Source organism: Hevea brasiliensis, chromosome 15 (genome assembly GCF_030052815.1).
Source record: "Hevea brasiliensis isolate MT/VB/25A 57/8 chromosome 15, ASM3005281v1, whole genome shotgun sequence".
Taxonomy (NCBI): domain Eukaryota; kingdom Viridiplantae; phylum Streptophyta; class Magnoliopsida; order Malpighiales; family Euphorbiaceae; genus Hevea; species Hevea brasiliensis.
Window position 1 is genome coordinate 61,066,745 of NC_079507.1, and position 72,089 is coordinate 61,138,833.

General features: G+C 34.4%; 3 protein-coding genes across 4 annotated transcripts; 1 reads left to right on the plus strand and 2 right to left on the minus strand.

Annotated features, from left to right (window-relative positions):
• Positions 1-258: 258 nt before the first annotated feature.
• LOC110641493 (subtilisin-like protease SBT5.6) lies at positions 259-6,229 on the minus strand. The gene is made up of 8 exons (XM_021793227.2): positions 6,028-6,229; positions 5,737-5,929; positions 5,454-5,645; positions 5,202-5,313; positions 1,876-2,437; positions 1,706-1,800; positions 1,257-1,614; positions 259-1,177 (listed from the first exon to the last, which is right to left on the minus strand). Exons 1-8 carry the CDS (start codon positions 6,091-6,093, stop codon positions 422-424), a joined length of 2,334 nt encoding a protein of 777 aa, XP_021648919.2. The 5' UTR covers positions 6,094-6,229; the 3' UTR covers positions 259-421.
• Positions 6,230-9,032: 2,803 nt separating this feature from the next.
• Positions 9,033-28,395, minus strand: LOC110644734 (alpha,alpha-trehalose-phosphate synthase [UDP-forming] 1). 2 transcript variants are annotated; one of them, XM_058136858.1, is made up of 18 exons: positions 28,062-28,395; positions 26,368-26,740; positions 26,048-26,145; positions 25,499-25,887; positions 25,103-25,217; positions 24,838-24,939; positions 24,117-24,267; positions 22,706-22,794; positions 21,390-21,438; positions 20,655-20,755; positions 13,209-13,396; positions 12,485-12,602; positions 11,661-11,837; positions 11,467-11,589; positions 11,294-11,381; positions 10,812-10,942; positions 10,613-10,711; positions 9,033-9,935 (listed from the first exon to the last, which is right to left on the minus strand). In XM_058136858.1, exons 2-18 carry the CDS (start codon positions 26,717-26,719, stop codon positions 9,558-9,560), a joined length of 2,748 nt encoding a protein of 915 aa, XP_057992841.1. In that variant the 5' UTR covers positions 26,720-26,740; positions 28,062-28,395; the 3' UTR covers positions 9,033-9,557. The 2 variants fall into 2 exon arrangements, with proteins under 2 accessions (XP_057992841.1, XP_021653345.2); XM_021797653.2 differs by lacking the exon at positions 28,062-28,395 and having other exon boundaries at positions 26,368-26,764.
• Positions 28,396-43,419: 15,024 nt separating this feature from the next.
• Positions 43,420-46,340, plus strand: LOC110644740 (GDSL esterase/lipase At1g29670). The gene is made up of 5 exons (XM_021797661.2): positions 43,420-43,789; positions 44,419-44,543; positions 44,626-44,871; positions 44,954-45,209; positions 45,963-46,340. The coding sequence occupies exons 1-5, from the start codon at positions 43,534-43,536 to the stop codon at positions 46,184-46,186; spliced, it is 1,107 nt and encodes a 368-aa protein (XP_021653353.2). The 5' UTR covers positions 43,420-43,533; the 3' UTR covers positions 46,187-46,340.
• The last annotated feature ends 25,749 nt before the right edge of the window (positions 46,341-72,089 follow it).

Genomic DNA, 72,089 nt, shown 5'->3' on the forward strand with positions numbered 1-72,089 from the left:
AGATTATTTGTAACCAGTTATTTGCATCTCAATAATCCAATAATTTTTAAATTCACACACACACATATATATGTGTGTGTGAAAGTGTAGTTTGGTGGAGCACTTGCAAATATAATTTTTTAAAAAAATTTAGATAAATATTTTTTAAGTTCAAATTGACTTTTTATCTCGGTATAAATTGAAAAAATTAGTCAAAGTAATTAAAGTTAACATAATTAAATAAGATATAATAATAATATAATCATTAATCATTAATCATTAGATAAAATATATATCTTTATTAATCATTTAACATATAATAATAAGACATAATTTTATCAAACACTTAAAAACAATTATAACCAAGTAATAACTGTGTGTATCATATAAACCAAATAGATTAAATCTTGAATGTCTACCTCCTAAAACATAATAAATAAACCTATGAGAAAGACACAGCAACAGGGCTTCTCACAGAATGGTAACCATCAGTCCAAGTATACCAGCCAAAAGCGTAGCTATCCTTGTAATACTTCTTTGCTGTGTGAGCGTCTCTTGCTCTAACTGTTAGAGTGAAGCTTCTCTTCTGCCCAACAAGATTGAAGTACAAAATACTTGGCGAAGCTTTAATGGAAATTCCCATTGGTGGTTTGGCAGTGAAGAAGTAGACACTTTTGCTAGCACCAACATTCGTCACACTTCTTTTAACGATTACAGTGCCATTAAGTTTTGGAACTGCTACAGATGGATAATTCAAATTGTATGTTGGTTCCAACGTTGCTTTTCTGGGACATTTATATTTGCCCACTCGTGGATATCCATAATTGCAAAGGTAGGCAACGTAGTCCTTATAGGATGCATCATATACTAGACCGGGGTCTACTGCCTTGGTCGGTCGGAAGTGACCAGACCCGAATTGGAAAGGATCCGCAATTTTACCTGATTGATCAATTATCGACTGACCCTTGTTGTTTTTCGTCCAGGCTGTGGTCATTATCGCAGATCTTATAGCCGCACTACTCCATTTAGGATGTACGGCTATGAGAAGTGCAGCCACAGCAGAAACATGGGGACAAGCCATAGAAGTTCCTGATTCAATATTATAATCCACGATTCGATGATCACCCCACAATTTTGTAGGGGAAGATGCTCCACTCCACGCTGCTAATATATTTACCCCTGGCGCTGTGATGTCAGGCTACAAGAAAGAAAAAATATTGATAAAATTTCTATTATTTCGCATTAAACAATTGCTTTTTTTTAAAGCAATTCATTACCTTGAGAATATTAAAATCAAGGACGTTTGGACCCCTGCTAGTGAAAGTAGCCATGGATGGTGCTGGTGAATAATGTAACACAGTCTTTGCCTCTCCAATGATGGCCATTGGCTTATCGGTAGACTTGATGTAATTAAGAATCTGCATTGCACCGTCGGCGACCACAGCAGTCGCTGGAAGAACATGAGCATCCACTGTTAAGTCATTGCCATTTTTTGGACCATTTCCTAAGACAAAACCAGCACCACCAGCTCTTTTCACCTCTATGCCTTTTCCAACTCTCATTCCAAGCCCTCTAATGCACAACACTATCTTCCCATTTACCTTCTCAGGAGAAAGGGAATTAGGGAGGCATTGGCTGCAAAGATTCACACGTAAAATCGTTAATCTTATACCTAAAAATCAAGAAATAAATAAATAAATAAATAAGAACAAGGAAAAAAAAATACTCCGATTCATTCTTGGGAACTCCCGGGGCAACAACATCTGCTGCATACACTAATGGATGCATTTTGTCTAGCTTGTATGGAGTAGCAGTTTGTCCCTTAAATCAAAACCATATCAATGGATGAAATGGAATACAACAGAAAACCAAAACATAAAAAAGAAACATTCGTACCATAATTTTCTTGCCATTTCCAAGCACAATAGGTCCCCAAAAAGCACGGTCGACGCTGCTAGCACCGACTGTAATAATCCAAGGAGCAGGATTGGACAAGGTACTCGGAGCAGGACCTGAGTTACCAGCAGAACAAGAAACCACAATGTTGTTTTTAACAGCATGTAAGGCGCCAAAGGCAATTCCATCATTGTCGTAAGTCAATGGCTCAGTGCTGACAATGGAGATGCTTAATACATGGATTCCATCCTTTATGGCGTCGTCTATGGCTGCCATCATATCTTCTTCGAAACATGTGTTGCGTTCTGCTTTTTCTTGATCAGGAATCGCCCAACATGCCTTGTATATGGCTAGATGTGCTAATGGTGCTCCGCCTGAGGCAGTTCCACTGGCGAAACCACCGAAGGCTGCGGCATCATGCACCCGCCTCCCGGCAACCGTGGAGGCCGTGTGAGTTCCGTGGCCGTCCATGTCACGCGGTGATAGGGAGTCCTCGGTGGCATTAAGTTTATTGTAGTATTTCAAGTACCCATTAATATAGTATCTAGCTCCAATAATTTTCCTTCAATAACGTTCATAGTATTAGTATTGAGAAAATTTTGGGTTGGAGTGCAGGCTAGATAAATCAAATTCAACCTTGTCTCATGATAGGAGAAAATAAGTAATTATTGAATAATTATGGAAGTTTCTTCATCAATGAAAGCATAAACTTGTATTTAAATTAAAACAAAAACAAGTGAAATGTTATGAATAAATGATTGTAGATATTCATTTGCATTCTTCAACTCCCAAGCCCCTTCATATATATTTCTTAAGGCAGAATTTCATGAACTCTAATTTCTTATGTCTTGGTTATCTAATTTTCATAATCTCTAAACTGAGTTTCATTTCTTCGTGCATTTTAATTCAATTACTTTTCAGTTATTCTTGCACACCAATTTTCTGTGTCACATTCATTTATTTTACGACAAAGCTTAAATTTTATATTGCTTTAATTCATGTTCTCTCTAATTTTGGAAGCAGCATGGTTTAAATGTTTTTCATGGTTATGTTTCTTTTGGTAAAACATATATATTTCTTTGGAGTGCTATTTTTTTTAAATAAAATTTTATAATTTCCTGATTAATCATTTGAAAATTTTAAATTAAAACTATTTTATCGAATTTGTCAAAACTTAAATATGTTGAACAAGAACTATTTATCATTGATACTATGTTGAAATTCATCTATATGTTATGGGTTTTAGAGATATAATGAAAAAAAGAAAATGAAACATATAATCTACGAAGTTCAAAGCAATGATTTTTCCTTTATCATCATTTTAACTAAGGAGTAAAAGCTAAATATTTAATGGTAAAAGATTCAATAGGGCTTTGTTTATTTTATAAGAAAACAATTTATATATGAAAAATATATTTTTTTAAAAAAATAATTTTTGTGAAAATAATTTTTATTGTTTAGTTGTAATGTTAAATTAATGGTATGTATTTATATCATGCATGTATAAATATTTTCACATTTTAACAAGATCATCAAAGTTTAAAAAATAAAAAATGAAAAATAAAAAAAGGGAGTTATTTTTTTTTTAAAATAATTTATTTTTTTTAATTAGAAAAATATATATTTTTTAATCTATTTTTTTAAATATCTCAAACATATAAAAAAAATATAAAAAGTGTTTTTCATAAAACAATCATAAGCCTTAATACTAAAAGAGTTTACAAGAAAGATTTGATCATTTAAACCAATAATTGCATTAGGATTTTAAAGGTGTTGAGGGGCGCAATGAGGTGGCTCTAGAGTGGAGAGAGCGTTACTTTTGTTATGAAAAGCTTCTTTGTTTCGTTTTTTTAACTAAGGCAGAATTTCGAAGAAAGAAAAAAAAAAAATCACAGGTTGAATGTTTTATAAAATTAATGTAGAATCAGTAGATATTGGGGATTAATATTTGGAGTGAGAACAAATTCTCAAATTGTGGAGAATTAATTCTCGATTTATTTACTCGAATTAATAGTAAATAATCATAATAAAGTCTATAAATGAGTAGAGAAATAAACTAAGCCATATTTATAAAGTTGTTTTTAACCCTAATGTGCATTAGGAACCCTAATTTAATTCTAATAAGAAATTACAAATTAAATAAAATTATTAGATAAAATAAATAATTTTCTATTTTTTTCCTAAAATAAATAATAATATTTCTAAGCTTTCCTATATCAAATCCTATATTCAAATTACTAAGAAATTTTTAGATCATAAGAAATTCCTTTCCAATTATCCCAATTCAATTAATTATTTACGTTTTATTTGCGCATTCTTTCCACATTCTTCCGCAGATTTTGTATACAAAATAAAGCCTATCATTAATCCCACGAATAATAATGAATAATAAAGCTGATGATTCCTAGAAAGAAGCTGATGATTCCTAGAACGAATACCTCCAACACAATCATTTGGTAATTATCCATAGGCTTGTAGTAATATGGAAGGGAAGAATCAATAATTTTATGTAGCCTAACAATAAAAATAAAATTGTGGGGTAATAGAGAGATGAATTCTGATAAGGTCAAAAGCTAAAATGAATAGGGTAATGGAAGGGATAAGGAGAGTTCACATGAAAGCAAAGAGAAGAAGACAAAGGACAAGAAAGACAGGTCATATTTGCTCTCTGTGTTTGATTAAAGCGGACAAAACTGGTATCAACCTTCCAATACAATCGAATTCAGAGAACCATACAATCCAGGAGCAGGGCACTGGCCGATTTGAAACTGTCAATAGAAATCACTTCTTGGATTCTTGGAAAAATCCTAGGCAAATCTGTTCAAGAGCAGTAATCTACGGACAAGTTATCTTTTACTTCTACCCTCTTGGGACATATGAAGGGTATAAATTTAATCCTTTACTACCATGCAACTGAAGAAATTTTACTATAGCTCTACAGATTTTAATTCTTTTTTTTTTCCCCTTTATTTGATGTTGAAAATTCCAAGATTCCATAACTTTGAAAATTAGTTTTGTTTCATTCAAATGATGGATAAGTGAAAGTGAAGGGGAAGATTATAGAATTCTTCTGGCCAAACTTGAAAATGACATCTACTTTAGACTATTGAAACACAAGACCATATATATGGAGATTTTCAATCCAGTAGGGCTCCTAGATATTTGCTTTTCACGAGCCAATCATCATACATTGCTAAAATTTCCATCTCTATCCTTTTTCTTAAAGAAAAAAAAGAAAAGCAATTATTATTAGTGTTAAACAGCCAAAGAGAGTTTCCATAAAAGCATTATTTCAAAGAAAGCATATGAGATAAAGGAGTACTCACTTGTTACAGTGGGATGAGTTAAAAGCAGCCCCACTTTGGCAGATTCCTTTCCATGATTTTGGAATGGGTCCCATACCTTCATCACTGAAACTCTTTGATTCTGGCCACACGCCTGATGATCCAAAAAATTTCACCAACAAGCCCATCACATGCAATTATTTTTCCCTGAACCAGTCCAATTATAATGTGTGTGTATATATATATATATATATATATATACTAGTAAAGAAACAAGAGATTGCATTTTTTTACCGCTATCCAAAACCCCCACAATCACATTTTTGCCAAATCCAGCCTTCGATGGCAATTCTCTTTTCGTGATAGGGTGATGTTTCGAGTAGTGCTCCTCTCCCTCGTCCAAGCCTACAAATTGCCATGACCTTGTAGTCTGCGTTGAGTACTTTCCTGGCTTGGATTCATAAACTGAAACCACTTCTTCCAACTCTGTGGCCAGATTATTTCAGAAGTGCGTACGTGAGATAGAAAGGAGAAAAAGAGAGATTACAAGCAAAACCCATGTAATAATTTTCTGTACCAGACAGTTTGGAGGCTTCCGCAGGGGTTAGCAATGCTGCCAGACCATTGATGCTGTGCTTGTAGCTGTAGATAAGAGAATCTCTAGCTTCTTCCTCAGTTTCTTTCACTGAGTTCAAATATGAGAGATGAATTTCTTCTATTTCAGCATGTGTTTTCTCTCCAGTATGCTCTCCAAAGTACACTATGTAGCTCTGTGATTCAATTTAGAACACAACACTATATATATATGTGAGTGTTTGTGATTAAAACATTCTCAAAAAATAGAAAACAATGCCAAACCAAACCAAACCTTTTTCTCTGCACATGAAGCTAAGAGAGGCAGAAGAAGAAGAAGGAAAGTAAAAAATAACTTCATGGTCCCTGATGGTGATTGCACAAGAGCAATCTTGAAGAGATTTTTGGTTATTTATATGATCTCAGTTTATGGAAATCTTAATAAAATTGAAAAAGCCTCTATCTCCAATTGCATGTGTGGCCCCATTTTTATAGTAAGGAAAATATTATATCTTTGTTGTATTTGGAAAAAAAAAATATCTATTCAAAACTAAAAGGAAAAGTTATACCGATGAACTTTTTAGTGGTCGTGGCTCGTGGGCGAGTCTTTCTTTGCATAATCAAAATCAATTATACCAAAAAAATATAGCGTTAATTATAAAAAAATTTTAAAATTTGATAATTTTTATAATTAAATCCTAAATTTTACATAATTATCAATTAAACTCTATATTTAATTGATTTCTCATACTGTCAAAAAATCAGTAGTATACTTAACGAGATTTTCACGTCTACTGCTATATTATCACTGTAAAAACTACATCAAAAACTCTAAATTAGGGTTAATTACAAAAAAAAAAATTATGAAATTTATCATTTTTACAATTAAAACCTAAAATTTGTATAACTATTAATTAAACCCTCACGTTTGATTGATATCTCAAATTGACCAAGCTGTCAATAAACCGCTAGTATGTGGTGCTTGGGAGATAATTATAATGACTTTTATTTTTACTATTTTAGTTGGGAGTTGCACTTTATAAGTTTATTGATAATCGATATTAATGGACAATTTATTAAGAAAAATTATTGTTCTTTCTTTCAATGGTTTGATCCACCTTATAATGGCTCAGAGAATGAGCTATTGACACATTTATTTCAGCAAAGAAACATTATTAAAGAGAAAGTTACAGAGTTAGAGGAAATTTAAAAAAAAAATCACTGAGAAATGGATATAGCTCAATGAATAATGTAATTAAAATGATACAGTAATTAATAATTTACACAGCAGGGTTGAAATATTGGTAAAGACAAAAAGTATAACAAAATTTGACTTATAATTTCTTATTTGTTGAAATATACTATTGGTCTATTAACAATTGGATTGATTTGAGACATTGATCAAATGTAAGAGTTTAAATAGCAATTATGCAAAGTTTAGGATTTAATTATAAAGATTGACAAATTTCATGGTTTTTTTTTGCAATTAACTCTAATTTAAAATTTCTGATGTGACTTTTACAGTGATGATATGACAGATGATATGAAATTTTTATTATGTATACTAACAACTTTTTAACTGTCCAATTAATTTTAGATATAAATTAAACATAAAAGTTTAATCGGCGATTATGCAAATTTTAAAATTAAATTGTAAAAGTTATTAAATTTTAGAATCTTTTTTAACAATTAATCCATATTTATAATCACTAACTAGTTACTGTAATAAATCTAAGTGTTAACTTATGGCTAAACATCATGAATTTAAATTTTATAGTAAATATGATCACGAGATAATTGCAAGTGAAGAGACAGAATACAATGTTGTATTTCTGATTAAATTATCAAGTGTAATTTTCAGTGAACTAGGTCAGGTTGATGATGGGCAGTATTAAATGAAGGACTACCAAATCCAAATGAGGCTACAATAAATTAATGGTCTAAATTATTTTATTCTAATAATGTTATATTACAGAAAGAATTCGATCAATCTTCCTTCGATTTTTCCAAGGAGAAGAAGGAATTATATTAATGCTGAAATTGCATGAATCATAAGGAACCCAAGTGGTCCCAATTGCCTAAGAGTAAATGTTGACACAGTAAATCTTGTGTGTGTGTTTTCGAAAGGAAAAAAGATAGCCTCTTCAATGCATACATAATATAGAATTACGAGTCAACAATGCTAATGCTGTAGGTTTTATTCTGTGTCTTTCTTGAACGGAATCTTTTAGGTGGCATTCATCCAACAAGAATGATACGACTGACTAATTAACACCCATAAAATTAAAATTTTATTTTATTAACTTGTCATATTAATTATAGATATTGATGGAAATCAAAATTATATATTATGATTATTTATATTTAAAATATTTTACTTAAATATTACTCTGACTTAAGTGTGGATTAATCCCATATGTATAATTAGGCAGAGACATCACATGGTGTAAAAAAAAAAAAAACCATTGTTATTGAGGTTATAATGGAAATTTGGCAGCTTAATTAAGTTTGATTTAGATCTATCATAGTGAGGTTTGGTTTACCTACCATAGCAGTTGACTTCGAAGCTTTAGTTGCCAAAAAATGCCTAACAAAGAACTTAAATTCGTAATTAATGCAAGGCCAAATTTTGAGGTTTTGATAATGATTTGGAATTAAGTGGATCAAAAAAGATGGAATAAAAAATTGCTCTTAAAAGCCTAACAGGCACACCGAATCAGAAAATTGGACCGCTGTGATCATTGGAAAAATTTAACCCTTAAATTCTATTTGGATAGGTGGAAATTGAAATGAAAATTAATTAGATTTGACATTTTATATATTTTTAAATAATTTTTGGTGGATTAACCAAATGGAATAACGGATCCTTAGATAAATTAGTAGATAATTTAACTGTAAGTTGTCCTATACTTGCGTTAATAAAGCTTTTTTTTTTTCTAAATTAAATTATTGTTCGAATTATTTTATTTTTTATTTTGATGGGAAGATCAAGGGAATGAAAATTTGAAATTTTTAACCAGTAGACTAGAAGGTAAGGATAGGATTTGTGCAAGACTACAGCGTCCCGTGAACCTTTGAATACTAACAAAAAGCATTAATTGGAGCTTACCTGGCAATAGGAATGGTCTCTCTATCTCTCTCCCATATGCACAACCAAAATAATGGTAAGTCTCCTGAAAAATCACTATGCATTTCTAAATTCAAAGCAATAATGTCTTATTGGCAATGGCAGCACGTGACACATAAATCCAATATAATTCATATTTTCTGGGTGTTTTTACCCTAGAACTTTGATCACAGTGTCTTAGAACCATCAACTGCTTTTTACTCTTGCTTTCTACACCAACTCAACTATTGCCAAGCACAAGACATGGAATTTCAGGCCAACTGCAAATTTGCAATTGTGACTATGGGAACTATAATCTACAGGCTTCCATTTGCCTGGAAATATATTTGCTACAGACTGCTATTTGGCCTGGATTTCATGATCTCAATCACTGACTGCTTGCATATTGCATTATAATCAGCTTGATGGTTTCTCCAATAGAGATCCATCAAAAGGAAAGGAAGTAATTTCAGTTTTCAAGTATAATCTGAGATTCTTTGCTTCACATGAAGAATGACATATGAGTTCTGCTAATCATGTACTGTTAATCATGTACTTAGTTTTTTGCTGTATCTCTTATCTTTGTCACTTCACTTTACTATTCAAAATTCTTGTCTGCAAATAGAAAGACCAACGTTTAAATTATCCACAATCAACGTTCCTTCTAGTTCCTTTATTTGGACCTCAAACCTCTAAATTCAAGTCATGAGCGATATCATTTAATTTAATGAAGAGGAATCTGCCAGCTGCGTTAAGAGTGCGACAACATCATCTGAAGTTCCGAGGAGATATCGAGCATTTGATTGCTTCCTTGAAACGGCACAAGAAAAGTAGTTCTCCCCCTTGAGATCAAGTACAGAAGAACCCTCATGAGCTGAAATTCTATCGGGAACAATTGGCCGCCAACCAGCACTTCCAAGACTGTTCCCTTCTAAAGTCGACAAGGAACGTTGTTTCTTGTGGTGAGACTTGGAACGGCTTCTGCCACTGGGAATCTTTGGGACAGGTAAACCAACAGGCCCTGGTGGTCTGCATCTTACTGTAGCAAGGGTTTCACTGGGAAGCTCTGGCTCAAAAAATGTATAGATATCTTCATCCTGAAACAATGAATCCAAAAATGAAATGAGTAAGAGTTCACACTTCAATCAAACTGCAGTTTCACTGGAAGTTTCCTTCAAATTAACATACACTTAATCCAGTTAAATTAGACCCAACTAGGGTACCTTTCTTATCTATCCAACTGGATTTGCCAGGTTGAAGGTTGCAGGTATAGCCCAAAGGAATTAACTTCTTTGTGTAGGATTAGTTTACGGGATGGGCTTGGGTCAATTATCTCCCATACATTTCTAGGGCCGAGCAAGCATTTTTAAATGTCAATTAGAGGTACTGATCCAGCCATTCTAAACACCAGAAATTGTTCCAAAGAAATAAAGAATAGGGTGGTTTCCAGATTTCCTTCCTAGGACGTAACTTCAGCATGCCAGGTGCTATCATTCTTACTAATCATTCATTTATATTTCTTTAATTTTGGGTTAGCCAATAAATAAATAATAATCCTTTATTTATTTTATTAGATTCATAACTAACTGTACTGTTCGATGTACAGAAAATATAAAAAATGGTGCTGTTAGGTGCAGCAAGGATAAGAATCCTTTTAATATCAAACGGTACAAATGGAGTTCATTCTACTGTGTGATGCTGATTGCGTAATCAATAACTGCATTGAGCGTGAGAATGAAAGCTGCTTAGAGTTTATGTCAAGAAACAAAAATACCTTTGCCAGAAAGTGACCAACACAGAGGACATAATCTATGGGTGCCTTCATGCCTTGATTATGAACTATTTCTCCTAAAATACGATCTATTGCTGCACCCTGAAATAAATGGAAATATCAAATGAGAAAAACAAGCATGCCATTATTGTCAATTACCCAGCAGGCATGTGGCTCTGATAGCTAACCATGATGCACGTACCTTTGTAACACCAACTGCTCGAACCTCAACAGAGCGGCCACCTTGAACAACATCGACTGCTGCATTTGAAATTGGCCCTGTCCAAAGATGCTGCAACATATCCCTTGCTTGAAGTCTTCCGAACTCAACATCTAAAATTGCCATATTAAAGAAAATAAAATAAAATGTATTACTGAAATAAAAACAAAGGATTGTCATCCTATATATTTGTTGCCAAGTATATTAATGTTTGTATTTGTATATGTGTATATACATATACAAACATTAATTACTTGGCAAAAGATGTACATTAATATACATATATATTTAATTATGCACTGTGTGTGCATAAGTATATGTATGCACGCACAGTGCATCCATTTAAAAGTAAATGTATGTTTTGTGGGATTTTCACCCAACACCTATCCCAATCCCACACCACTTTTACCACTTAAGCGGTTGAGCTAAAAATCATGTGCAAACAAAACATAGATGATAAGTACCTGCATACTTGTAATTCCATAAGAGAGAAGTTTCACGAAGCTCAAAATGAGATCGAGGTGTTCTTTCTGTAAAATACTCGAAAACATGCTGAAATCACAAATAATCATAAGTTTAGGAGGACCTCATATGGAAGAAACAAACTTTTATAGTGAATTAGTGATAACATATAAACCTTTACACTGTCGACCCAATCCATATTGAGATTTTCTGGCATTGTTGTCATCCACTTTCCAGTTGTACGACGTAAGAACATCCCATTTTCAGCGGCCAACCAAATATTGTATTCTCCAAAGTTCTGCATGATAAGTTATTAGTCTGGAAGAAAATGAGCAGGGAAGAGGAGGACAAATGGAGAAAGGAGAGTACTTCATCCAGAATGGTTCTGTCACTTCCACTGAGGACGACAATAGTTGTCTTTTGATCACCACAAAGTTTCTTCAAGGGCTCTTTTAATTCTGGGTGCAATCTAGGTTCCATTTCTCTAATTTGACCACCCCGTCTATCTAAAGTGTCCAACTGTTCCGTTAGAGTTGCATTGAATCCCTGTAACAAGATGCACAATCATGCAGGTGACAATGATTAAAGACAATTATAATATCCACAATAAAAGAATGGATATTAGCCGTGAAAAATTACAGAGAAGTTAAGGTAAAAAGAATATATTAATTAACAAGTGAATTTGAGTGATTTTATCTAGCACTCTGTGCTAATTTAATTAAATAATCCTACAAGTGCAAATGAAAAACTCAATCCATAACATTATCTGCATTACAAAATCCTCATAAACTGAGTAGGACTTTGTTAGAGGAAAAGCGTTGTTTTGCTGAAAAATATTCCAGGCAAGTTACAGCACAATTACTGAAACAAGGCACTGTGGCCACCTCATATCAATCTCCAAATATAAACTTGCCAAAAAGCGGAGTCTTGAATTATCCTTTATAATTTGACATGCAAAAATAAGGAAAGAAGAAGCTTCTTCTACAAATTACTGTAACAGGAATATGTATACATATACAAACAATGATCACTTTGATACAGTTAAAAATAAGTTATTCAACTCAAATACTTTTAACATTAGCTCGAAGGAGAACAAAAGAAAATTGAAGTTCAGAAACTTGAGTCACCAGATCACATAATTAAAGTAGTGGCCAATTCATATTTTTGATGTTTTGAAAGAGAAAAGAGACTACCAGAATAAGCAAACGATTATTAGATTGTGAATATCGTTCAACTGCATCTTTGATGGGAAGCAAGGGCAGAACTTGTCTTGTCCTTAATTGAGCTTGGACAATGGTATCATTGAGTTCACTAGAAAAGGTGAACTTCAGAATTAGAACAAAGAAACCAGATTTTGCAAATGTTATATGCAGAAAACATATATTAATTGAATAAGACAACAAAGAAGCAATTGCAAGGTACAGAAACTAGTTAAACAAAGACCAAATAAACAAGCCTTTACCATGATTAATACTAAGTTATAATAAATAGAAGTCTATTCTTTTCTCATATATAAGAGAAATGTCATTGTGTGATTAATGATTGCTTGTTTGAAGAAAATTCAATTGAAAAACAACTTAAGAATTAAGATATTGAAAACAAAGAATGACATTCACAGTTTCTTATCAAAAGATAAGAAATAGAAAATAGTGGAAAGAAAAGAAAAGGAGAAACTCTATTTTTTGCAGCAGGAAAAGAATTAATTGTGCACTCTGAAGGAAGAGTGTGTTGTTTGTTCAACATTAGGAACGATTTCTGCATATATAAGCCCTAGAGAATGATGCTTAAGCATGGATATGTCAAATGCATGATACAGTCACTGAAGAAGTTTTTCCCTTTTTTCTTTTTATCAGAATCAGAAATTGAGGTTTAAACTCTAGGCAACCAAAAAGGTTAGCAGTGAGATAAAGTGAACACCTCACAAACGTTGCAGCCCACTCTTGTGATGTGTGAGTTGTCACATGCCTGAAGTTATGGTTGTGCCTTTTTTCTCTTTCATCTGCTGACATATTCAAAGCATAACCAATAGAATAAGCAACTTCTGTGATATTCCATGGATTCACCAAGATAGCACCAGCACCAAGAGACTGTGCTGCACCTGCAAACTAGAAATGGAAGAAAAATTTACGTAAGTTTCATAAAATAATTTTGCTTAACCATTTGAGTTTTATTTGAGAGGTTAATTTTTAATTTTAGACTATACTTTATATTTTTAATAACAAATAAATTATACACATATAATTTTTGTTAAGTTTGGTGGGGGCGGCGGCATAGCCCCTCTAGCAACCTTATGCTCTGCCATTGCTGAGACCCAACTCTTAGGTTCAAGTCTGTAATACCCGTCATTGGAGTATGTTGGAATATACTCTTGGGAACAAAATTTTCTCCCGGGACTAGGTAACTAGGATCCTAATTTAACTTATAATAGAGTGAAAGAGTAACTAAAATGCTAACTAAAACATTAAATAAACAACTAAAGTAGAGAAGTCTAAAGTATTCTATGAAAAGGAACCTTCGGCTGCTGAAAAACTTAACTTCAGCTGCAGAACATAGGAAGACAAAATTGTAAAAGAAGAAAGAACCTTGTATTACAACCCATCTTTGGGTGGGCATAGCCCCTCTAGCAACCTTATGCTCCGCCATTGCTGAGACCCAACTGTTAGGTTCAAGTCTGTAATACCCGTCATTGGAGTATGTTGGAATATACTCCTGGGAACAAAATTTTCTCCTGGGACTGGGTAACTAGGATCCTAATTTAACTTATAATAGAGTGAAAGAGTAACTAAAATATTAAATAAACAACTAAAGTAGAGAAGTCTAAAGTATTCTATGAAAAGGAACCTTCGGCAGCTGAAAAACTTAACTTCAGCTGCAGAACATGGGAAGACAAAATTGTAAAAGGAGAGAGAACCTTGTATTACAACCCATCTTTTTTTACACTCTAGAACCTTCCCATTCTGTCTCCTTCCTCTTCCTTTCCTTCTCCCACACCCTCTTTTCTCTTCCTCTCCAAACCTTTGCAAACTAGAGAAACCTAAATACACAATAATCTTAAGAATACTAGAACGAACAAGAAAGAGAAATCTAAAATTTATAGAAAGCCAAAAGGAAACCATAAAAGCATAATAAGTATTTTTTTCTTTTTTTTATGTTCTTTTAAATTGAAATTTGAATAGTTGTATATGTAAGACAGATTATATAAAAATAACGTATAATGCTAAGGTTTGGGTAGATTAACAAATAAAGGTTGATTAAATGATACAATTAATAGAAATGAATAGTATTGACATAGAAACCTAACTGAGTTGCAAAATGGTTGGAAATGATCTCATAAATATGTATTAAAGTGATTGGATAAGGAGAACAAAAGGTAAAGTAAAATGGGTGTTCTTGAATTTACAGGATCTAGGGCTGAAACATCAAACTTTGGTAGCCGAACTATGTAAAAGTTAAGAAACACCATATATGCATCTTCGACTGCCGAAAGCTGTTTGTTTCCCAAAAGTTTAGTATAACCTAGTTATAATGAAACTGTTAATTGAATATACTTTCATATACTCTTGTTTTAGATTGGGAAATAGGGCCCTAAGGTTGGAATAAACGACGGAAACATCTAATTAGAAGTAAAGAGATTACTGTTAAGGTGAGCAGAAATTACAAAATGCTTTCTTAAATGTTGTTTTTATCTCACATGTGTATTCATACAACATTTAACTATTTTGATTAGACATAGTGCATGCAAGATTTGCATATTTAATTATATATAGCATTTAACTCGTGAAGATATTGCATTTTATATAATTGCGTTGTGCTGTTAGTTACGGATGATTCAATGGTTTCCAATGGAAAAGAAAAATGAAAGTAAAGGAAAAAGCATGCATGAAATATGAGCTCACAGGGGTTGCAGCAGGAGAAGCAGAATGGTACATGCCCCCAGGGAGTGTAACAGGCCAATAACACGCCCCTAGTACATGTAGTTTATTGCCTCACAAGCAAGTACTTTTTTTTAGGGGAAATTCCACCTTCCAGCAGTCCTAGTTCAACTTGGACTTCCTTTCAGCGAGAGATAACAGTAATAAATGCTTTAAGGGAGCTTTCCTACTCTATTCAGGTCTTATTAATGTTTTCCTACTTAAACTAGAATTAGTTAACTTCCTATTTTATCTTCATTTTTCTATTGTATGTAGCTTTAGTTTAACTTCCTATTTAGTAGAGTTATTTTCCTATTAGGTTTAGGAGTCTACAAACTCTATAAATACTCCCACAACTATGCATTTCACATTTAGTCTTTCATCAATAAAATTCAAGATTGTTATGGAAAGTCAATTACTATATTATTTATCTGTATATTTTGTATTCCTTTTTAAGATTTCTTCCTAATTAGTAGAACACAATTATAGGAATCAATTGTATATATATACCCATGTACAAATTAATTGAAATTAAGGAGAATCATTTCTTTCTAGATGGTATCAAGGCTCAGGAGAAATTAAGAAGAAACTCACTGTTATCCTAGGTTATCTATCTAAGGTGACTATTTGTTCTCACCACCCAGCTCAGGAGAGACCTTGGCCGCAGACCGGCCGTCCCCTCTGATCCAGTCGCCAGAATCCAAGCGTGTGAGGCTCACGCGCCCAACTCAGGTTCTCTCTGTTTCTTCACTCGCCGGCGCGTGGAAGCGTGTCCGCCTGCCGTTTCGACTCCGATTAGCATAACTGGTGTCGCCTCAAACCCCTCATTCCACCAATGTGTGCTATTGCCTGATCCAGTACACCATTAAAGGTCTTCTGTGGTGTGATAAAACTAATTACATCGAATTAGACGCAATATGGAGAATAACTTGATTATCACACCACAATTTCGCAAGCAGGGAGGTCTTAAAACCTGTCTCATCTAGTAATTGAAGTATCCACATTACCTCACATACTGATTGTGCCATGGCTCTGTATTTCGATTCAACACTAGATAGAGAAACTACACTCTGCTTCTTGCTTCTCCAAGACACCAAATTTCCTCCAACAAAAACGCAATATCCAGTGGTTTACCTCCTGTCAACCTTAGATCCACCCCAGCCGGCATCTGAAAAACATTCAACATTCAAATGCCCATGATCACCATATAACAAACCTCGTCTTGGAGCGCCTTTCAGATAACACAAGATTTGTCCCAAGGCTTCCCAATGAGCAACAGTTGGGGAAGACATAAACTGACTTACCACACTAACGGCATAAGCAATGTCAGGACGAGTGACTGTAAGGTAGTTCAATTTTCCTACCAATCTCCTGTACTCTCTGGATCTTCAAACAACTACTATCCCCTGCTAACAGTTGTAAATTTGGAGTCATGGGGCACTGCCAGGTTTAGCACCTAATTTTTCTGTCTTACTTCTTACTTCTTACTTCTCATAACTTCAATACCCAAGAAATACTTTAACAATCCCAATTCTTTGGTTTGAAACTGGGTTTGGAGGAAGGTTTTAAGAGATGAAATACCTGCAGAGTCACTCCCAGTGATGACAATGTCATCCACATAGACTACTAGGAGAATTAGATCAGCCTCAGATTATCTATAAAATACTGAGTGATCACACTTACTCTTTTGCATACCAAATTCCTGTATTGCTTCACTAAATCTCTCAAACCAAGCCCTAAGACTTTATTTCAAGCCATAAAGAGACTTCCGAAGCCTACAAACTTTACCCAACTTCCCCTGAGCAACAAACCCAGGTGGTTGCTCCATATACACCTCCTCCTAAGATCACCATGAAGGAAAGCATTCTTGATATCCAATTGGTGCAAGGGCCAATTATATATAGCTGCTAAAGAGATAAACAAGAGAACAGAAGTAAATTTAGCTACAGGAGAAAAAGTGTCAGAGTAATTAACTCCATTTGTCTTAGCATATCCTTTTGCCACAAGGCGTGCTTTTAACCTAGCCACAGAACCATCAGAATTTACCTTACTGTAAATACCCATTTGCAATCAATAGCTTTCTTACAAGTGGGCAAAGGCAACAGTTCCCATATACCATTAGCATCTAAAGCCTCCATTTCCTCTTGCATAGCAGCACACCAGCCAGGATGAGACAGTGCCTCACCAACAATATTAGGGATAAAAACAGAGTCTAAAGAAGTAACAAAAAACCGAGAACAAAAAGACAATTGATTATAAGAAACAAAAGAATAGATAGGGTAAGTGCATGAACGCTAACCTTTACGAAGAGTAATGGGTAAGTCTAGCTCAGAATTATGATCAGTATGGGGTACAGGATCTCCCAACGAAGTAGTTGGTGGAGGATCTAAGTCAGGAATCTCTAATCTCCTAGAATAAACATGAACAACGGGAGGTCGAGTAGGTCTGGAGACAGAAGAAACAGGCTGTGGGAGAGGACTAGACATTGGTTGGACAGTATATATTAAGAGATCATCCTCTTCCCCTAACTCTCATACACAAATGATTGAGAAAAGAATGGAGTGGACTCAAAAAATGTGACATCTGCAGAAATAAGATAACGATTAAGAGTATGAGAGAAACAACGGTACCCTTTTTGGAGCCGAGAGTACCCAAGAAAGACATATTTGAGAGACTTCGGATCCAATTTAGTAACCTGTGGACGAATATCACGCACAAAACAGGTACAACAAAAAATACGGGGTTCAACCGGGAACAAAGATTTTGTAGGAAACAAAGCAGTATAAGGAATATTCCCATCAAGGATAGAAGACGGCGTACGATTGATCAAAAAACATGCCGTAGAAACTGCATCCGCCCAAAAGTGTTTAGGAACTTTCATGTGAAAAAGAAGAACACGAGTTACCTTAAGAAGATGCCGATTTTTTCTTTCGGCCACACCATTTTGGGATGGGGTATCAACACAGAAAGATTGATGAAGAATGTCATTTTGTGTCATATAAGACTGAAATTATACTGAAAAATATTCTTTAGCATTGTCACTTCTTAATATGCGCACAGAAATATTAAATTGAGTTTTGATTTTATTACAAAATGCACAAAAGATAGAAAACAACTCAGAACAATTCTTCATTAAATATAACCAGGTAACACAAGAATAATCATCAACAAAAGTAACAAAATAACGAAATCCAGTTTTAGAAGTAACAGAATAAGGACCCCAAATATCAGAATGAACTAACTCAAAGAGGGGATGAAGCCTGTTTATTGACTCTAGACACAGAAGGCAAACAATGATGTTTTACAAACTGACATGACTCACATTCTAGTACTGATAAAGATTGAAACTGAGGACACAGCTTCTTCATGGTAGACAAAGAAGGATAACCCAATCTACAATAAGCTACAAGAGGTGTTAAGGTACTGGAGCAAACAAGCGACCGCGGTACATGATTTTACAGAATGTAGAGACCACCTGACTCAGGTCCTCTACCAATAATCTGCTTCGTCGTAAGATCCTGAAACAAACACTGGTCAGGAAAAAAGGAAACAGAACAATTTAAGGTACGAGCAAGTTTACTAACAGAAAGTAGATTAAAAGAGAATTTTGGTAGATACAAAACAGATGACAAAGAAATTGACGAAGTCGGGTTCACAGTTCCAAAACCCATGACACAAGAAGTAGAACTATAAGCTAAAGTAACAGTAGAGGAAGTGAGATTAGACTGAAAAGCAGATAGAATACTAGAATTACCTATTATGTGATCTGTCGCACCAGAATCAATAACCCATTTGGATGAGTAAGACACAAGGCATGTAGTGGATTTACCTGACTCAGCGATCGCAGTGACAGGGGAATTGGTAGGCTTTAGAGATGCCTGATGAGAAAACTATGTAAAATCCTCTGCAGATACCAAAACAGTTTTCTTAGAGGAAAATACTGTAGAATCCTCTGCTGCCATATTTGCCATCTGTGATTGCTGATTTTTCCTCTGAAGTTGCGGATAATTATATTTTGTATGGCTATTTTGCGGATATTTTTCCTCTACGCCTCCACGAGCTGGCGAGTAAAGAAACGGAGAGAACCTGAGTTGGGCGCGTGAGCCTCACGTGCTTGGATTCCGATGACTGAATCAGAGGGGATGGCTGGTCGGCGGCCAAGGTCTCTCCTGAGCTGGGTGGTGAGAACAAATAGTCACCCTAGATAGATGACCTGCTCTGATACCATGTAAAAAGAGATGACTCTCCTTAATTTCAATTAATCTGTACATGGGTATATATATACAATTGATTTCTATAATTGTGTTCTACTAATTAGGAATAAATCTTAAATAAGAAATCCTAAATAGGAATACAGAATACAGAATATACAAAGAAATAATATAGTGATTGACTTTCCATAACATTCTACAAAGATTTTTACTCTCAACTCTCTCTCACGTATTTGTGAGTGTGTTTTACCTAGCTATGTTGCATCAGTATTATAATAATATGTTTACCTTCCCCATGTAATTCTCTACTCACTTGGCTTTTATATTTATTCTCCTTTTTTGTTTATCCTCTTCAAGGGCATGAGTAAAAGCAGTAGTCAGCAGATTTTGGATAAATATGGTCCAAGGTTTGATGTAGTCAAGTTTGTATATTTTATACTATTTTGTGGAGCTATTCTAAGACATGTACAATTTTAGATATTTTGACACATTGCTTGCTACCATACATTTTGTATAAAAGTATATTAAAATGATTTGTGAATCTTATGAGAAAGTATATAGTTTTAAAGAAACCAATAAAGGCATAAGAGGATAGAAAGACCAATTTACACAAATATCAGCTTTAAAAGAAAGAATATAAATGAATGTGATGAAAAGTCTTGCGGATCCTATGAAATGAGCTCAATGAAAATGAAAGTGAAATTTATTTATAAAGATATACTATCAAAGAGTTAAAGGAAAGGTCAACGTCAGGTTTACTACGAGTTCTGGAGGTCTTATGCCTCCCAATGATCTAAGTGCCAGTAATGGTCCAGATTTGAGTTGTTACAAAGTCCTAGCCAGCCACAACCCAAAATCAAACCATGGCCAACACTACAGGCCATTGACATTCAAGATAAATTAATCCTCTTTGTACATAGTAGCAAATTCATTGGTGCATAGAACCATGAATCCCAGAAATGACACTTCATTCATACCCAAGAATAAAGATTGCAGACTATACCACAAATGAGCAACAAAAAATCTAAGATCATCTAGAAAAAAAAAAAATTCCTCCCTCAGTTAAATTCCTCCAAGACATTGAGCAACTATCAGCAAAGAAAGAGCATAGTAGGTTACCACATAATTCGAGTTTAGCTAGAGGCATTTCTAGATTGATTGTAGTTGCAAGTAGAAAAATCTATGCAAATCCTAGTCCTTTTGCAGTTACAAACTCAAATAAATCAAATAGCTTTAATTACCTCACTTAAGATGAGGACCCCTTTCTTGGAAGCTTGGCAAGCAACAAACTCGTAACTGACAAGATTCATTCCATCCCTTAAAGATGTAACAAGTGCCACATCTGGATTGAAAATTTTCAAAAAAAAAAATTGAACATTCTACAAGCCTCAAAAAATGAGCAAAATTTTATTCATATAGTCAACCACAACTATTTTGACACTAGAATTTAATTAAGTTGAGTTGAATTGAGTATAGATGTACAAGCCTCGTATTGAAATGGCTTCCCATAACCTTACAAATGTAATCATTCAACCCTCCTCTATTGATGGTCTAGTTGAACTAAAATTACAAACACATGCCCACACATGACATTTGGAAAATATTAGTGATAATTTTACAAAACACCAATCAACCTATTTAAAACTTGATTCAGTTGTAGAGGAGAACCACATGTTGCCAACTTCCATGAAATAGAAATTTCAACATTTTACATTGTCTTTCATTTATATCTGCTAGTGACTATTTCACATTGCCCCACTCCAATCCATAGAAAGGAATTTGCAAACAAAGGAATGAAAAGTAACACAAATTTCACACAACAAAAGGTTTTCCATTTTTTTTCCTACAATTTTAGATGTTTAACCATCATGTCTTGGGGAAGGAAAAAAAAGGTATTTTCTTGAGATACCCAAGCCAAACAATTATTCCATAAAAGACAGAATCATAAGGAATTGTGAACTTTAATAAATGAGTACCAGTAACAGCATATAGTGCACATAATGCATGAAAGTCAAGAGATCGATCCTGCAAAGCAAATGCATTAGATGTTTTTACATGATAAGTCAAAAATAAACGGATGAAAAGAAAGAAATATCTTATAAAATATCAAAAGCATAATAATTATTGAGTTATAGTTAAAAAAGCAATGCCAAAATTCTAACTTCGCACAGGTCATGCGCAATTCCAATTTCGGTCCTACAAAATTCCAACTTCAAGTCTCCAATGGATTGTCGTAGCATAGAATAAATCATAACATTTTATCTTGCAGAATGCACATTGCATACAAGGTTTTCAAGTCCGATCGGATCGTTGAATTGGTAAAAGCAGATAGTTAAGAGTGTAAGATTCAACAGAGATCAAACAAGAATTTAACTAATATAAGTATTAAATAAATATTAATTTTATAAAATTAACAATCTCTTAAAAAATGGTAATAGTTTATTATTACAATTAATAATTTGATATATTTTTAATATTATTAAAATAAATCTAGTTAAATTTTAATATGTAAATTTTTCAAAAAAATAATATAAACTTTTAATTGAAATTTTAGATTTTAAATAATAACATTTATAATAAAGAAATACTTAGAATAAAATATATATAATAATGAATTTATTTATAGCAGTGAAAAATAACTTTTGATATATTAAAATTTTATAGTACAATAAATATAGAAAATTTTATATACTTATTGCAATATAAAAGATGATAAAATAAAAAAAAATCAACTTAGTACTAACAAAATAAATTATTAACATTATTTTATGCTCAAGCTACAATTTAGTAGTGGAGAAATCTTTATCTTCCCCGTCATGGGTTTAACACCTAGTGTTGGCAGGTTCAAAATTTTTTTTAATGATAAATCCGTTTCCTCACCAGACCAGTCAATGGTCCAGATTCTGATTAATCCAGTCCAACCGTACAGTCGGATATGATTTTGAAAACTATGGTTACATGTATATATAACTTACTGAAAGCATTATCTCTCTGCTCATAATAAAATTCAAATTTCAATTTAAATAGAGATGAAGGCAATCAAACATCAGCAACTGAATGATCGATCCTATGGTCAACAAGAAAATGTCAATATGCAAGAGGAGATATCAGAAGTTTTTGTTGGACTGTTCAATTCAATATTTGGTTCAAAGTAAAATCTAAGTGTACAATTCTAGTCCTTTTATTGGCAACAGGAAGGCAGTGCAAACTCTTCTATGTAATGGATGAAAGCTCAGGTTCGTTGCATTATAGTTCTAGTGATGAGATTAAAGTTAATAAGATAAAGACAAACCAGATGATGTATTGGAACAGCAGTAAGAGTTCCAAATCTTCCGTTAATGCGTCCAACAATCTCATGAACCTGACTTGTGAGTTTTTGATCTGTATATTAAAAATAATAAGCCAATGGTACAAACTCCTAGTCCAAGATGATATAGGAATTACAAAAAGGAAAAAACTCCCAGTCCTATCTCTTGAACCTGGTTCAGCACAGCAAGTAATTCTAGTCTTAGTAATGAAAGGTCAGAATTTGAAAACAAATGTTGGCCATACAGACAATTCAAATTAAAGACTAGAAAACCAAGGAAAAATGTAGCAGTCACAAGTCACTTACCAGCCATCCAAAACACAATCTCAGCTGCTTGATTTATTTAAAGCATGTAAGTAGCCTAAGACACTATGAAGTGAAGCTAGATTTTGTTTGAAGTTCTTTATTATCCTAAGACTCACTGATCTAGAACTTCTTCAACATCTCACTCATGTTAGGCTCAATTGTTTGCTATAACATGTCTAAAGGTGTTTAAAAGGAAAAATACTTCAAAATTCTTGACCTCTGTTATATATATATATATATATTTCATGTCCAGGCAGGAAACAGCTATATTCATATCCAACATGTTCCGAGTAGCAAATTAGCTGTTTTTGAGTACAAGAACCTGCAATCTTTAGATATCTGTACAGGCAAAGAGTCTTTTAAATTGTATGATACATATTGAAATTGTACTTAAGATGTAATTTACAATCTAAATATTTGTAAAAGAAAAATGTTATTGATCAAATAAGGCTGAGCATCACAATTAGATGGTTTGAACTCAGAAAATCTCATGATTGCAAATGCACAGAAGTCGCAAAAGCAGAATGGTTTAAAGCCTTTTACCCGATAAAAAATTTGAGCACCAAGTTTTGTTTAGAAAAGGAAAATACATAAACTGGAGCATGCTTACTATTATTTCTTAGGTAGTATTATTGAATCAAAGAGCTACATCAATTGGAGAACACAAGTATTGAACAGAGAAGTAGCTAACTCATGCAAAGACTGTAACATGATAAGAAGAATTTTTCTGCCTAAAAATCCATAGCTATGAGAAGGATTTTTCTGCCTGAAAATCCATAGCTAAAACTGAAAATAAATCAAACAAGAAACCCTTTTGTTCCAAAAACAAATGCTCAAGGTCTAGTCTTCTGACAGTAATCAGCGTGCAAAATCTTATATTTCAATCCCAGTTTTATCCCAATTTCTTTCATTTCTAAACTCCCCAAATTCATCTATAACAAACCCCTGTCCTAAATCCCAATTAAAAACTGGCACAAATTGGAGATCTCTAGGGGTCTCCAGTCTCATGCATGCTAACTTATTCATATAGGAGGCATGTTATTCTATGAATTAAAGGAAAAAGTACATCTAGTGGAGAATGTGAGCATACATTCAGGAACATCTGTCCTTGTTGGCACAGCAATTTGCAGCAAAACTACTTTATCACGCCACTCTGGATTTTCCTCAAGGAACTCTTCAAATGCCAAAATCTTTTGGGGAATTCCTTTGATCATATCAAGACGATCAACACCTAACATTACCTGGCCATAGTGGAACAGTAACTACCATTAATCAAAGAGTTTAGGCATTATAGGCAAACCTATATACAGTATGACGAGTTTGTAGGAGTGGACAGGTGATTTTTTTCAACGTAGAGTGGTCAAATAGTAACAAGAATCAACTAAAAGTACAGACATCATGACAACAGAAACCTGTTAGTGATTCAACAGCTATCAATGACTACAAGAAATTCAGCATTATAAACATTAGATGTGATATAATTAAAAGACATGCAATAATATTTTCTCCATGTGAGCATTAAAAATCAAAGCAAGGCTTAATTAAGAAGAATAGAAAAATCAAAGATAGAACTCACAAATCCTAGAAATTTTAGCAAAACTCAAGTCTTAAACTAGTTTACAATCCTATGAAATCAGAGCTGTGTTAAGAAGAATGTAGAAGAAAAAATGAGCTCAAGTAGAAATTAGTTGAAACTAAAACCTAGTCCTTTTCCTTCTAGAGAATATCAACATAACTTTCTAATGCTCATTAGTCAAAATAAAAAAGTACTAACTGAAATGAAAATCTCATATGGAACAAGAGGGCCTAACCTTTCTGCCAGCAAATCTTTCCTTAAGTTCTTTCATGTGATCCTGGACCTGGGGGAGTTCCAGGGCTCTAATGAACCGATCAGAATCTATCCCAATAGGAAACTGTAGTTTCAATCTCCCAAAAACAATAAGTTGGCAACATGAGGAAGAATCAGGGTGTTGAAATGGACTCATATGTAACTCTTAGAAGATCCCACTATTAAATAATAAAGCAACAAGTATGCAGGTGCATAGATATGGAAAGAAAAGTGATCAACAAATATACCGCAGCTACGCGAGTCAGCTTTCCCTGATCCTCTACTCCTTCAGGTGTACCCTCAAGTCCAAGGATACGTCTGCAAGCACTTACAAAATGCCTTGCATAATCGTAAGTGTGAAAACTGGAAGCAAACAATTCAACTGTTAGAAACGAGAGATCTAAAAAAATAACTCCTATATATTGAGGAAGACAAAAATTTTTAGAAAGATCCTCACTAAACCTGACCAAACCATAACACAATTGGAATCATTTGTTCGTTTTTTTTCATGAATTTGAATGATATTCCTTGTGTTGTGGAACAAAATTTGGAGGAATTTTCTTTACATTCAAACATATGAAGCATATGGGCTAAATATTGATGGCATGTAGTTCAAAATCCTAAGCCGTGATATAAGGACTTACCCAACTAAATCAGCAGCAAGAACAGATCTCAACAATTCTGAACGAGAAGGCAGCATTCTATGTATTTCTGAGGAAGGAAAGGGTGTGTGGAGGAACCAACCAACTTTCATGTTACTGTTATATTCTTTCAGAAATTTGGGAAGAAACATTAGGTGGTAATCATGGCACCAAACAACATCTCCCTCCTCATAATGTTTGCTTACAACATTAGCAAACATTTGGTTTGCCTTCTTATATGCATCAAATTGAGACTGAAAACCACGAGTAGTTGCAAGGCGGTCTTCTTGTGGAAGTCCGAGATAATGGAAAGCCGGCCACAGCATGTTGTTACAATAGCCATTATAATATTGATGGACAGTATCCTCATCAAGAAAAACTGGGATGCACCTCTGCAGTCCATAGAGCCAAATTAGGAATAGAGGAACTGTGAACACATATGTCGCGAGGGGAAGGTAGTGGAAATGGAAAACTAGGAGAGAAAGTTATCTATAAGGCAATTCAAGATCATAGATAAATAAGTATTAGGAACTTAAATGAAGACTTTTGAACCTTTTCAGCCAAAGCTATAGTTAATGTTTTTTGTCCAGTTTCATCTGGTACATTTACACCAGCCCAGCCAATCCATCTGGCATCAAACTCCTTCACCCCTTTCAGAAAGTAATAAGGCATCAGGTTCTAATGACTTCAACAATAAAAACTCAAATATATTTTTTAAAAACAAAAAAAGGGGTAAAAATGCATTGTAATCTGCAAGAAAAAATAAACAAAAAAGCATAGTACAGATAAATATACAACTGGATACATTATGAGACACTGTAAAGCAACAGGAGTTGAAAGTTTAGTTAAGAAATAACTTTGATATCACTCACCCAAAAGTGCACTGACTAGGCCCCCAACACTTATCTCAAGTTGCCATGAATCCTCACCCTTCCTAACTGCAGAGACTGGCAACCTGTTGGCAACCACCAACAAACGTTGTTTACGCAGCCGTTCACATCCATCAGTCCCTTTTAACAATATGTTCTCATTAAGTGGACCACAACTTTCTTCTTCATTTAAAACTGAATCATTTGCAAAGAGCTCAGCTTCTTTCAGACCATCACCCAACTCCTCACTTGAATTGAAAATCCTGTTGAATTTCCGAAGCTCTCTATATTGCAGAATCCTTTCCAATCTAGTTTTGGGTGAGACAGGAGTGCGATTATACTTGTTTCCCGGCATATGCTTGTTTTGCAACAAAGCCTGCAATTTGCAAATTGTAGTCATTCCAACACAGTACATTCAATCCCCGACACAGTATGTATTTTACACACAACAATTGATTAGAAAAACAAATATTGACCAAAAAACAATTGTGGTGAAGATACATATACATGGCATTACATTATGCAAAGTGTTGCAAGTCATGACAACAACATGTACATAATCATTGGCAAGTTACCCTTCAACTACAAAAATTTTCATCTAACATAATTGATAATTCAGAAATTAAGAATATCAACAATGTGGACCTCAGTATCTGTCTCTCCTTGTTTTAAAGAGTTAATAAACCCACGCAAAAACATCCTGCTTAGCAATACTCAACCCCTAACCTATATATTATTAAACAAGAAGGAAAACATACAATTATTTAACGATTCAGTGCAGGCATTTTCTAGAGACGAGTAAAAATAATGGGACAAAGTAATTAAAAAAAAGATGAAGAAAGTTATATGGCTGTTAAACAGACACGAGCATTACAGCTCATTAGAGAATTAGAGAATGCAGAAGCAAGAGAACTTCGACCCAAGCTTGAAAATGGATATGAAAATATAGCTCTTATATCTAGATAGCAAATAAATTAAGCAAGAGAGAAAGAGATGAGAGTAAGGTGCATGAAATGGTCCCCTAACCCATATTATTAAACAACACAGGAAGTATGAAATGATTAAATGATTCAATGCGGGCCTTTTGCAGAGATAAGTAAATACTATGGGACAAAGCAATTGAAAAGAGAAAGAAGAAAGATATGTAGCTGTAAAACAGAACACGATCAGCACTGCTCATTGGAAAATAAGAAAATGCAGAGGCAAGAGATCGAAATTCGGCCCAAGCTCGAAAATGGATATGAAATTAAAGCTCTAATACGTAGATAGTAGATAGCATATAATAAGATAATAATAATAATAATAAAAAAAAAGCAATGGTATCATCGAACACCCATCTTCAAATCTCTCAGACACGAACATACCAGAAGAAAATTACGATGGGTTCGTCATGTTCGTAGTCTCTGAGCCAAATGCGAACAAAATTTCTCACCAACAAAAACTAAAAGAACTTATTTATAATGCCATACATTGGAACGAAGCAATATTCAAAACCATCGCAAAAAGCACAAAAACTACTAACTTTTTATTCATAGAAATGGAAACAAAATCAATGAGTGAACGCACACAAACACAATATCCAAAAGCAGATAACAAACAACATCAAAAAACCCCATTTTCATTGAAACAAAACCACTATCCAAAAACACAAAAAGAGAAGAAAAATGAAGAAGAAAACCCCATTTGCGTGTTGTTACCAGAATGTTGAGAAAAATGTAGATCTCCAGAGAAGGTTTAACACTCAAGGAGAAATTGAAGAGAGTGAACAGTCATGTACTTTTGCAGCAGAGGAAGCGAGTAAAAGGGCCACATGGAGATTACAGAGCAAGTTGGCCAAGCGATATTTTAGGGGGGTGCTGAGGCGTGCGAGGGATTACAGAAAAATCTAAATCTACACATGTATATATGGAGGTGATGGTGATTGTAGAGAATATATATATGGATTTATCCAAAAATAAAAAGAAATATGAGAATGGAATTGGACTGAATAAATGAGATTTGGAGGATATTCAAAAAACAGAGAGTATTAGCCATGCACCACACCTGAGAACCCACCAATCTCAAATAACTTGGCTACTTATAGTTGAGTGTGGAATAACATGGCCGACTTTCCTCACTATCAAGAGCACTGACCCCACCATGGAATTTTTTTTTTTTTTTATTGTCTAACCACCATGGAATTTAGAAAATGGAATGACCTTTTAGCTTGATCGTAGTGAGGAAAAATGAAAGGAAAATAGTATAGGAAAAAAGAAGTCAATTCCCTTATTAAGAAAGAAAAAAGAAAAGGAAAATATTAAATGTCCAATTCTCTCATTCCATAACAAGCAAAGAGGAAACTTAAAAAAAAATTGGGAAGATTTATATAGAAAAGACTTTTTGAGTCATTTCATTTCCGCAATAATGAATATTAGTTATTTTTTCTTTTTTTTCTCTGTCATTTTTTTTTTCTTTTAATAGTTATTTTTTAATATAATTTTATTTATTTAATATGAACATAATATTTTTTTTTATAAAAAGGAATATTTCATTAAGAACAATCCAAATATGGTAAGAGATTATTTGGGTGAAAATTTATTATAAAGTGTGAATAGACAAATAATTCAAACTTTGAAGATTAAAAAAATTTTAGTTTTCCTGTGTATAAATTAATTATAGTCATAAATATAGAGAGAGAAAGACAAATTAAATTCTTTTTTTTTGTTGTTTTCCAAAAAAAAAGAAAAAACTGCCACCGCTTCAACGTGCGCAAAAGAAGGGGCATCGAGTCGGAAGAAGCCAATGAATATGGTACGCGTACGAGCGTAACATCTTGCCCTGATATTTTTATTCATATATATGTATAACCGAATGTCAATTTTCATCATCTAAATTGCAATACAATCGACTTCAATAAATTTTAATTTTCATTTAAAATAATTTTTCATAGAAAAATAAATATAAATATTGTAATTGATATTTATTTAAATATTTATAATTTTCATTGATTTAATTTTTTTTTAATGTTTGGTAAAGGATTATTTTAAAAATTATGTAACACCCCTGATTTTTTTATATATTATTATTGGGCTTCGTGTAGGTATCCTCAATTCGCGGAAATTCGACAGTTGTCCGGATCTGTGAATTTTCGCCGCATGCATCAGACCACTGGAAAAGTCTCCGAATTGGATCGAGATTTTGGCTACCCCACCATTGTTAGGCATCCCGAGCACGTCCCCGAAGTCGGAATCGGCAAAGGTAAACCCGAACCTAGTTTTTACGTAATTTTCTAGTGCTTAAATAGGATTAAAAATCCATAAAATATTCGTGGTAGCTTAGAAAATTACGATTCTTTTTGCAATAGCTTAGTAATATTGCTAAGGACCGCGGGGCAAAGTTTTATAATTTTTAGAGCTTGTTTGGGCAGTTTTTGCAAAAATGATCAATAATAAGGACTAAATTGAAATTTTGCGTATTGTGATGGATGATTGATTTGATGGGCCCGGGAGAATGTGTGATATGATTGAACTGTTGATGTATGGATTGTGAGTATAGAAGTGCGTTTTTAGCCCTTTGCAAAGTTGGGTAGGTCCTAGGTATAGGGAGACTCACGGATTTTCTGACGACTTAGGACGTAATTGGTCTTTTTCTTTATTTGTATTGAGTCGATTGTATTAAATAAATGTAATATGATTGTCGTGAGCGATGACCTTCTTCCTCCGCCCACACAAGAATTTGTCGTCAAGTCTGTGAGTAAAATATTAATTTTAATTATAATTTCGATATTATTATATGTTCAGCATGCCCATGCATCACTTATATGCATATATTTATGTAGTTAAACTCTAGGCACTATTTATGTTGCATTCATAACTGTTGATGTACCATGGATGTTGTTGTGGTAATTTGGAGCAGTGTGCGTGCGTTGGCGTGCGTGTGATGTGGTGTGGACTATGGATAGGACGGGTAGTCACGCTTGAGTAATTCGGGACCCGTTCCTCGAGGGGTAGTCACGGCTTGAGTAATTTGTCGACCCTCGATTTGGTTATTAAGTGGAAGTCCGAGCTTGAGTAATTACCGGCACTGTTGGATTTAAGAGAGTCAGATAGGGATCGGCTCCCATATGTTATGATTGATACTACAGGTGTGTGAGTGCTCCAAATTACCTTTTGATGTTATGATGTGAAAATGTTGTGTATGTTGCATTTCACTCTACAAAGTTGCATTAGTTTGAGATAGTTATAGAGATTATAGTTAAGATTGATATTTTACTCTCTGAGTCGAACGCTCACTCCTGTTCAAAAATTTTTACAGGCCACAGGAGGATATTTTATTCTGGGTTAACCTGCTTTTCTACCTCGCAGGTTGTTTATCAATATTGTGTAATTTTAATTACTCCTAGAATTTCCGCATGTGTTAGCAGAATTATTTGAAATTGGTCCGTAATATTATATTCATGTTGGACCGTAAACTTAATATTTTAAGTCTGCTTGATGGATTGGATGAGGAGCCGAGCTCCCATTTATTATTATGTAGATGAGTAAGTGGAGGGTGAGCTGAGCTCCCAAATGGATTGTTTATTGTGTTTACAGGTCGGGTGAGTCGAAAACTCCCCGTTGGAAAGTCCATTTTATGGCCGGACTCTGTCCATTTGTTTTCTTGATATTGGGCCCAAATGGGCCTTAGAGTTGGGTTAATGAATAGTTAAGGCTTACTACGGGTCTCGGGGGCTTTAGGCTGGCCCAGGTCCTAGTGCCGGTCCGGCCCATAGGTTGGGTCGTGACAAATGTGGTATCAGAGCTTAGGCTTCAGATTCATAGGGAAAAATTATCTAAGTGTTGAGAAGAGTCTACTAGGAGTCACATGCGGAGTATAGGATTCTGTTTCGTCTTTTCCTGTAATTCTTTGTTTCTAGATTCTACGTTATACCTCGGAAATATAAGATTACCTCGCTTAGTGTCTTGATTTTCGTGGAGTACACAGAAATGTGAAATAGAGTTAGTAGACATGTGAGATCTATCATGAGGATACGTACTCCAAGAAATGTTATATTTTTGTCAGTATGGGTTTAAATGGTGTGCCTATTTCGTGTAAGACACGAGTACATAAAAGTGAGTCTTAAAAGTACAGTTGCCTAGATAAGGATGAGGATACCACTCGGCAACATCGAGATGACCCAAATGTAATAAGTTTGTGATAATAGAAGATTCATGAGAGATAAGAAATCGTGAGACCTAGTCCACAGACGTATCGTAGTAACTATACAATGTTCTCGATGTCTGCTCTGTAAGCTGCAGATTACAGTACCGGCATGAGATTATTGTGTAGAGCTGCGTGCATCCCCATGGTGCTCCATAATGAGGGTGTTTGAGATGGCTTCGCTTTTGCATAGCTTATGCCGTAACGCAGTTCTCAGATTTGCAGAGGAGTTGGGAACTCTTGGTTAAGAGTCTAGAGTTAGAATATTGAAAGGTTACAGCTTGGGTGATAACTAGAGTCGGTGACTCGATTACCCCAAAGATGAGCTAGAGTTACATCAAGAGTTGCCATCGGACTGAGGTTTGGACTAGATGCAAAGTAAAGGTGACACCTAAATAGTGAGAATACAATACCTTGTGGGTATCAGTATGGAATAAAGTACAACTCTACTACCTAGAGAAGGTCGAAACTATGAATTGATGATTTATAGAGCTATGATATGATAAAAGAGTCATTAACTTGACATGGTTCTGTCAAGGTGGTAGATGTAGTACCTTTGTTGCAGCAAGTTAGGATATAATCCTATCTTTTCAGAATGGATCGAAGGTTATTACTGATAATGATGACTTATGGAATAGTGTCCCAGATGGGACTGTAGAGTGTGGTAGAGAGTAGTTGGCTCGGGTATCCTGGAGAGGATACAAGTTCCATTATAGGAATCATATATAATCAGATCATGATGGATGTAAATCCTTTGAATTGGATGACAGGTTTGTGTGCCCAGAATCTTAAGTTTTGGCTAGTTGAGTAAACATGGAAAATAATAATAATAATAATAATAATAATAATAAAATTACTGCAAAATTAGTTCTCGAGGTAGTAAGGGTATTATGTAAGCTAAAGGATAAGAATAGAGATCATACAATAAAAGTATGACTGTAATTTGCTGAGTTCCTTTCTAATTTCAAATTATTCAAAACAATAGTATAATCTAATTATAATAGTGTTAAGAGTAATAAATTAGCGAAAATAAATCATGAAGGCCAATGGATAAAGAAAGTGCAGAATGAAATTTTGGACTATTGATTTCAGATTCAATTTAATCTAATTGCTATTGGAAGTAATAGCTAGAGTGGTCAAAGGACCAAATCTGAGTAGCAGGACATATGATAACGCGATAGAGACTCGAAAGATATAGTTAGCAAGTAATCGCTATTATGTTAGGAAAAAGAATGGAACCAGAGATAGAATAGTCAAGTTCTATTTTGGGTAAGACAAAGGAAATAAATGAAAGGACAACCTAAAGAGCGCATAATAAAAGGAACAAAGTTAAGATATAGGATAGGCTAAGTGTTATTCTTGGCAAGGAGAATGACAAGGATGGAAAACCCAAAATGGGACCACATTAGTGAGAAAAGTGATGGAGGTATGGAATACAATAATAATGAGTAAATGTTAGAAGGTGTGCGATGGTATTGCGGACTACCTAAATAGGTAGAGAAAGAGAAGTTAGTAAGCAGTAAGTTGAATAAAAGTCAGTCTAAGGGATCAAATAGGTATGATGAGAGGAAAAGAATGATAGATAATGACACATAGGTTTTAGGTTAGACTTTTGAGATAGTGAGAACGTAGTTAGAGGTTCGTTATGAATGTCAGGCAAACATTTTTAGTGTGATCAACAGAATCACTTTGTAGTGAAGCAATAACGATAGGACAATAGTAGGGGTAGAACGAAAAGTGACAAGTCTGGATGGTTATAAATCACTAGAAAGTTTAAGGATCAAATTAATGACCCTAGATAAGGGTGGAATTAGTGTTGGAAGAATTTATTAGTGAGAGAAATCTTTCAGGAATCAACAAAAGTTAAGGGCACAATAAAAACGATGATAGATATGAATCATAGGTCGAGTATAAGTAAAGTTAATAAATTATAAAATATTATGTCAAGAAGGAAAATGGTACGGTAAAGGGTTCATGCAGATGATACCTTATAGGTAGAGCATAATTGTGCTAGGAGATGATGAAATTTGGAGAGAAAGACCAAGAAACTTAGGTGAAACGTTATAATATGACAATCGGGTGTAGTTGAATATAAGAGGATATTTTCTTTCTTTTCAAGTTTAGCTTGTGCTTTTGGTTCTAGAAGGTTATATAAGGAACAGAAACTGAGTCAAGGAGACCTAGTTATTGAGAGTTTGGTAGGCACAAATTCATACATAATTTCCTGATATGAGAATGACAGTAAGTGCATACCTAGTATTAAGTATGAAAGGACGAACAGAGTAATGACAGGAGTCAAAAGGAGTTAGCTACCAAGGCTTGCCACCGTTTTAAACTATGAGCTAGAGGAAGTACTATTTATGGATGAGTTTCAATAGATGAAATTGTTGCTGGTGGATAATTTGAGGTTGAAGTTTAGAAAGCTATATGTAGTATATGTGATTATATTAAGGAGAATGAACACGTGAAGTATCTTGTTTGGAATTAAGGCATGACACATATTTCCTACAAAGTGTTAATTCAGATGGAACTTATAGTTTATGGGGCTCATATTCATCCAGGATAATCAATTTCCTACTAAGGCTGGTAGGGAATGATAATGTTCTGATAGTTAAGTTGGAAAAAAGGAGGTACAAAAAAAAAATTCTCTATGAGTAATTATAAGTGTTACATAAGGTGAAGAATGTGCTGGTAGGAGTAAATCATAGGGTTAGAATTCTCGAAGTAATGAAACTAGTAATCAAGATAAGACTAAGAAATAAAAAGAAAGTTAAAGTTGATGATGAGATAGACATCTTTGAAGGAAAAGGTGTAAGGATGAGATAGGACTAAAATTAAGGAATAAGTACAGCAGGTTGAAAAGATACCAACAATACCAAAAATAGGAAAAGGGAAGTGGATAAGATCCAAAGGACAGGAAGAGAGCTCGATAGAGTCAGTTATAATGATGAGGATAAGGAGTGTCTAACCACTGCCCCTGTGTTAACACTACCTATGAGCGGTGAAGGATACACCGTGTACTGTGACGCCTTCAGAGTTGGCCTAGGGTGTGTTTTGATGCGGAATGGAAAAGTAGTGGCTTATGCTTCAAGGCACCAAGAGGCATGAGCGTAACTATCCCACCCATGATTTGGAAATAGCGGCTGTAGTCTTTGCACTAAAAATCTGGAGACACTACCTGTATGGTGAAGTGTGCGGGATATACACCGACTATAAGAGTTTGAAGTACATCTTCCAACAGAGGGATTTAAACTTGAGACAGAGGAGATTGATGGAGCTTCTGGAAGACTATGATTGCCCCATCCAGTACCACCCTGGGAAGGCCAATGTAGTAGCAGATGCTTTAAGCGTAAAATCTTCCGCGGTTTGGCGCACATTTCAGCAGAGAAGAGACTGTTGATTCAGGAGGTACATGAGTTGATGGATCAAGGTTTAATCCTAGATCTTTCAGATGAGGGGGTATTGTTGGCTCACTTTTCAGTGAGGCTAGACTTGAGGGACAGAGTTAGAGTTTCCCAGCACAGAGACCAACAATTGATGAAGATTATAGAAAGAGTACAGCAAGGTGAAGGTGGTGAGTTCGGATTTGCCAATGATGGCGCCCTAGTGCAAGGTTCTAGGATATGTGTGCCCGATGTGGACAACCTCAGGAATGAAATCATGCGAGAGGCACACTACACACTGTACAGTGTCCACCCAGGTTCCACCAAGATGTACCATGATGTGAAAGATAGCTATTGGTGGAATGGCATGAAGAGAGACATAGCAGACTTTGTGTCCAAGTGCTTGACTTGTCAGAAGGTGAAGTTTGAACACTAGAGACCGTCAGGGAAGTTGCAAGAGCTCCCTATCCCAAAATGGAAGTGGAAAATGATCACTATGGATTTTGTGACTGGGTTGCCTCGTACCACGCGAGGATATGATTCGATATGGGTAATTGTAGACCGCTTGACCAAATCAGCTCACTTCTTACCTGTAAAAACTACATACTCGGGCACAAGATGTCCGCTCTACATTCGAGAAATAGTCGATTGCATGGAGTTCCTTTCATAATATCCGAGAGGGCCCGATTCACTTCTGGTTTTGGAGAAAGTTGCAGGAGGCACTTGGCACACAGTTGAACTTTAGTACGGCTATCCACACTCAGACAGACGCACAGTCCGAAAGGACAATATAAACACTGGAAGACATGCTACGCATGAGGGTTATGGATTTTGGAGGTCAATGGGATGATCACTAGCTTTGGTGGAGTTTGCCTACAACAAGCTTATCACTCCAAAGATAGGAATGGCGCCCTATGAGGCACTATATGGAAGAAAGTGTAGGTCTCCTCTGTGTTGGACAGAAATGGGGGAAGCGAAGGTGCATGGTGTGATCCTAGTGCAGTACACTTCAGAGATAGTTCCTTTAATCGAGGAACGATCAAAACAATTTTCGAGGCGTAAGAGTTATGCAGACCCCAGACGGAGGGATGTGAAGTTTGCAGTGGGCGACTATGTATTCCTGAAGGTTTCTCCAATGAAGGGAGTCATGAGATTTGGAAAGAAGGGCAAGTTGGCACCTCGGTATATTGAACCTTTTGAGGTTACGGATAGAGTTGGAGCAGTTGCCTATCGGTTGGAGCTACCACCCAACCTTTCTCACGTTCATCCCGTGTTTCACATCTCCATGCTCAGGAAATACATTCCAGATCCTTCTCATGTACTACAACTAGATGTAATAGAGCTAAAAGAGAACTTGACATTTGAGGAGCAACCTGTAGCCATAGTGGACTACCAAGTGAGACAGCTAAGATCAAAACAGATCCCTATGGTTAAGGTTTTGTGGAAGAGCCAGTCAGTGGAAGAGTGCACCTGGGAGTCAGAACGGGACATGCATAGCAAGTACCCTTATCTGTTTAATGTGTAATCATATACTTTATTCTGCCTTGTGTAAAATTCGAGGACGAATTTTCTGTAAGGGGGGAAGAATGTAACACCCCTGATTTTTTTATATATTATTATTGGGCTTCGTGTAGGTATCCTCAATTCGCGGAAATTCGACAGTTGTCCGGATCTGTGAATTTCCGGCGCATGCACTACCACCGGAAAAGTCTCCGAATTGGATCGAGATTTTGGCTACCCCACCATTGTTAGGCATCCCGAGCACGTCCCCGAAGTCGGAATCGGCAAAGGTAAACCCGAACCTAGTTTTTACGTAATTTTCTAGTGCTTAAATAGGATTAAAAATCCATAAAATATTCGTGGTAGCTTAGAAAATTACGATTCTTTTTGCAATAGCTTAGTAATATTGCTAAGGACCGCGGGGCAAAGTTTTATAATTTTTAGAGCTTGTTTGGGCAGTTTTTGCAAAAATGATCAATAATAAGGACTAAATTGAAATTTTGCGTATTGTGATGGATGATTGATTTGATGGGCCCAGGAGGGGCTGTATGATATGATTGAACTGTTGATGTATGGATTGTGAGTATAGAAGTGCGTTTTTAGCCCTTTTGCAGGTTAGGTAGGTCCTAGGTATAGGGAGACTCACTGGATTTTCGGCACGACTTAGGACGTAATTGGTCTTTTTCTTTATTTGTATTGAGTCAGATTGTATTAAATAAATGTAATATGATTGTCAGGTGAGCCGGGACAGCCTTCTTCCTCCGCCCAGCCGCCACAGTAATTTGTTGTCAAGTCTGTGAGTAAAATATTAATTTTAATTATAATTTCGATATTATTATATGTTCAGCATGCCCATGCATCACTTATATGCATATATTTATGTATTTAAACTCTTGGATCTTTTTATTTTTCATTCATATCTGTTGATGTAAGATGAATGTTGTTGTGGTAATTTTGAGCAGTGTGCGTGCGTTGGCGTGCGTGTGATGTAGTGTGGACTATGGATAGGACGGGGTAGTCACGGCTTGAGTAATTCGCTGGGACCCGTTCCTTCGAGGGGTAGTCACGGCTTGAGTAATTCGCTGGGACCCTCGATTTGGTTATTAAGTGGAAGTCCGAGCTTGAGTAATTCTCTGGCACCAGGTTGGATTTAAGAGAGTCAGATAGGGATCAACTCCCATATGTTATGATTGATACTACAGGGTGTGTGAGTGCTCTAAATTACCTTTTTGATGTTATGATGTGAAAATGTTGTGTATGTTGCATTTCACTCTACAGGTTGCATTAGTTTCAGATAGTTATAGAGATTATAGTTAAGATTGATATTTTACTCTCTGAGTCGAACGCTCACTCCTGTTCAAAAATTTTTACAGGCCACAGGAGGATATTTTGTTCTAGGTTAACCTGCCTTTTTACCTCGCAGGTTGTTTATCAATATTGTGTAATTTTAATTACTCCTAGAATTTCCGCATGTGTTAGCAGTAATTATTTGAAATTGGTCTGTAATATTATATTCATGTTGGACCTGTAAACTTAATATTTTAAGTCTGTTTGATGGATTGGATGAGGGAGCTGAGCTCCCATTTATTATTATGTTGATGAGTATGTGGAGGGTGAGCTGAGCTCCCCAATGGATTGTTTATTGTGTTTCTGTGTCGGTGAGTCGAAAACTCCCCGTTGGAAAGTCCATTTTATGGCCGGACTCTGTCCGTTTGTTTTCTTGATATTGGGCCCAAATGGGCCTTAGAGTTGGGTTAATGAATAGTTAAGGCTTACTACGGGTCTCGGGGGCTTTAGGCTGGCCCAGGTCCTAGTGCCGGTCCGGCCCATAGGTTGGGTCGTGACAATTATTTTCTACATAATAATTAGATATTTGTTAATATTATATATAAAATAATGAGTAAATAATGCATATCTCAATAAGAGTAATACCTTTTTCTTCATTACAATATTCATATTGTATTTTAGTAATTTATTTAACAATAGTGGATAGTGTGACAGAAAATATAAGATGTAAATATGGCAAAAAATTTAAATGAGATTGCCATAATTTTTTTTACCTTATTTATAAATGATTAATACTTAAGAGTATTTTAGTCCATTCTTTATTTTGGTTGTGATCCTAATACATTGAGTTGTGAAAATAGAAGCTTCCTAATTTAATAAAATATCTATAAGGCTATAAAATTTTAAATTTAAATTCTATTTAAAAATAATAATAAATAAAAATATTTTTTGATAAAATTAGAGACATTTTTATTTTTTGGTAATAATAATTTATAAACCATTTCATATTTAAATCTCGGATATATTATTGGAATATCTAGGGAAAGAGGTGAGATTTTAGGACAAAAATTAAGCCGAATTGAACTAAATAAAATGATTTTTTTAGTAGATTAAATGAAATCAAATCAATTTGATTTAATTCAATTTTATTTAATTTTGTTTGATTTGAGTTTCATTATGGACTTTTTTGAATTTATCTTAGACTCATTTCAGACTTAATTTCAGCTATATTTCTTATTATTAATTGATAACTTTAATTTGAGTCTAATAATAATAATTAATTAAAAAACAAATTATTTGGTTTTTTTCAATTAATTTTTTCTTAAAAAATTAAATTGAACTGAACAAATAAAATCTCTTAAAATAAAATCAACAAAACTAAATTAACAAAAAAACTAAAATTTTAAATTAAATTAATTTATAATTTCTTTTATTTTAAACTGAATTTTGCTCATCCTAATTACATGGGATGAATTATATGAAGTAGTAATGTGCCTCTTCAACAACAAAACTCATGGGCAGGAAAGTCCCCTGTACTTCTCAATTATTTTTATTTGGTATTTTGTTTAATAAAGAGATCCGAGGAGAGTGGAGACTTAAATCTGAATCTATTAAATATTTTTTCAATTACTGAATAAGCCAGGCTAAGTTATTTGATATTATTAAAATTAATCAGATATGCGCAAAAAAAAAAAATTACAAGAGGACTGTCAAACTTTGATAAATGAAATGAGATTGTCTAATAATTATATTTGATTCTTCGATCCTTCACAAAATTGTGCACAAAACCCATCTATATAGTTATGCAAATATCAAAAATAGATAGAGTCGTTAATTTTTTGCATTCAAATTTTAGTGTTACTTTTGGATGATGAGTGCTTGTATTATAAAAGCTTTAAGAAATGGAGTTGAAATCGCACAAGTGTGCTCAAATTGAGTTTTTTGGAGCCCAGATTACTCTGCTCCATTAGAACTGGACGCAAAAGAGATGGGTCTTGTCGAGGTTGGATTGGGCTTTCTAAGCTATCTGCAATAGAATACAGCAAATAGTAATAATGATAGCCTGATAAGAAGAGGTTAGAATTTATGTCACAAAGAATTTGGGATTGCTAATTTGCTACAGGAGGGTAAAGGCGATGACAATTGTAATCAGAACACGTATATCAAAATCCATGGTCACTTTGAGAAGTCTTGGCCACCCTCAAGGTAGGTTAGATTTTACATAATTTTTATTTTGTTATAATGTTTAAAAAAATTTAAATTGTAATATTATTTAACAGTTAATAAAAAAATAGTATATTGAAGTAAACCATGTTAAATAGGTATAGGGGCTTACAAATTTGTAGTTAATAACTCAATTAGTAGATGAATGGATGATCATATACTGTATGTTGAAAGTGATAACAGAATTCATAAAATAAACAACAGAGGAAAAAAAAAATCTATTATAAAAATTGAAAATATAAAAATAAAAATTTTTTATATTTATTTTTTGTAATAAATGTATTGAAAAGATGTGACGAGGCAAGAGTCAATGATAAATGAGATGGGCTTACTTGGGTATGACAAATTATTATTAAAAGGTTAAAGCTAACCAATTAAGTAGCTAACTCTTCACCCTTATAAGCCATTTGAATTACTTATATTTTTTTATTGACATTTGAACATTGAAATCTTTGATTTTCTTTGATGTCATATTACAAACTTGAATTGAACAGGCAGAGAACAGTGAGTAGACCGAGATAAGAGTTCATGATAAGTGAGATGAGCTTACTTGAGTTATAACTAATCATTGCAAAAAAGTTAAAACTAATCAATTAGATAATTAACCCTTCATCCTTATAAGTCTTTTAAATTATTTATAATCTTTTGACTTTCGACAAAAATCATATTAGTTTTTAGATATATCGATTTAAAGATTAATCTTTATCATATGCAAATTAGTAATATTTATGATTGTTTACAAATTATATTACCCATGGTGAAAGTAAAACTTTTTAAGAAATTGTAAAGAGAATTTGTTTTCTATAGGAAAAAAAAAATCATATTAGGTGAAAATCTTCATTAAATTAAAGGAGTAAAAGATAATAAAAAAATGTTATTATTATTTAAAAAAAAGGCAAGGAAAAAAGCCTTTAAAATAATCTTTCATAAGAGAGAGAGAGAGAGAGACCAACGCCCAAATTTCATTGGGTGAAGAGTTCTATATTAATGACACCTTGTGTTTTTCGTAGCCCCAAAAACAGCATCCAGAGACAGTCTCTTTCAGTATCATTTCGGGAGTCGAAACCTTCTATAACATTTAAAAAAAAAAATTAATTATTTTGAAGAGAAATTTAAAATAAAAATTTTAATTACAAATTCATCTTAAAATTGTGATATTTAGATATAATTTTAAATTTTACATTATTTTTTGAAAGTTCAAATTATTTAAATATTTCTCATTCAATACAAATCATCTGCATGAAAAATGCAATATATCTTTACTTGTCATTAACTAAATCATTTAAAATGAAGAATTTAGGTTTGATTTTTCTGCACGAGAGATTTTTAGATAAATTTCATTGATTTCATATTATTAATATAATAATTATAATTTTTTTTTTATAATTGAGAAATGTCATGAGAATTATTTTGTTGCCTTAATTATATACTAATAATTTATTATTATTATTATTATTATTATTATTATTATTATTATTATTATTATTATTATTATTATTATTACTTGTCAACATGAAGTTGGGGGTGGATTTGGTCATATATTGTTTCATTTTTCCAAGTCCTCATCCTGATAAATTGGTCTCAGTATCAACTGGGTTTCTTGAATTGGGACATGCAGATGCATCAGCAATTTGCACTGCTGGTGGCTACCGACTCCCAAGTCAAGGAGAGAAGTTGGCAAACGGACACACCCAAATTAATCATGTTCAAAGGGATAAATATAATAAGAAGAGAGACTAGCTACTCTTAGCTAGCCTTAATTGCACCAAAGGTCATTCATGAAGACCCATGTTACTCTCTTTGACTCCAATCCTCTACCATTAAATTTCTCAACCCACTCCCATTAATAATCTGGCTGGTACATATTTCATAGAATTTGCATCCACCATACTGGATCTTTCCATGCATTGATTCTCAACCGTTGATGAATGCAAAATCCCACATGGTGAACGCCTTTGATTTATGATCAAAAGTCAATGGGTTTCCTCTTCAAGCAGAACCTGTGTTGCTTCTTCGATATGGTTTTTTTTTTTTTTTTTTTTTTTTTTTTAAATTGAAATGGGATGATATAGAATAAATTGGAAAAGGTGTAAATTAGGTGGATCATAGGCGAGACTAAGTCCATGGCTGAGCCTAAGGGCTCGTGAGCATTGAACAAGCGTCATGATCAATAAAATTTAGCGGTTTAAGACACAATGAAGTGGGGTTCAATTGCATCACTTTGCTTGTGATCATTTAATGACCACATTTATTATTACTTGAAAACTAGTACACTTGGAAAATTACTGGAGAGATCTCGGTGAATTTGAATCGCTGTTAACCTATATGCTATTGTAGTCCTTAATCAAGAATATTGTCACAATCAAATCTAATGTGATTGCATGACTGATGCTCCTCATCATGTTCAATCCCTTTCTAGTATTAAATTAATGCTGAAGTTAGGCCATCATTTCATAAATATGAAGCCTTAATGAAAGCATTATTATTATTATTATTATTATTATTATTATTATTATTATTATTATTATTATTATTATATAAAAATTTTTCAGAAGAAAATAATTATCAGGATATATAAAGATTGAATTAGATATTTAGCTGTTAGGAAAAATAAAAGCTTGAAGAGGAGATTTATTTGGAAAAATACAACTGGAGTGAGTTAGAAAAAAAGAGAATGGATTAGTGAAAGATATATAAGTAGTAATGATCTATACGTGTATTGCTTTAATGTTTTGGATTATATGTATTGTCGAGTTTATGAGTATTTTCTTTTACAAAACCTATGAAGAATGATTTTCTCTAGATATTTTGGGTTTCTCTAATTTCTAATAATAAATGGTATCAGAGTAAATAGTTTAGTAGAGACAAGTATGAAGTCCATAATCAGTGATTCACTCGGTGAAATATATATATTCAAGTTAAAAGAAAGGCTGTTATTGAGAAAAATACAAGCTTGAGAGATTTTGAATTGAATATGTTGTTAAACCTATGAATACATACATTTTGGACTTGTGGCAGGAAAAAGTTTTAAGAATCAATCAAATAGGAGCACTGAGCACTACTTAAATTTGATATATGATTAACATGATTAAGATAATGATGTTATTAATCCTATGTTAATCACATTATAATTATGACAATTATTATGAGGATTATGACCGACAATTATATTGCGGGGTGTTTAACACTTTGAACGATTCGAATCCCTATATATTCTACAGTTTTGGAAAGGTTTAATGTACGTTCACAAGAAATTCTGTGCAAAACTAGACAGAGTTGCATATGCAGGGTAAAAAAAAATTAAAAAAAGAGAAAAATAGAGCCAGTCGAGCTTGGCCGGGCACCACTCTCTGAATCTCTCAGTGTGCAGACGCGTGAAATAAATGTACCTAACCAACTCCTCAACCGTAAAAGCTAAGCTGTTATGTCTCCATCCGATTTCCTCCTCCTTCTTTCCCTATCTATTATATATATATATATACAGCATATTTGAACTACTCATCGCACATATGGTAGACATATACCGCCATATTCTTCTTGGCTCATCATCAGTACCCCTTTGCCTTTTCTTGATCATTATTGTTTAGGGTGGAGATCGATGGAGGGTAGTGCGGTGATGAACAGATGGAGATGGTGGTGGGTGGTGTGCGTGGTGTTTTTGGTGTTGCATGGGGGTACTTCAGCTCAACAGGTTCCTTGCTACTTCATTTTTGGGGATTCATTGGTGGATAATGGGAATAATAATCAACTTTCGTCTTTAGCTAGAGCTGATTATTCGCCTTATGGGATCGACTTCGACCCTCGCGGACCTACTGGCAGGTTTTCCAATGGTAAAACCATTGTTGATGTGATTGGTGAGTTTCTCTATCTCTCACTCTCTGCATTGAGATTGAAATTCCTGACATGCTATATGCATTAATTTTTTTTTTTAAATTTAACGCCAAAAATATAATTAAGTTAGTCAATAAGAAAGAACACTGTAATCTACGATCTATAGTTCAATCTACAAATGTATAAATTTTAGTTTTCACATAAAATCATAAATATAAATATACAAGAGCCTCTCCTCTTCATATAGCTTGCTAGGTTTTTTAATACAATGAGTAGTCAATATTTTTTTTTATTGAAATTTATAATATATTTACTATTTTATTTATTTTTAATTAGTAGACATAGTTTTAATTAGAATACAAGTTGTACACTAATTAAATGATGTCTATTCAAAATATATAAATACTTGAATATTCAATCTGACCAAGTTCACACAAAAAATTGGTCAGTCAATAAATTACAGATAAAAAATATAACAAATGGACTTGGAAAACCGAAATGTGCAGAAGATAAAGATACTCGGCCAAATTCAGTCATCATAATTCAGTAATTAGTTCAATCTTCTTCTGAGATAGACGAAAACTATACAACAAACCGATATAATTAACCTATATATATATATATATACACATTCTTTCTTTCTATGTAACAGCTGAGCTCTTGGGTTTCAATGGTTATATTCCTCCCTATGTAACTGCTAGCGGTCGAGACATACTCAGTGGGGTAAATTACGCATCGGCGGCCGCTGGAATCAGAGAGGAAACTGGACGGCAACTTGTAATTTACTAATTCTAGCTATATTATATATCTTTAATTACATAAGCTTGTTAAATTTGCATTTTCTTCTTTTGTGTTGAAGGGAGGTCGCATTACTTTTAGTGGTCAAGTAAGGAACTACCAAAATACAGTGTCTCAAATGATGGATTTACTGGGAGATGAGAACACAACAGCAAATTATTTAAGCAAGTGCATATTTTCTATTGGTTTAGGCAGCAATGATTACCTTAACAATTATTTCATGCCTCAATTCTATTCATCCAGTAGGCAATATACACCAGAGCAGTGGGCAAATATTCTTATTCAACAGTATACTGAACAATTAAGGGTCAGTGCTTCTATCTTCTTTCTTTGTTAATGCAGAAAAAAAAAAAAAAAAGTCTTGACATGTGCTGTGGACTGTGGTTCAGATTTTGTACAACCATGGAGCAAGGAAATTTGTGTTGATCGGAGTGGGTCAAATTGGGTGCAGCCCTAGTGAATTGGCTCAAAATAGTCCCGATGGTAGAAAATGTGTTCAGAGAATCAACTCTGCCAACCAGATTTTCAACAACAAGCTTAGATCTCTTGTTGATCAATTCAATGGCAATACCCCTGATGCTAAATTTATCTACATCAATGCTTATGGTATTTTCCAAGATATTACGAGCAATCCTGCAAGATATGGTAAATGCCCAGCTTCCACCCTTTTAACAATTTCCTAACTATATTAAATGTTAGTGCTCTCTACATCAAATTTCATACACGTGTTATGTGTACAAGATTTTAATTATTGATTATAATGAATTTACTATAATCAATTATTATAATAAAATTATTTTACATATAATAGTGGTGGAGGCTATGGCTCCCAAATTCCAAGAGCTCCTTAAAGATTGCTCTCCATTTTTTTTTTATTTATGGATATTTTAAAATATTTATTTAAAAATTTAAATAAATTTATATATATTACATCAAAATATTTTCATTATTCATTAAAAAATATTTTTTATCATTGATTTTATGTTATTTTTATTTTACATATTTAAATTTTAAGATAATAATTAACTGGTAAAATTTTACTTTAAGTTTTAGATAATGTTTGTCAAATATATGACATAATTGTTAAATGAATAATATTTAAAATTTAATAGAACATGTTTGAATTATATATATATATATACATGTGTGTGTGCGTGTGCCCGTGTGCCTGCTGGAGTGTGTTTTTTTTCACCCCTTAAAATTTACCATCCAACGCCACTACTGCTGTACTGCATGTAAAGTTGTATAATAAAATATCTCGTTGCACCGTAAGTATCAGCCTGCATCTTATTTGGAGTTCCCTCCCTTTATTTTGTAAACTTAAAAATATATTTGTTACTTGTAATTACTTTGATTAGATAAAATTTTCAGTAGTAATTTGGTTCTGTTAATTTTCAGGTTTTAGGGTTACAAATGCTGGGTGCTGTGGTGTGGGAAGGAATAATGGTCAAATTACATGCCTACCTTTTCAAACCCCATGCCCAAATAGGAACGAATATTTGTTTTGGGATGCATTTCACCCAACTGAAGCAGCAAACATAGTAATAGGGAGAAGATCTTACAGTGCTCAATCTGCGTCAGATGCTTATCCATTTGATATCCGCCGGCTAGCCCAGCTCTGAAGATGGAGATGGTGATTATGGTGGCATGATAATATGAAGATTATATCCAATATTTTTTCTGTGTTCTGCAATTTGGGTTTTGTGTGCTTAGAAGTGCACATATCGAGTCCTGTCTAGCTACTTCAAGCAAGCAATAACAATCACAATTACTTCATGTTGCTCCCTAAAATAATTGCAGAACTCCCTCTAATATTTATTTTTGTAGTCCAAATTGATAATATGTTGTGGTTATCATGTGAAAAAATTATGATAATTGCTACAATGCATAAAAAAAGTATATAATATTGTGTACTCAGTTAATTTGTGATCTTCTTTTATTTTAATTTGCTGTTCAATTTTGGAAATATTATTTTTTGAAATGTTATTCCCTCCCGCTATCTAGGCTTCCCTTTGGGAGCAGATGCAAGAAAGTATCGTACCTGGTTGATTCACAAAATTGAAGAAAGGCTTTCTTTTTGGAAGGGCAAATTACTTTCAATGGCTGGTAGGCTTGTTTTAATTAAGTGATGCCTCTATAGCATGCCTATTTACTATTTGTTCATCTTCAAAATCCCAAAGAAAGTAGCCTGAAGAATTGAGAAGTTGATGCGTTCTTTCTTCTAGTCAGGTGGTGCATCCTCACAAAATTTCATTTGGTTAATTGGAGCACCCTACTACAACCAAAAGTCAATAGGGGTCTAGGCATCAAGGACATCCTGCTCCACACCCAAGCTTTACTTTTGCTCTGGCGTTTTCTTCATTCTCATGACTCTCTATGGGTGTGGACACTTCAGTCAAAATATAATTTTTAGTTTGAATGTAGAATTTCATTAGCTACAGGCAATTCCATTTCCTCTATATGGAGCAACATTCAATTTTCAATTAAATTTACGGATTCTAATTTTCTTGCTCTTGTGCAAATTCAGTTTGTTATTGGTAATGGATGCACAATTCATTTCATTTCTGGCATGACAAGTTGGCTTCAAATTTGGCTCTCAAATTTTCTTTAAGCAAGTTATTTAATCTCTCATTGAATCAAGATGTTGTGGTTAATGATATGGGCTCTTGGGTTAATGGCATTTGGGTGTAAAATTTTTCATGGCGTCATAATTTATGAGTGGGAAACTCATTTATTGGTAGAACTTCTGGCTCGTCTTAGTTCTATATAGCCTTGTTCTTCTAGTGTGGATGAATTAATTTCGCAGCCTGTAAAGAATGGAGCTTTTTCAGTTAAATCATTTTACCACTGCCTTCTTAGAGCCTCATTTGAATCGCCTGATTGTTTTTCAAATGTTTGGTTAGAACTTGGGCCAACCACCCCCCCTCCCCCCACCCCTTGAAGTTGAAATCTTGGCCTAGTTGTCTTGCCATGAGAGGCTCTATTCCAAGGATTGGTTACGTCATCTTAGCATAATTCCCCTTTGTCAAAATGTTTGCTTGAGGTGTCATAAAGAAGTGGAAATAGTTTCACATATATTCATTTCATGTAGCTTTTCTTGGTTTGTATGGTGCTTGTTTTTGTAGTGGGGAATTTATTTCTGCGTTCCTAACTCAATTGCATCACTTTTTCTTGAATGGAGATCAATGGTTCCTGGAAAATTTCAAGCAAAGTTCTGGACTTCTCTCTTTTTTGCAATCCTATGGTTGTTATGGACTGCCAGGAATGAGAAACTTTTTAAAGATAAAGACTCTTCTATAATTGATATTTGTAGCATCATTCTATATTGAGTTTCAATTTGGTTGAAGGCTTTGGATCCAAGCTTTCCTTACACTGGTCAAGAATTATTGCTCCATCAATTATTGCTCCATCCGTCTTCTATCAAGCTTTGGTCTAATCCACTGAGGGTTGGACCTGTAGTATCTTGGACTCCACCTAATCCCAATTGTCTTAAATGGAATATAGATGGCTCATCCTTAGGGAAGCCTAGTCCATGTGTCATTAGTGGTGTGTTGTGCAATTCATCTGGTGTTTTTCTTTGTATGTTTTCTTGCCCTGTAGGTGTGAAGGATTCAAACTTAGATGAATTTTTAGCTATTGAAAAGGCCATTTAATTTTGTCAGCAAGAGTGGATATTTGGTCCTCTTCTCTTGGTATCACAATTGAATCTGATTCCATGGTTGCTGTTTCATGGGTTTAGAATCAAAAATTGGTCCCTTGGCGGTTATATAGTCACACCGAAAATTCACTATACATGATAAATGTAACCTGAAACTAAATTATAGCATTCTCCTATGAATTAACTGATTGAACATAAAGACATGCCGTAGAGCGTATAATTCCTCAACTGACATATAGTATCTACATAACCCACTCATTTCAAGACTCAAAATTACATACATATACATAGCTGCCCAAAAAAAAAAAATGAAATATATATATTTCATAAAATAATATGAACTTTAGTTATAAAATTTATTTAAATAAAATAAATCAAATAAAATGAATGAACTTGAATTAAAATGCTAACAAGTTGAATATTTAATGCTAGTCAAAAGAGCAATTTGGCTGCTAACCAAAATTTTCTTGTCTAATATATAATGTACATATAGTCCAAAATAAATAAATAAATAATCCCAAGTAGCTATAGTAAACATGTTATAGTTATTGACATTGGACCACACCGAAGGCTGCCTACGTATCTCTTATGGAGGATTAGGTTCACGTAGCTCTACAAATTATACCTAAATCTCAACAGAGTTTTCCTTGAAGTTTGACATTTCTTGTCAAAAATAATTAAATAAATAAATGAATAAATAAAGATTATATCAAATTTAACTTATATTTCTAGGCTTTAATTAAATAGTAAAGCACATGATAGGTATAGACTTTGAAGTCAAGTAGAATTCTTATGGTACAAATTAATTAAACAAATAAATATAAGCACAATTAGGATAAATATTGCACCAGAAGGAAAATCAACCCACTATCTTTTCATAATTTCCACTTTATAAGAGAAATTAAATTAAAGTATTGGCAATGTGCAATGTAATTATGCCTCCACTTACACATGGCAATATGTATAAACTTCTAAAAAAAATGCTATGGATCCAAGAAGCATTATCATTAAAAAAAAAATGAACTTTGGCAACATAATGGTGTATGAACACCTTACTCTAAAACCATGTAGAAAACCACTATGCAGTGTCCCAAGCCAATTTCAATCCTATACGTAGGTCCCAAAATCAAATCTACAATATTAAAATCTAGCAATTAATTGACCTTGGTTAACTTTTGTCCTTTAATTTCTAGTAATTATTTCAATTTCATCTTATTTGGTTCTTAAGAACCTGCCGCTCCGTATTTGAGAAAGAGAGGGATGACCATAAAGGAGAATAATTAAGCCCAAATCGGGGGGGGGAAAACAACCGGTCAAATGATAAATACTATTTCGTTACATGCAATGTGAACAATATTACAAAATTATATGTTGTTATGTGAACAGATAATCTATTCTGGCATCCATATTTCCTATCTCCTGTTTTTGTATGCTGCTGCACAATAAAAATAGAGTTACAAAATTAGCAACTAAAAATGAACAAACATTAAACAAAATTCAGCTAACTTCTATAGCAGCTAGCAAATTTAAAATGGGAGCGCTAATACAATTCACAGTAGTCATTTGATGTGGCCCAACCGCAAGTGCATGGATCGTACAAATAATATAGAAAAGTTATCATTCTCTCAAAGAGTTGTGTTAATAATTGAATTTTTTATATTAAAATTGACTAATTCAAGCTAATTTTGAAATTCAAGTAATAGATTGATAGAATTTGAGGTGTGAAATATATATATATATATGTGTGTGTGTGTGTGTGTGTGTGTGTGTGTGTGTGTGTGTGAAATTAACAATCTAATTACCAATATGAAGATTCAACTAAATTAGCAGTAAATTAAAATTAGCAAATTGAAAAATGGCAAGAATTAAAATGACAAGTAATTAAATTCGATTAAAAAGTAACAATGATAAAAGGGCGATTCCGGAGTTTGGGGATTCATATTCAAGCTATTTTAGGATTTTTAAATTGATTAATCAATCTTATGGGAATTATGGGTTTTAAGGAGATTAATTCTTAAATCCTTTGAATACTCTTTCGAGTGAGACAAAGAGTGCCTTAATTAACTTAATCATACTTTTGTAGAGTTAAAATTAATCAAGACCCATTAAGTTCCTTAATTAATATGTAAATCCTCTTAATCCTTAGTCTATTTTTAGATCTAAGTTAATTAAGTCTAATTTCTTAATTATCTATCACAGGGTTTTCTGCTTTCAGTGCTTCAACCATGGAATAGGAACAATACTTAATGGGATCCTACACTAAGCATGTAATTAGGCACACAAGAGATAGGTAAAACCTCATAAAAACTAGAAAATATAGATTACCCAATCAAAATCCACAAAATATCTCAAATATTACATCCCAACTCCAGAATCTATAAAAAACTACTTATTATCCATAATTATTACAAGAGATTCTAAGTAAATATGGAAATAAAACTTGAAACTATATTGAGAACTAAGAAATCCAATACAAGAAGGTAGAAAATAGAGAAGAAAAAAAGAAAACTCCAAATCTGATCCAGAAATGGAGAGTGACGCCTCTTGCTTTGTTTTCTGACTATTCCTCTGCCTTTTTCCTCTTTCTTCCTTCCTTCCTCCTTTTCCAAAATGAGATAAGGACACTATTTATATTCTTCTGACAAATAACCCTAAAATGGTGTGTTTGAGGTGAAGTTCACGTGTGAGAATCTTTCTGCCAGCTCATTATGAAGAATTGCACAAGTTGTACAAGCTTCTTATGCAAATTCTATGCATTTTTTAAGGTTCCAGGTACTTCCTGTGATGTTGCATAAGTTTTGCAGGCTGGTTGTGTAGATTTTTCATGCTTTGGAGTCCTTCGTGAAACTGCATAAGTGGACTGCATAAGTTATGCAGCTTATGCAGTCCACTTATGCAAGTTTCGACAGGTTTGATGCTCTTTTCGTGATGCTGCGTAAGTGAGGAGTGGAACTGCATAAGTTATGCGGCAAGTTATGCAGGTTTCTGTGAAGCTGCATAAGCAAGGAGCAAATATGCATAGGTCATACAGTAACTTGTGCAGATTTCGACAGGTCTAAAAATTGCTTCTTCTTCCTGTGCAGAACTGCACAACTTGTGCAGCAGGTTATGCAAGTTAAGCAATTTTGCATTTTTCAACCTTCAAGCTTTATTTTGACATTTTTGGCTATAGGAATCACTCCTGACTGGCACAAATTCTTTTTAGCCCCTCAAAAATACCATTTTACTTACAAAACAAAGCAAAATTACAAATTAACCCAAAAATTGAAAATTATGAAAAACTATCTAAGTAATTAATGAAATTAGCTAAAAGTAACTAACAAATAAATGAAATGGCCATGAAATTTAACCTAAATGACTATGCAAAATACATGTTTCATCATTCAATTTTAGTTAAGTCTCTAGGCAAGGTTAACATACTTAGTTATTGTTGTTGTTGTATCTAAGCAAGATCCCTAACATAGCACAACAAAATTCATAGAACTCAGCTACTAGTCCAAAACTGATTGGAGAAAGTGAATACAACAATAAGATCGTGTAAATACTTAAGTAATCTAGTTTAATATTGGATTGCATATAGAACTTCATTGCTATGACGTGTCCTGCCAAATGCTTTCATCCTTGAAAATTATCACCTATTTATTAGGCCCTATCCCTATAACTTAGATGAAGTCAACCTATCAAATGGGTCAGAAGTGTAAGTTTATGGATGTTGAGAAGGGAATATCACAATTTCTCACACTTTATTATATGTATGCTAACCCAACTACTATAGTGGAGTTGGTTTGTCCATCTCCATGTAGCCTTCCAGCTCCAAATTGGTATTAGTTCCTTACTCAGGTGATGATCACTATTCTAATCAAGTGGAGGATTGAAAATCATAATCTCCTTTGCTGGATTATATGATGCAATGTTCCTATTTTTTTGTCATAATTGTTACAAAACCTCATTTTTTTTAATCGTTTAATCTCTTCTTATATTGCTTTAAATGTTATTATTCAACGAAATCTCTGTATCAATTCTGAAATTCATGCAAAATAATAATCATCACATCACATGGTTTCATGGAAATCATAATAGTATATGCCTATAATAATTGAAGTGCTTACTAAATAGTATATGTAAATTGTATCTCAAAAGTTTTCTAAGAAATTTCAAGGCATATCTAAGAGAAAACAAACACCTATTAGATTATTTAAATCCCTATTTCTTTTTACCTTTTTATTTTTATGCACAGCAAAAATCCTTCGTGCAGGGGATAGTATCCAAATCTTCAAGCCTTTCTCTCCCATTCTAAGAGATGATTCTGTGTTCAAGTGAGGCAGCGGTGCTGCTGGTTGGCCTGGAGGATGTTAGAAACTCTAGGAGAGAAGAGAAGATAGCAGCAAAACCTTTCTTTTATTTCTTGATTTCATTATCTTGGGTGAGAGAACAAATGAACCAAGGCTTGGTTCAAAGCATAGAACAGATGTAGATGAGTTTTGCAGGGTGATTTAGCCAAAAGTTTGCTACGATTGGTAGGATTTTGAGTGATCTACAGCTACAATGACGCCATCTTCCTCCACCCTCTACTCTGCTTCCTTAACTCCTAATCCCTTTTTTTTTCTCCCTCTTTTTCTTCCTTGTCACACCTTGCCCCTCTGTAAGGCATAACATGATCCCGTAGTATACCTAATGAATCACCGAACTTCGTCTACCGATAACCCATTAAGTACACTACAAGGGATTTTAAATAAATTTCTATTCATTTTAAAGTGTAAGGTAATATTACATGATTATTAAAAGCTTTTAATTGAAGTTTGTGCCATGAGTAAAAATTTTAATTAATTTAGTATCACAAAAATTTTACAAAAATTTCGGCAGAATGCTTGCTATAATTTGAGAAAATAGTTCTTCAAAACTTGTTAAAAATACTTTCAATATTTTTAAATATCTACTAGTCCATTTAAATCAACAATCCAAACTCAATCAACACAATTGCAATACATTTTCAATAAACCTCAATATTATTTAATTAAACCTCATTCACATACAAAAGTCTCAATTTTCAAGAAAGAAAACAAAAATAATATTAATACAAATTTTACTGTACAACTGCTCAGTATGTTCTACAGATACATATAAATAAAAATTTTACATCAAAATAAATTTACAAGGGTATAAAATATTATACCCGTACAAGATCACAAAATATATCTTCACTGCAGCTAAAAGAAACTCACTCTGCTGCTTTATTTACCTCTTTGCCTGCTACAACATAAGAAAGTTATCGCTGAGTATTACACCCAGTGGTGTATAACTAAACTTTAAAAACTCATTTATAAAGTACATCATTTATATATATATATATATATATTTCAAAACATAACAAAGTAGAATTTTCAAAATTTCAAGTCAATAAGATTTATCTATTTCAAACCATATTTCACAAATCACAAAGTAAGGGTGTTGCCAAGAACACACAGTCTAGACCATGACACAAGATTTCACGATCAATGCTGTGTTGTACATCATGACAAAGCAAATCACTTCACTAACCGTTATTAATGAAGGAAGGGCTAGCTAGCTAATGAGTATTCATATAGTCTTACCCCACTAACCGTTATTAGTGGGAGACATAAGCAATTTTTAATTATCAAAACCCAAATAGCTGTTACTACTGGGGAGTTCCGAACGAGACTGTCATGCTAACTGTGGTTTAAAAACAATTTCATAAAATTTCTATTCAAATAATTGTATTTCAACTCACATAATACATTTCATTCAATGAAATTTCCCTTATAAGGTTGGCAACACATAATTTATAAAATTCAAAGAAAAATCATAATTGCATCTAAATAGTTTATAATCACAATTTATTCAACTCATTTACAAAATTAAAATCAATTGAGAAGCTTAGTTGTGTACAAACCTCTTTCGCTTGCTTTAATTCAATCCCCTCTACTTCCTTCCTTGGAAGACTCTTTCTCCACTGAAATACAAAATTAAAGTGTTTCAATACCTATCCAAATTATTTCTAATAATAGTTTCAACAATTGAACTTTGCATTTTCAATTTACTTATATAGTCCCATAAATTGAGTTCTTTTTATTTTTGTTATGGTGGTTACTATTCATTTGACTAGTTATGTAAAATGTTAACTTTTTCATATTTAATAGGTATACCAAATCTAAATTCATGGTCCTACCACATTTTGAGTTTGACATTTGTTGGCTTTGGTTGCCAAATTCAATTCAAAGTTTCCTAAGAGAAATTATAAATTTTTAGTTTCTGTCTCTAAGATTTACTGTTCTATTGGACCAATTTACTGTGAAACTTTGGCTAAACTTTCTTCATCAAAGTTGTTTCTTAATGTGTCTAGTTTAATTTTCTTTTTGAATCACTCCATTTGAAGTTTTGTAGCTCAAGTTATGGCATTTTTACCATAACTGGCCAGATTGGTCAAATTCCAAAATTCTGGGCAACTTTTTGGTTCTGGCAGTTTTGATAATCTAATTTTGGTTAACAATTTGAATGTGTTATGGTCAGAATTTGGATTTGTGTTCTTCATTAAAGTTGTTTTACTATGTCTAAGCTTTCCAATGGTTTAAAAATCAGGTCATTTGGACCTTTTAGAACCATTTGAACATGTATTATTTATTTGGTCAATTTTGCCCAGTAATAGGGTACTAATTTCGTGATTCAAGCAGACTTTAGGTCAACTTGGGGTCAGTTTTAGGGTAAGATTTCTGCATGAAAAATGTTGCATTATGACTCTATTTTCATCTCCAATTGGCTTCACACCAATTGGAGCAACAAAATTCAACTTATGGCCTTTTTAGTGGACAAAGGTCAAGTTGCCAGAATTCAACAATTTGATAACCACAATTTATTTCAATTCAATTCATCAATTCATACTCCATAACACACTAATTGACCAAATTAAAAATCAACAATACCAATTGGTCATCAATTCTAAAAAATCTTCAATTTCCAACCAAAACCCTAATTGCCAAAAACCCTAATTTCCAATTGCTTATTTCATGCAAATTCAAGCATACCAATTACATCAACTTACTCACCTAAGCTTGCTTATACCTTTAATTCAATCCAATTCTATCAAACCCTACTCAACCTCAAGCTGGCCGAAATTTTAACTTTAAGATTCATGCACAATTCTTCAATTTCCTAAGTTATTTTCTCATACCCAAATACAATTTCATACATACATGCTTATGTAAATGAGAGAAGCAACTTACCTCTAAGTGAACCTATGAAAACTCCAATTCTCTTCAAGTTTTTTCAAATTTCTTTCTCCCAATCTTTTTCTTGGAGTTCAATTTGAGGGTTTCTACAATTTTTATAAGGGATTTATGGGATGAATTAGGGTTTTAAGAGCTTATAATAATGTGTTAATGGAGGATTTTTGAGAGAATATGGAGAGAGAAAGAGGGACGGCTCAACATGAAGAAGAAGAAATAAATTTTTTTCTTTTAAAATTTTCATTTAATCATAATTATTCTTATCCCAAAATTAATTTAATTAAAGAAAAATTCTTTATTGTGTCATGCTTGCCTCATGATGAGATCATAATTCCATTTAAATTGATTTTCTTTTCTTTTTCCTTTCCTTCCACACACCTCTTCATTTCTAATATATTTTTCAAAGTTTTAATTTCCTACATTTTATTGGTCATTTAAGCCAAGAGTCACCTCTAGGGGTGAATTGACCAAATTACCCCTTATCTGTCCGATCCGTTTTTCCAACAGCACTAGATTGCTTTCTGAACTTTGATTCAATTATTTGAACTTGTTCTCTATTCTTTTATGTGGTTTTCACATTTCCACTAGCTTCGCAATTATCCTTAGGCCTGGGGTGTCATAGAGTCCCACATGAAATTAAGGTAGCAACTGAGCTTGCAGTCACTTTTCGGTACGATCACCCATCGCTAGGACCTCGACTCATTTAACTCATTATGCTTTATTTTTCTTATTTGTATTTCACCTTCATATAATTTATAATAATTTTCATTTGGTACTTTTCTAGATGACATAGATATAGTGCTAAACATCCTGACTATCCGGACAAACACCCATCACCAGAACAGTAGAATGTATAGACTACTTAATATGGTGGTGGTATAATTCTTCCCCCCTTAAATAAATTTTGTCCCGAAATTTTACCTGGTTTTAGTCTCTGAATAGCTATGGGTACTGCCTCCTCATGTCCTCCTCACATTCCCAAGTAGCCTCCTGGCCTGAATGATGGTTCCACAGCACCTTAACCAATGGTATCTGCTTGTTCCTCAGGTGCTTTATCTCATATGCCAGAATCTCTATGGGATCTTACTTATAAGTGAGGTCTGGATTCACTTTAATCTCTTCAACAAGTAGAATGTGAAAGGGGTCTGATCTGTACCTCCTTAACATAGATACATGGAAGACATTATATATCTTTTCTAACTCTGGAGGTAGTGCCAATCTATACGCCAGAGGACCCACTCTTTCTAGAACCTCATATGGCCCAATAAAGCGAGGATTCAATTTCCCCTTTTTGCCAAATCTCATAATTTTCTTCCAAGGGAAAACTTTGAGGAATACCTTATCACCCACTGCATACTCAATATCCCTCCTCTTCATATCAGTATAGGACTTCTGAAAATCTAATGTAGTCTTAAGTCCATCTCTAATAAGCCTAATCTTCTTCTCTGTCTGCTGTACAATTTATGGGCCGATCAGTTTCCTTTCACCTATCTCATCCCAACATAAGGGAGTTTTAGACTTCCCACCAAACAAAGCTTCATATGGAGGCATCCCAATACTTGATTGATAGCTATTATTGTAAGAAAATTCAATCAAAGGTAAGTGTGTATCCCAACTACCTTCAAACTCAATCATACAAGCCTGTAGCATATCCTCCAAGATCTGAATTACCCTCTCAGACTGGCCATCTGTCTGTGGATGGAATGCAGTGCTGAAGTTCAATGTAGTTTCTAGGGCTTTTTGCAAACTACCCCAGAATTTAGAAGTGAACCTTGGATCTCTATCTGACACAATCGATACTGGCACTCCATGAAGTCTCACAATCTCATCAATATAGAGTTTAGCCAATCTGTCCAGGCTATAATCCATCCTCACTGGCAGAAAGCGTGGAGATTTAGTTAATCTGTCCACAATGACCCATACTGCATCATGATTCTACTGTGTTCTAGGAAGTCCCATCACAATATTCTTAGCAATGGCTGTAGTAAACCAGCTGGCACTTGGTGTTCAGCCTTCACTTGCTGACGAGTCAGGCATTTAGATACATACTTAGCTATATCTCTCTTCATACCCATCCACCAATAGTACTCTTTGATCGATCTATACATTTTGGTCTCATCAGGGTGCATAGCAAAAGGAGAGTCATGTGCTTCATTCATAATGATTTGTCTCAATTCCACATGATTTAGGACACACATTCTGCCCTGGTGTATCAATAAGCCATCATTATTCATAGAAAATCAAGGTTTCTTGCCATCCCGAGCTTCTTTCATCAACATTGTAGCAAACCAGCTGCCACTTGGTGTTTGGCCTTCACTTGCTGACAAGTCAGGCATTTAGATACATACTCAGCTATATCTCTCTTCATACCCATCCACCAATAGTGCTCTTTGACCGATCTATACATTTTGGTCCCACCAGGGTGCTTAGCAAAAGGAGAGTCATGTGCTTCCTTCATAATGATTTGTCTCAATTTGGCATCATTTGGGATGCATACTCTGCCCTGGTGTACCAATAAGCCATCATTATTCACAGAAAATCCAGGTTTCTTACCATCCTGAGCTTCTTTCATTAACATCTGATACTTTTTATCATTTTGTGCAGTCATTTTAATTTGATCAATCAACATTGGTTGCACTTGCCAGGTAGCTACCATTTGTCCCTCACCATCAATCTCCAAATTTGCATGTAGTGCCCTTAACTCATGCACCATAGACAAAGGAGAAACCCTTAAACTAGTCATAGTCTTGCGACTTAAGGCATCTGCTACCACATTTATTTTTCATGGCTGATAATCTATCAAGCAGTCATAGTCTTTAATCAGTTATAGCCATCTCCTTTGTCTCAAATTCAACTCCTTTTGTGTGCCCAGATATTTCAAGCTCTTGTGATCTGTGTAAATATAACACTTTTTCCCATACAGATAATGTCTCCAGATCTTCAGAGCAAATACAATGGCAGCAAGCTCCAAGTAATGTTTAGGATAGTTTCTCTCATGGGTTAGGATAGTTTCTCTCATGGGTTTTCAGTTGACGAGATATATAAGCAATGACATTTTGGTCTTGCATCAGTACACAGCCTAGCCCATTATGAGAAGCATCACTGTAAACAATATATTCTTTACCCGATATAGGTAAAGTCAGGACTGAAACTTTATTCAAACATTTTTTTCAACTCATCAAAGCTTTGCTGGCATTTATCAGTCTAATGAAATTTTACATCCTTCCGAAGCAGCTTGGTGAGTGGAGATGCTAACATGGAGAATTCCTTTATAAAATGGCGGTAGTAACCAGCTAAACCCAGAAAACTATGAACTTCTGTAATATTTTTAGGTGGCTTCCAATTAAGGATAGCTTCTATCTTGCTGGGGTCTACCTTAATGCCTTCAGCTGATATAATATGCCCCAAGAAAGTAATTTCTCTCAGCCAAAATTCACACTTCAATAACTTGGCATACAACTGTTTCTCCCTTAGGGTCTATAGCACAATCCTCAGGTGCCTATCATGCTCCTGTGCACTCTTCAAATATACCAAAATGTCATCGATGAATACCACAACCAACTGATCTAAATATGGCATGAAGAAAGTGTTCATCAGGTCCATAAAAGTAGCTGGTGCATTGGTTAACCCGATAGTGGCCATATCGAGTTCTAAAAGCAGTTTTTGGAATGCTATGCTCTTGCACCTTCAACTGATAATACCCTGATCTTAAGTCAATTTTGGATAACACAGCTGCACCCTTCAACTGATCAAACAAATCATCTATGCGGGGAAATGGATATTAGTTCTTTATTGTCACCTTATTCAACTGTCTTTAATCAATACACAGACGGAGAGTACCATCTTTCTTCTTAACGAACAACACTGGTACTCTCCAAGGTGACACACTGGGATGAATGAAACCCTTATCAAGCAACTCATATAACTGTACCTTCAGCTCTTTTAATTCAGTAGGTCCCATTCTATACGGAGTAATGCAGATTGAGTCCACACCAGGCATAATCTCTATTTCAAACTGCACTTCTCTTTTCGGAGGTAGCTCTAGTAATTCTTCAGAAAACACATCCGAAAAGTCACATACAGTAGGAATATCCCTCTGTAACACCCCTATTTGCATAGCCTGGTATATTTCACTATTCCGGTGACCAGTGTCGGTCCGAACAATTAAGGGGATTAAAAGCATATCTAAGACACCTAGATAAGCTCTGAACACAAATAATTAGTAATTGCCAAATTGTTAAGTATAAATAAGAAAAACAGAACATAAAAGGTTAAATGAGCCGAGAGTCACAGCGATGGGTAACATTTCCGAGAAGTGACTGTGAAGGCCATCGTAACTCGAATTTTGAATTGGAAAATGTGACGCCGTGGTCCTTAGGACTACTGCGAACACAGTGGAAAAGAGAAAATCACAGAAAAAAATTATTAAGCAGGTCAAATAATTAGGTCAGGGATTCGGAAGAAATATTGAATAACTTACAAACCGGATCAAACAGGCGAGGGGCAATTTGGTCAATTCACCCTTAGAGCTGACTCCTGACCTAATTGTCCAATAAAATTGGAGAAACAAAAATTTCGAAATCGGAAATTAAATTAAAGAAAATAGGAAAAAATAATTGAAAAAGAAAAAAGAAAAGAAAAGCTTTATTTACATCATGCTTACCATATAAATATGACATCATAAATGAATTTTCTTATTTTCCACCAATTTTGACCAAGTCAATTAATGAAAATATATACAAAATACACAAAAATTAAAACAAAAATTCACTCTCATCTTCCCCACTCAATTCGGTAGCCCCTCACCCTCACTCACCTCTATTTTTACTCCTCCATTAAAGCTAGAGTAAGCTTTTTACTCCCATCAATTAACCCTAAAAATAAAAAATTTCCACCATAAACCTTACAATCTCAACTAGAAAAGGAGATCGAAGAAACAAAGAAAAGGAAGAAGGGAGAAAAATTGAAGATTGAACTCCAAAGTTGAGGTAAGAATTTAAATTGAAATTTTTAGTTTAAAACATATGTTTTGAGTTAATTTAACTTAGATTTTAACTTAAATTCTAACAAAAACAATTATTGGGGGACTAGTTATGATTTTTAGCCAGCCTATGAGGGTTGATAAATTGCATGAATTTGATGGAAGTGAAGTGGTAGTTAAGTTAAGTTAGGTGTATAGAGATTGATTATGAACTTGAATTGCATTAGTTAAAGAAATTGAGAGATTAGGGTTCTTAACCTCTTGAAAATTTGGGAAAAATTGAGAAAACGGTCAAATGATGCAAATGAACTTAATTAAGGTAAAAAAAGGTCAATTGGGACCATTTGTGATAGATTTGAATTGGTAGAATGAAATTGCAATTCGGATTGGTTAGGGTCACTATTCTAGCAGCTTGACCTAAGTCTCTTTCAAGGACCAAAACTGAAAATTTAAGAACCCAATTGGTGTGAGACCAATTAAGAATGAAAATAGACACATAATGACACATTTTTCATTTAGGAATTATGCCCATAAAATGACATTAGGATAGTTAACAATTAGGTCAAACCCGGGTGTAGTGCACTGCCACTGTACCAAAATGACTAAATAAACAGTGTTTGTTCATTTGGCCATAACTTGGGCTATATAGGTCCAAATGACCTGATTTTTGTGGCATTGGAAAGGTATAACATAGCACTACAACTTTCATGAAGAACAACAACCCAAATTCTACCCATAACCTAGTCATTGTGCCGCCTAAATTTAGTGGTCCAAAACTGCTAGAACCAAAGTAGGTGCCCAAAAATCTGGGTTAAGCCAATCCGGCCAGCCATATTCAAATGGCCATATCTTGGGCTACAAAACTCCAAATGGAGTGATTCAAATAGAGAATTAAAGATAAGACAATAAGAAACAACTTTTATGAAGAACACTTTATCAAATTTTCACAGGAACTTGATTAATGGAATAGTGCAAAACAGGACACCAAATCTGAAAATTTGAAAATGCAATTAGGAGACCTAAAAATTGAAAGGGCAACTAAAACCAAAAAATTTGGTAATCAAAATGCGGTATGTGGGTGAAATTGAAATTTCTCATACCTATTAAGCATAAGAAAGTCAACGTTTTGACTTGAATAGGAACCTCGAAATGCAAATTTTAAAGAACATTAATTTAAGCATATTAGAGCTAGAAATAAATATATATGAATTTGTTATTGGATTTATTATAAGTTGTGATACTGAAACACTACGAAATTTTGTGTTTCAGTTGAAAAGAATACCGAAAAGAACCCGAGACATCGAGTCAAAGCCTAGAGGCGACTCGCACAAGGTTTGTGCACAACATAAAATTTTTCTGTAAATTCTCTTTGATAATTTATTTTGATGAATAAATTATGATTTATCTTTATTGCAAATTTGTGACTGAAATGAGACCTAAATTGTTGGAAATGCAATTGTATGTGTTTGAATTGTTAATAAATGTTTAGTAAAATGTTAAGATAGTTTTGAAACCACAGTGTCATGACCATATATCTGAATGCCTCACTAGCATGCCTAGTAGGAGGAATTAGTTTTGAATTTTGATTCCCTTTCTGGCTGAAGTGTTAAGGTGTGTGCCAGTAGAGGAATAAATTGAATGGGTACCCATAGATTGAGCTAGCTAGCCTTGAGATTCCTCATAAGCCACTGGCTATTGAGGTGAACATTGTACTGATGGCACGATATAACTGTGTGTTTTTATGAAATTGTTTTGTGACTTTCAAAATGAGAATGTTTGACTAAAAGTATAAATTGTGTTTTGTATCTGCTTTTCCTTTTCAGTACCATAATTGAATAAATGTGATTTGATTTACACATAAAATTGTATTTCTGTTATGTTGTGCACCACCAAGTCATTGTGCTCAGCTATAGCTTTTCATTATTGTCATAGATAGAGAGACTAGTAGAGCAGCGGAGTGAGCTGCTAAGGATTTCAGAGCTACTTCTGGACCTTTTGTCTAGTATAATCTTATACCCTGATTGTACATTGTCACACCTTACCCCTCTGTAAAGCATAACATGATCCCGTAGAATACTTAATGAACTACCGAACTTCACCTACCGATAACTCATTAAGTACCCTACAAGGGATTTTAAAACAATTTCTTACTTTTGGTAAGTGGTGAGCATTTCTAATAAGTATTTAAAACATGTACTTAAGTGAAAAGCTAGTTGGAAATTTTGGCCCATTTGATTTTTCCACAAATTTTATAAAAATTTTGACAGAGTTCCCTCTGTATTTTGAGAAAACAGTTCTTCAAATACCTGTAAAAAGCACTTCTAAAAATTTTCTCAACAACTGCTTCAATTTCAAACTCAATCTCAAACAATTTCTCAAGTTCAAAATTCAATAGTCCTCAAGGTACAGTCAATCAATTTCATACATTAATATTTCTTTAAAGATAAACAATTTATGTATACATCATACAAAAATTTACATTAAGAAAATACAAACTAAAGTTTATTACAAATTTTATACAGATTTTGTACAAGCTGCTCAAGACCCATTTTTATATGTCCATACATTTATGTGCAATATATACATCAAAAAAAATATTTACAATTAGGGTATAAAATATACCCGATGACTTTAGGCTGATAGCTCTTCACACTTCAAGAAATTTCTGCGCTCCTCTAGTCTCAGATCTGCGGCGATAGAATAGCCATCACTGAGTACTAGGACTCAGTGGTGCACAACATACTAAAATAATCTTTATGCAAAAATAAAATCACATTTATTCAAAAATTTGACTAAACATGAGCATTAAATACAAAACATGAATTATGAGATTTTAATGCAAACCACGTTCATTTCGAAGTATCAAAACACATTTCATAAAACCCACAGTTAGATCATGCCATTCGAAACAAATAGAATCTCAATAGCCAGAGGCTAAAGAGAAATCATATCACAAGGCTAGCTAACTCAAATATATGGATATCCATTCACATCCTCTTCTACTGGCACACCTCAACACTTCTCCAGAGAAGGAATCAAAATTCGAAACTAATTACCCCCACTAGTCGTGCTAGTGAGGTGTTCAAATATATGGTCATGATACTGTGGTTTCAAAACTTATCTTAACAATTTGCTAAACATTGCTATTTCAAATATACACAATAACTTTCACAGTTTAATCAAAACATCATAAATAATGTCACAAATAAACTTTCAACAATTTCAAAGCACAAGTAGAATACATATTTCGTTCACTTTATCAATGAATTTTTAAAGCATAGAGATGTTGTGCACAAACCTCAAATGAGTCGCCTTTAGCCTCGACTCGGTTCCTCGGGTTCCTTCCCGATATTCTTTTCAACTGAAACACACAATTTTACAATGTTTCAGTACTAGAACTTAACATAAATCCAAAATAAATTTAGCTTCACTTATACTTAGCTCTAATGTGTTAAATTTGACGTTCTCGAAATTTTTGTGTTTCGAGTTACTATTCACTGTACTATTCAAGTCAAATTGTTGACTTTCTAAGGCTTAATAGGTATGGGAATTCCAAATTCACCCACATACCACATTTTGGTCACTAAACTTGTTGGTTTTGGTCATTTTCTCAAAACTTAGGTCTTTTAGGCAAAATTGCAAATTTTCGGTTTTGGAGTCCTAAGTTGCACTGTTTCATTGGCCCTTTTACTGTTGGAATTTGGCAAAACTTCCTTCATAGAAAATGTTCCTTATTGTCTTAAGTGTATTCTCATTTTTGGATCACCCCAATTGGAGTTTTGTAGCTCAAGTTATAGCCAAAATAAGATTACTGTTCACGTGCACTGTTCATACTGAGATTTTGGTTCTGGCAGATTTTTTGTCCAAATTTGATCAAGTTAAGTTCATAATTTGGCCTAACTTTCTTCACATGAAATGTTATACTATGTCTTAGGTTTCCATCGATTCAAGAATCGCCTAAATCCGAGTTTTGTAGAGAGAGTTATAACCCTTCAAACATTACTGCTCAATATAAATTCTGCAGAGTTGCAGGTTTGGTAACTCAACTTTGATCAATAATTTGAATGGGTTAATGGCATAATTTGGGGTGGTGTCCTTCATAACAATTTTAGATCTATACCTTATCTAATTGCTGCTAAAATTTCAGATCAATTTGACCTTCCTAGCTCGAGTTATGACTAAATGAACAGTTTCATTTAGTCAGTTTGTGCAGTGGCAGTCTGCTCTCATTTCACTTTGGTCAATTGGTTCACTAAGTTTTGGTCAGTTTTTGGGCATGGTTCCTTAATGAAAATTGTGCTCTTTTATGTCTATTTTCATCCCCAATTTGTGGCATATCAATTGGACTTGTAAAATTTGAGTTTTGGTCCTTCAAAGTGGGTTTGGTCATGCTGCCAGCAGCATGACCATTGGACCTACGAATTTGGTTTTCATTCCAACAATTCCCACACATCTCTTTTGGTCATTATTGACCATTTTTCATCTCACAATAAACCAAAGTCATCATTTACCATTTTCTTAAATTTTCTCCCAAAACCCTAAGAGTCAAGAACCCTAATTCCTCAATTTCCTCAATTCATGAATTCTAAGTGTACAAGTCTCACTTACTTACTCAATCAAGCATGAGTACCTCTTTAATTCTAACAATTTCTATCAAACCCTAATTAATTTCATGCAGACCAACTTTCATAAAGCTTCATACATGAGTGATTTCTTGAGTTTCTATGTAATTTGCTACTTATTCAAGCTCATTTCTATGCATTTTACTCAAATTAAGTTAGAGAGAGGGACTTACTTGTTGAGCAGAATTTGTAATTCCAAATCTTCACTTCTTTTTTATCCTTCTTATTTCAAATCTCTCTATCAAAGCCAAAGAGCAAGACCTTACTTTGGTGAGTATGAAATTTGTGAAGGAATAATAGGGTTTAAGAAGCTTAAATGACCATTAATGGAGGAAATTGAAAAGAAAAAGAAAAAGAAAAGAAAGGGGAGCTGGCTGAATTATTTTAAAGAAGAAGAAATGACTTTTCCTTCTAAATTTTTAACTATTTTAAGTGAAATTTTATGTATTTGACTTGGTCAAAAAAGTTGGGAAATTAAAATTGATTTTTGACATCACAATGATGTCATCCACATGATGCAATAAACCTTTTTCTTTTTTTTTTAAATTTTCTTAAATTTCTTATTAGTTCTTTAATCTAATCCTTGATTCAAAAATTTTTATTTCTCCGATTTTATTGGACAGTTAGGTCAGGAGTCAGCTCTCGGGGTCAATTGACCAAATTGCCCCTCGCCGATTCATCCCGGTTTGCAATTAATTCCATATTTCTTTCGGCTCCCTGACCTAATTATTTAACTGGCTTAACAGTTATTTTTCGCGATTTTCTCTTTTCCACTGTGTCCATAAGGGTCCTAAGGACCGCAGCGTCACTTTTTACGGTTCGAAATTTGAGTTTAAAACGACTTCGCAGTCGTTCCCGAGGAGGTCACTCATCGCTGTGACTCTCGGCTCGTTTAACTTCTTATGTTCTGTTTTTCTTATTTATAGTTAACTAATTAAACATTACTAATTATTTGTGTTTATGGCTTCTCAAGTTGTCTTAAGTGTGGCCCTAATCCCAATAATTGTCCGGACCGACACCGGTCACCGGAACAGTGAAATATATTAGGCTATGCAACGGGGTGTTACATACATGTTTATTTTGATGTAATTAACTGTATGTACATTTGTAAATTGGTCATGAGCAATTGTACAGATTTTGTAATATTATTATTTTGGATTTTCAGATGAAGTTTCTGGACTAATGAATGTAACTTAATTTTTCTTTAATGAAATATGTATGAAACTAATTATTACTATTTTCGAAAATATTTGAATTGAAATTTTGAGTTGTGAAATTTTGATTTGAATTATGGGAGTTGAGCTAATTTGTGTCGATTTGAGTTGAAATGGTGGTTGAGAATTGATGAAGTGTTATATTAGAAGTGTTTTCTAGAGGTTAAAATTTTCAGTTTTCTCAAATACAGCCGGAACCCTATAGAAATTTTTCCAAAATTTATGGAAAAATAAAAATGGACAAAAATTTTATCAAATCTTTAAACTCAATTAAATATTTATAATACCTGCTAGAAAAGCTCACCACTTTCAAAAAGTAAGAAAATTATTTTAAAATCTCTTGTAGTGTATTTAATGGGTTATCAGTAGACGGAGTCGGTAATTCATTAAGTATACTACGGGATCATGCTATGCCTTACAGAGGGGTAAGGTGTGACATGTTTTAGTGGTATCAGAGTAAATTTTTAAAGTATGTTTTGACTTGTGAATTTGTCTATTTCTTTGATAAGTACAACTGCTCAATTTCCTTATTTGTTACACACAGTGCATTACATTATAAATATGAACTAACGGAGGGAAATCTCCTTGTGTTATTTATCCAGGAGATATCCTACCCCCAAATTGTAATGGAAGAAGGGGACCGCTCAGTTGAGCAATCTGTAGAGGCTGAGGCACAAGAGGAAGCCCCAGCTCTCCAAAATGTTAGTGGTTTAGTGGCACCGACCTCACAAATGCCGCAGTTTCCTGCACAATTCGCCTAGCAGATGGCTGCTATGTTCCAATAGATGGCTGAAAGTATGTCTGTTCAAGCTCTACTTCAGACTCCTGTGGTGCAACCTTAGGCTCCAACCAGACAATATGACAAGCTATTGAAATATAGGGATACAGAATTCAAGGGTACAGTAGACCCTCTAGAGGCAGAGCAGTAGCTGGAGAGAATGGCCAGAGTATTCAAGAAATTGCACTGCCCGGATGAATTGAAGTTTGAGTATTCAGTGTCGCTACTTCAAGGGGATGTATATGATTGGTGGAAGACCATCCCCCACAGCTTGGTGGAACCTCTAGCACTGATATGGGACGACTTCATGAGAGAGTTCAAACAAAAATATGTCCCAGATGTATATATGGATCAAAAATTGCAAGAATTTTTAAGTCTGAAGCAAGGCAATAGATCAGTGGCAGAGTATGAAAGGGAGTTCTCCTGCCTGAGCCACTATGCTTGAAGTCTCCTTTCTACCAATAGAGAAAGATGTAAGAGGTTTGAGACCGGTTTAAAGCCCAGTCTGAGGATGCAAGCGGTTGAATTCAGACACAGTAACTTCTCTAAGCTCATCTCTCAGGCACTTGAATTAGAATGAATTGAGTTATAAGCGACACCAGTGAAAGAGAAAATAGAAAAGACAGAGAAATTAAAAAAAGATAAAAGTGGAAGGCAGTAGATAAAAGTTCCAGTGGCAATACTGGAAAAAGTAAGAAATTTGGGGGATCAGGCAGAGGTGGAAGGTTTGGTAGAGGTAGATTTTCTGGGCAGAGACCCCTTTGGTCTGGTCAGCAGACGTCTAGGAGTTCTCACCCTCCACAACCTTGTGAGACATGTGGTAAGGCCTATGGTGGGATATGTTACTGGGCTACAGGAGCCTGTTTTAACTGTGGAGGCATGGGCCATCTTGCTAAGGACTGCACCAGTGCCCGTAGATTTAAGCCAACTCCTACCACTGCAGAAGGATCCATTCAGAGTTTTGCTACCAGAGGTTCACAACCAGTTAGCAGAGGAAGAGGAAGAGGTAGAGGTAATGCTTCTGCCAGTCAGGGTACCATTAACCAATCAGAACAAGGGAGTGCTCTGGCCAGAGTTTACACGATGAGACAGCAAGAAGAGGCTGAGATTTCAAATATTGTAGCCGGTACTTTCTCTATCTTTTATCAAGATGTCTTTGTGTTGTTTGATCTGGGTTCGACCCATTCGTATGTTAGTGCTAGTATAGTCAGTTTCCTTATTGTTCCATGTGTCAATATGGGTTTTGAAGTGCTAGTAATAAGTCCATTAGGACAAGAGGTCAGAGTCAACAGAATGTATAGAGATTGTCCTTTAGTGATCCAAGGACATGTTTTTCTGTCAGATTTGATTGAAATGCCCTTCAGAGATTATGATATCATCTTGGGCATGGATTGGCTAGCCAGGCATCACGCCATGATTGGCTGTAGATTGAAGACAGTCACTTTTGGTCTCCCTTTGCACGGTGATGTGGTAATACATGGGGAGACGTAGTTATTGCCATCAAACATCATTTCGACTGCATTAGCCAAGAAGATGATCAGAAAAGGGTGTGAAGCATACTTGGCACATGTGATAGACACCCAAGTGGGGAGTCCAGCATTGAGGGACATCCCTACAGTATGTGATTTTTTGGATGTGTTTCCTGATGAGTTACGAGGATTACCTCCAGAAAGAGAAGTGCAGTTTGAGATTGATGTCATGCCTGGTGTGGACCCAATCTCCATAACACCATACAGAATGGCACCAGCAGAATTGAAAGAATTGAAAGTGCAGTTGCAAGAATTGCTTGATAAGGGCTTTGTTCGCCCTAGTGTGTCACCTTGGGGAGCGCCAGTGTTGTTTGTTAAGAAGAAAGATAGCACTCTCTGTTTATGTATTGACTACTAGCAGTTGAATAAGGTGACAATAAAGAATAGATACCTATTGCCTCGCATTGATGACTTGTTTGATCAGTTGAGGGGTGCAGCTGTGTTCTCCAAAATTGACCTGAGATCGGGTTATTATTAGCTAAAGGTGCAAGAGCAGAGTATTCCTAAAAGTGCCTTTAGAACTCGATATGGCCATTATGAGTTCCTGGTCATACCATTCGGGTTAACTAATGCTCCAGCTGCATTTATGGATCTGATGAACACTATCTTCAGACCATACCTCGATCAGTTTGTGGTGGTATTCATAGATGATATATTGGTTTATTCAAGGAGTGCAGAAGAGCATGATAGATATCTGCGGATTGTACTGCAGACTTTGGAGGAGAAACAACTATACGCCAAATTGTCAAAGTGTGAATTTTGGCTGAAAGAAATTTCTTTTTCGGGCACATAGTATCTACAGAAGGCATTAAGGTTAATCCAAGTAAGATAGAAGCTGTCCTTAATTGGAAGCTACCCAGAAATATCGCAGTTTTATGGGGTCAGCTGGATACTACCGCCGATTTGTGAAGGGGTTCTCTATGTTGGCTTTTCCATTGACCAAGTTGCTTCAAAAAGATGTGAAATTTCAGTGGACAGACAAATGCCAGCAGAGCTTTGATGAGTTGAAGAGGAGTTTGACTGAAGCTTCAGTCCTTACTTTACCTACCCTGGGTAAAGAGTATATAGTTTATAGTGATGCTTCTCACAAAGGGTTAGGTTGTGTACTGATGCAAGATTAGAATGTCATTACATATGCATCATGCCAGCTAAAACTGCATGAGAGGAACTATCCGACACATGACTTGGAGTTTGCAGCTATTGTGTTTGCTCTTAAGATCTAGAGACACTACTTATATGGGGAAAAGTGTTACATCTACACAGATCATAAGAGTTTGAAGTATTTGGGCACTCAGAAAGAGTTGAATTTGAGACAGATGAGATGGTTAGAGTTGATAAAAGACTATGATTATCTGATAGACTATCAGCTAGGAAAAGCTAATGTGGTGGCTGACGCCTTAAGTTGTAAGACTATGGCAAGTCTAAGAGTTTCTCCTTTGTCTATGGTATATGAGTTGAGAGCATTGCATGCCAGCTTAGAGATTAATGATGAGGGGCAGACAGCAATTGCATGGCATATACAGCCAGTGTTGATTGTCATATCAGAATGGCTGCTCAGAATGATTAGAAATATCAGAAGTTATTAGAAGAAGTCAGAGAGGGTAAGAAACCTGAGTTCTCAGTGAGAAAAGATGGTCTATTGGTACACCAGGGCAGAATGTGCATTCTTAATAATGTTGACTTGAGACAGATCATTATGAAGGAAGCACATGAGTCTCCTTTTGCTATGCACCCTGGTGGCACTAAAATGTATAGAGGATTGAAAGAGCATTACTGGTGGATGAGTATGAAAAGAGATGTAGCTAAATTTGTATCCAAATGCCTAACTTGTCAGCAAGTGAGGGTAGAGCATCAAGTACCAGCTAGTTTGTTACATCCATTACCAGTACCGGAATGGAAATGGGAATGACTAACGATGGATTTTGTGATGGGACTTCCGAGGGCACAGGAGAGTCATGATGCAGTATGGGTCATTGTTGACAGATTGACCAAGTCTGCTTACTTTCTGCCAGTTCGAATGGACTATAGCTTGGAAAGATTGGCCAAATTATACATAGATGAGATTGTGAGACTACATGGGGTGCCAATATTCATTGTATCAGATAGAGATCCTAGGTTCACTTTTAGGTTCTGGGGTAGTCTTTAGAGAGCCCTAGGAACTAGATTGAACTTCATCACAGCATTCCACCCGCAGACAAATGGCCAGTCTGAAAGAGTAATTCAGATCTTGGAGGATATGCTGCGGGCTTGTGTGATTGAGTTGGAGGGCAGTTGGGACACACACTTGCCTCTGATTGAGTTTGCTTATAACAACAACTATCAATCAAGCATTGGGATGCCTCCATATGAAGCTTTATATGGCAGGAAGTGCAGAACTCCCCTGTGTTGGGATGAAATGGGTGAAAGAAAGATGATTGGGCCCGAAATTGTTCAGCAAACTGAGGAGAAAATCCAATTGATCAGAGATCGACTCAAAGCTGCATCAGACCGTCAGAAGTTCTATATTGATATGAAGAGAAGGGATATTGAGTATACAGTGGGTGAGAAAGTATTCCTTAAGGTTTCCCCTTAGAAGAAAATTATGAGATTTGGCAGAAAGGGGAAACTGAGTCCTCGTTTCATCGGGCCATATGAGGTTCTGGAGAGAGTGGGTCCTTTGGCATACTGTTTAGCACTACCTCCAGAGTTAGAGAAGATACATAATGTCTTCCATGTGTCCATGTTGAGAAGGTATAGATCAGACCCATCCATGTACTACCAGTAGAAGAGATTGAAGTAAATCCAGACCTCACATATGAAGAAGAACCCATAGAGATTCTAGCTTATGAGGTGAAGCAGCTGAGGAACAAGTAGATACCGTTGGTGAAAGTGTTGTGGAACCATCATTCAGGCCAGGAGGCTAATTGGGAACGTGAGGAGGACATGAGGAGGCAGCACCCATAGTTGTTCAAAGACTAATACCAGGTAAAATTTCAAGATAAAATTTATTTTAAGGGGGAAAGAATTGTAACACCCCTATTTGCATAGCCTGGTATATTTCACTGTTCCAGTGACCAGTGTCGGTCCAGACAATTAAGTAGATTAGAACTATATCTAAGACACCTAGATAAGCTCTGAATACAAATAATTAGTAATTTCGAAATAGTTAAGTATAAATAAGAAAAATAGAACATAAAAGATTAAATGAGTCAGGAGTAACAGCGATGGGTAACTTTCTCGCGAAGTGACTGCGAAGGCCATCGTAACTCGAATTTTGAATCGGAAAATATGACGCCGCGGTCCTTAGGACTACTGCAAACACAGTGAAAAAGAGAAAATCACAGAAAAGAATTGTTAAGCAGGTCAAATAATTAGGTTAGAGATTCAGAAGAAATATTGAATAACTTACAAACCGGATCAAACCAGCGAAGGGTAATTTCGTCAATTCACCCCTATAGCTGACTCATGACCTAACTGTCCAATAAAATCGAAGAAACAAAAATTTCAGAATTGAAAATTAAAT

What these genes read in the sequence shown, in the direction of transcription:
- LOC110644734 (XM_021797653.2), bottom strand. Translation starts at nt 26,764, where the DNA reads ATGACTACAATTTGCAAATTGCAGGCTTTGTTGCAAAACAAGCATATG. An exon ending in CCTAGTCAGTGCACTTTTGG is followed by an intron (nt 26,146 to 26,367) that starts GTGAGTGATATC and finishes ACTTTCTGAAAG; the next exon opens with GGGTGAAGGAGTTTGATGCC. An exon ending in CTTGCTGCTGATTTAGTTGG is followed by an intron (nt 25,218 to 25,498) that starts GTAAGTCCTTAT and finishes GTTTGCTTCCAG; the next exon opens with TTTTCACACTTACGATTATG.
- LOC110641493 (XM_021793227.2), bottom strand. Translation starts at nt 6,093, where the DNA reads ATGAAGTTATTTTTTACTTTCCTTCTTCTTCTTCTGCCTCTCTTAGCT. An exon ending in TGTGGGGGTTTTGGATAGCG is followed by an intron (nt 5,314 to 5,453) that starts GTAAAAAAATGC and finishes TTGGATCATCAG; the next exon opens with GCGTGTGGCCAGAATCAAAG. An exon ending in GAAATGGCAAGAAAATTATG is followed by an intron (nt 1,801 to 1,875) that starts GTACGAATGTTT and finishes TTTTGATTTAAG; the next exon opens with GGACAAACTGCTACTCCATA.
- LOC110644740 (XM_021797661.2), top strand. Translation starts at nt 43,534, where the DNA reads ATGGAGGGTAGTGCGGTGATGAACAGATGGAGATGGTGGTGGGTGGTG. An exon ending in AACCATTGTTGATGTGATTG is followed by an intron (nt 43,790 to 44,418) that starts GTGAGTTTCTCT and finishes TCTATGTAACAG; the next exon opens with CTGAGCTCTTGGGTTTCAAT. An exon ending in AGGAAACTGGACGGCAACTT is followed by an intron (nt 44,544 to 44,625) that starts GTAATTTACTAA and finishes TTTGTGTTGAAG; the next exon opens with GGAGGTCGCATTACTTTTAG.